At 37.1% G+C, this 65,036-nt stretch overlaps 6 protein-coding genes and 1 long non-coding RNA gene across 10 annotated transcripts in view; 2 read left to right on the top strand and 5 right to left on the bottom strand.

Annotated features, from left to right (window-relative positions):
• Positions 1-13,378: 13,378 nt before the first annotated feature.
• On the bottom strand, positions 13,379-15,351 carry LOC106414381 (myb family transcription factor PHL6). Its single transcript, XM_013855051.3, has 7 exons — positions 14,665-15,351; positions 14,386-14,569; positions 14,225-14,301; positions 14,088-14,127; positions 13,913-13,991; positions 13,743-13,812; positions 13,379-13,667 (listed from the first exon to the last, which is right to left on the bottom strand). The coding sequence occupies exons 1-7, from the start codon at positions 15,136-15,138 to the stop codon at positions 13,530-13,532; spliced, it is 1,062 nt and encodes a 353-aa protein (XP_013710505.1). The 5' UTR covers positions 15,139-15,351; the 3' UTR covers positions 13,379-13,529.
• A 10,481-nt stretch (positions 15,352-25,832) lies between these two features.
• On the top strand, positions 25,833-28,514 carry BNACNNG63240D. Its single transcript, XM_013856696.3, has 6 exons — positions 25,833-26,579; positions 26,916-27,060; positions 27,168-27,428; positions 27,536-27,617; positions 27,750-27,946; positions 28,028-28,514. Exons 1-6 carry the CDS (start codon positions 26,410-26,412, stop codon positions 28,307-28,309), a joined length of 1,137 nt encoding a protein of 378 aa, XP_013712150.1. The 5' UTR covers positions 25,833-26,409; the 3' UTR covers positions 28,310-28,514.
• Positions 28,515-32,878: 4,364 nt separating this feature from the next.
• LOC106412042 (serine acetyltransferase 1, chloroplastic) lies at positions 32,879-34,440 on the bottom strand. The gene has a single exon (XM_013852927.3). It carries the CDS (start codon positions 33,898-33,900, stop codon positions 32,974-32,976), a length of 927 nt encoding a protein of 308 aa, XP_013708381.1. The 5' UTR covers positions 33,901-34,440; the 3' UTR covers positions 32,879-32,973.
• Positions 34,441-34,550: 110 nt separating this feature from the next.
• LOC106413287 lies at positions 34,551-39,431 on the bottom strand. Its single transcript, XM_048761718.1, has 5 exons — positions 37,238-39,431; positions 37,071-37,152; positions 36,866-36,977; positions 36,444-36,790; positions 34,551-36,344 (listed from the first exon to the last, which is right to left on the bottom strand). Exons 1-4 carry the CDS (start codon positions 37,350-37,352, stop codon positions 36,629-36,631), a joined length of 471 nt encoding a protein of 156 aa, XP_048617675.1. The 5' UTR covers positions 37,353-39,431; the 3' UTR covers positions 34,551-36,344; positions 36,444-36,628.
• A 3,020-nt stretch (positions 39,432-42,451) lies between these two features.
• Positions 42,452-43,173, bottom strand: LOC106414480. The gene is made up of 2 exons (XR_001282892.3): positions 42,896-43,173; positions 42,452-42,804 (listed from the first exon to the last, which is right to left on the bottom strand). It is a non-coding gene; the product is annotated as an uncharacterized LOC106414480 (long non-coding RNA).
• An 18,089-nt stretch (positions 43,174-61,262) lies between these two features.
• On the top strand, positions 61,263-63,589 carry LOC106415385 (cysteine synthase 2). Its single transcript, XM_013856076.3, has 6 exons — positions 61,263-61,578; positions 61,669-61,743; positions 61,888-62,031; positions 62,115-62,507; positions 62,594-62,829; positions 62,902-63,589. Exons 1-6 carry the CDS (start codon positions 61,333-61,335, stop codon positions 63,122-63,124), a joined length of 1,317 nt encoding a protein of 438 aa, XP_013711530.1. The 5' UTR covers positions 61,263-61,332; the 3' UTR covers positions 63,125-63,589.
• A 38-nt stretch (positions 63,590-63,627) lies between these two features.
• The window catches only part of LOC106415384 (poly(A)-specific ribonuclease PARN), a 2,698-nt gene continuing 1,289 nt past the window's right edge, over positions 63,628-65,036 (bottom strand). For 3 of the 4 annotated variants that reach the window (XM_013856075.3, XM_022699814.2, XM_022699815.2), the window contains exons 5-6: positions 64,535-64,932; positions 63,628-64,460 (exon numbers count right to left, since the gene is read on the bottom strand). In XM_013856075.3, coding sequence (XP_013711529.1) covers positions 63,731-64,460; positions 64,535-64,932 — 1,128 coding nt within the window. In that variant the 3' untranslated portion in view covers positions 63,628-63,730. Of the gene's footprint in view, positions 64,461-64,534; positions 64,943-65,036 lie in introns of all 4 variants that reach the window. The other variant, XM_022699816.2, reaches the window with a different exon arrangement.

Raw genomic sequence — 65,036 nt, 5'->3', positions numbered from 1 at the left:
GTGTCCGTTTGGAAATGGTAATTAAATATTTTATTAAATAATTTTTTAATATATATATTAATTTATTCTAACTTTCTTAACTGTTTTTTAGGCCAAATAGACGGGACATCTCCCGTCTCTTATGGAACTTTACGAGAGGACCCACAAGAACAAGGCGGGCGTATTTGTAGATGGCAAGTCCAAGCAAATCTACAACGACGTAGTTGCTCGGGTTGAAGACCGCCAGACTCAGCTGACCCAGCAGTCTACCGACGGATTACCCGTCACCTTATCCACACTTGACGTGGATAAGATTTACGAGGAGGTAAATTTTCAAAAAAATTAATTTTTTATTATTCATTTAATTTAACTTTAAATTTTTACTTACAATATTTATTTTTTGTTTTTAAGGTTGTCCCTAAAAAAAAGGGACGGACGTTGGGTATTGGTTCCGTCAACGATGTTCCGAGAGCGACATCGTCTTATGGTCAGCGACGGGATGATGAAGTCACTGAGCTGCGTAGAGAGTCTGCTCAGCTGCGTAACGAGTTGACCGCGACAAAATCTCGTATGGGTGGAGTCGAGGGTTTCTTGGACGTTATTGCGGCCACAAATCCGGAATGGGAGTCCATGTTGAGGAACATGCGACAACAACATCCCATTCAAGGCGAGTCATCCGACGTACATAACGGGGCGGATGTTACGAGGAGGAGTGATGAATTCTACCGGGCGATGAACGACCCTTAGTTTTTTTTTTTGGTTGTTGTATTATATAAATTCAAAACTTATTTATATATAAAATATTTTCATATTGATTTATTTTTATTTTAAATTTTAATTTATTATTAAATTAAATAATTTTAATTATTTTTTAATTATATTTTTAAATTCTGTAAAAATAATAAAAACGAAGTAAATTCGTAGCTAATGTACGACCTCTTTACGTGGAAACCTTACGAGGAAATGACGAGAAACAATTAACGAATATTTTACGAGGAAACATTTGCGAGGAAATAACGAGGAAAAGTTTACGAGTATTTAACGAGGAAATCGTTTCGTGGTTGTTACGTGTATTTTGCGAGGAAACTCTTTCAAGGTATTTACGTGTAGGTTACGAGGAACTCATTTCGAGGTATTTACGAGGAATTGTAGCGACGTCCTTGCGTGGAATATTGACGTGGTCTTTACGACGAATCGCCCTACTTCGTCTTTACGACGAAATATATTCCTCGCTAAGTTACGACGAATTAGCGAGGAAATATGTGTTACGATGGACGAGTAACGAGCAAACGCGCTTCCTCGCTATTTCGTCGTAAAGCCTCTTTTACGACGAAATAACGAGGAAAACCGCCCTCGTTAAGGTTATGTTTTCTTGTAGTGTGAAATCGTCTTTTGTTCTCTATCGCCAAAGGAGAAGACGAAATTAGGGTTCTAAGTCACGATTTGGGATTATCTCCTTTTGTTTATTTACCATATGTTTTTTTTTTTACTTTTAACTTTTTTTAACAATTAATTTTAAAAAAAAAACGTTTTAGGCTTAGATTAGAGACTTAATTGAGTTTACATAAAAAATTATGCTAAGTGGACAACTTCTAGTTCATATTATGGCATAGGGATAATATACTAGTTTTTTTGTTGCATATTTCCAATTTTTCCTCTTTATTATCATTCAATATTCTCATTTTTTTTCTGGAGTCATTTAACGCTCAATGACTATATTGTATTGGCTGATATTTAAATCTTGGGCTTTTTGCAAAAGTGACTCAAAACTTGGAGTCAAACAGAAAACTAACCTTTTCTTTTGACTCCTTTTTTTTTTGAGATTTTAACCCCACACCTGCATTTTATCTACGAAAATGCCATTAACATTTTTTTTTTTTTTTTCAAAAATGGCTTCTTTACTGTCTCAACCTCATCTTCTTCAAGTATTTACAATATTGCCACTGCAATGAATAGTGGCAACAACCTTGTACGAACTGTTTGGAGCTTTTATTGCCCTTTAATGCACGTAAATCTCTTTACACTCTCTCTGTTTCAATTGTTATGAACTAAAAACAACATTTCTTTCACTTTCTCTCTATATTCATCCAAAAAACTCAAGCTTTTGATTCAAAATATGGGCTATGGTTGACAGAGCCATATTTCTTTCGTTTTGACTTACGGTTGCTTTCGTTTGAGGTTCTGGGTGGTTGGAGAAGACCCTGTGTGCAAACGAAGTCATCTCACCTAGTTTAAGGTACGAATTTGAATTTTTTTTCAAGATCTGTTCGCGTAGAAGACTTACTAGTAAGTCATCTGTATGTAGAAGACTTACTGATGAGTCTTCTGGTCAAACGGACGACTTAAATTAAGTCGTCCAGCTTTGTTTGTTAAAAAAAAACACTCCAGACGACTTATATATACGTCGTCTACGAGAAACGGGCTAGTTTTGCATTTGACCGAATCGTGTCAGATCTTTGACTATTTCTGGACGACTTATAATTCAGTCGTCTCTGGGAAAGTTAAAATTTCAATATTTTATGAAAACTTGACGACTTACGTGTAAGTCGTCCTAGGTTAGTTTTGTAATTGAAAAATAAAACTTGAAATTTAACTTTCTCCAGACGACTTAGATGAAAGTCGTCCAGCTAAACGACTTAATTTAAGGTCGTCCGGGATAAGCAAGGTTTGACCAGAAAATTGGGAAAAATTCTGGACGACTTTGCTTTCCCCGGACGACTTTAAATTAAGTCTTCTGGAGGGACGACTTTATATTAAGTCGTCTGGTTAAAGTTAAATTATGAAGTTTTATTTTTCAATTACAAAACTAACCTAGGACGACTTACACGTAAGTCGTCAAGTTTTCATAAAATATTGAAATTTTAACTTTCCCAGAGACGACTGAATTATAAGTCGTCCAGAAATAGTCAAAGATCTGACACGATTCGGTCAAATGCAAAACTAGCCCGTTTCTCGTAGACGACTTATATATAAGTCGTCTGAAGTTTTTTTTTTAACAAACAAAGCCGGACGACTTAGAATTAAGTCGTCCCTTTTAATTTTCAATTGCAAAAGTGACCTCTTTAGACGACTTACCTTTAAGTCTTCTGGACGACTTAATGCTAAGTCGTCTGCGGCAATGTTTATTGAACTTCTTCATTTTCTCTATGTTTACTAATGTGTTTTATTTTGAATATTTGCAGATGATTTTTCAGTTACATGCAGTGTATGGAGAATGGTTGTTGAGAGATTTCCGTTGGGATTTTGTGGTTGATGATCTCAAAGGAGCAAGATTGTTTTTATTGAATGAAGATTCAACACATGCTGAACTTGTTGCAATGGCTCAAGAAGATTATAACCTGGACATGAGAACAGTGAGTGTGGAGATTAGCTACTCATTACCAGCAGAAATGATGATGGCTCCAGGCAGTCTTCCCATTCATGTTACAAGTGATAGACAAGTTCGAAACTTGCTGGAGATACTCAAAACCCATAGAGTATGTCTTTGTGTATCAAGCCGCAGCAAGGTCGAAACGGTTTCAGAGAAAAGGGATATTGATGAAGCTGGTGAATGGGAAAAAGATGTTGGTGATAATGATGAAGCTGGTGAATGGGAAGAAGATGTTGGTGATGATGATGAAGCTGGTGAATGGGAAGAAGATGTTGGTGATGATGATGAAGCTGATGAATGTTTTGAAGATGTTGGTGATAATGAGGAGGAGGAAAATGGGGAGGAGGATGCTGATAATTCTATTGTTGGTGAAACGGATCAGAATGGTGGGGATTACAGTCTTTATGGAAAGGTTCCAGATGAGGACGAGGAAGATGATGATAATATTTGTTTTGAAGAAATCCAAAAGACATATGCTAAGACAAATGCTATTGAAGGAGGAAAATCGAATGGTACCAGTATCTATGTCAACCAGAGTTTTGTTAGCAAGGGTGCACTGCTTTCAGAGCTGCGGTTGGCAGCAGTGAGGGGTAAGTTTTCTTTCAGATTATACAAATCAACGAAAACTCTCGTTGTGGCAACATGTCCGGTTAGCTATTGTGGATGGAAGGTCAGAGCGAGTGTCAAACATGGGACAAACACGTTTTGGGTAACAAAGTATGTGGAAAAACATTTATGCTCAGCGGGAGACCGAATCGCTCAGCGGAGACACTGTACTCCGAAGTATGTAGGTAGTCTTTTCATTGATCGTGTTGGAATCATTGATGGGATAACTCCGCAGCATATCACTGATGCAATGAGGAACATGTTTGGCATGGCGCTTGATTACACCACTTCATACAGAGCACTGTTATATGCACAAAGATTGGTGAGAGGATCAGCAGAAGAAGGGTATTCGCGTCTGGCATCATATCTCGAGCAAATCTCCATTGCAAATCCTGATTCTATCACGGCGATAGAACTTGATTCTATGAAAAGATTTAAGTATCTATTTCTCTCTTTTGGAGCTTCTATCAAAGGTTTTAAGTATCAGAGAAGGGTCATTGTGGTGGATGGAACTCACCTAAGTGGAAAGTATGGAGGAACTATGTTAGTTGCAGCCGCACAAGATGGCAATTTTCAGATATTCCCATTGGCTTTTGGGATCGTGGATGAGGAAGATATACCTTCTTGGGAATGGTTTTTCACAAAATTGGCTAGTTGTATATCTCATGACAAGCCTCTGGTGATAGTCTCCGACCGGCACAAGGCCATTAAAAGTGCGTGTGATAAGGTGTTTCCTTGGGCAACCCGAGGAATATGTTATTATCACCTTCAAGATAACATTGTCAAAAAGTTTAAAGGGAAACATCTCATGTACTTGGTGAAAGGGGCTGCTTATGCTCACACGGTTTACGATTTTGACCGGTACATGGCTGAGATACGGAGTGCAAACCCGGAACTTGCAACGTATTTGGAGAAAGCCGACGTCAGGCTATGGTCAAGGGTTTATTGTAAGGGGAACAGGTTCAACATAAAAACAAGCAACATTGCTGAATCTATTAATTCCGCACTGAAGCGAGCAAGAGGATTTCCGATTACGTTCCTGCTGGAGTTCATAAGGCAGAAGTTAGGAAAATGGTATTGGAAAAGGAGACAAGATGCTTTGAGTCTCACAACTGAACATAGCGGGGGTGTTGAATACTTGCTTGCTGTTCGAGAAGAGATAGCGGGTACGATGACGGTCGAACCAATTGATGGATGGCATTTCTTTGTCAAAGGTGGCAAAATGGACTGTGTGGTTGATTTGGAACATGCAAAGTGTGATTGTGGTGTCTATGGAGTGGAGAAAATACCTTGCTCTCATGCTATAGCTGCTGGAATACATGCTGGTTTGCATATCTCCACACTTGTATGTCCACTGTACTCAAAGAATTATCTGTATGCAGGATACTCAGAGAATATATATCCTATCGTGTCACAACATATTGAGGAACGAGAATGCTTTCCTCCAGAACTAAAGCGTGGTCGGGGGAGACCGAAGAAATCAAGATGGCAATCTTGGTTGGAGCTATCTAGGATGAGAGGACACAAACCCAGGAAGAAACACAGGGCACGGAGATGCTCAAACTGCAAGGAAACTGGCCATACGAAACCACAATGTACACAACCAGTTGACTAGTTGTCCAGACGACCTAAATTTAAGTCGTCCAGTCTTGATTACCCGTCCAGACGACTAAATTTTTAGTCGTCCAGTGTATTTTATTTTTAGACGACCTTCTACTAAGTCGTCCAGTGTATTTTATTTTTAGACGACCTTCTACTAAGTCGTCCAGTGTATTTTATTTTTAGACGACCTTCTACTATCCCTTCAAGTGTATTTTATTTTTAGACTACCTTCTACTATCCCTTCAAGTCGTCCAAACCTTCTAGACGACTTATTTGTAAGTCGTCCAGTTGGAAAACCTTCCAGACGACTTATAATAAGTCGTCCAAACCTTCTAGACGACTTATTTGTAAGTCGTCCAGTTGGAAAACCTTCCAGACGACTTATAATAAGTCGTCCAAACCTTCTAGACGACTTATTTGTAAGTCGTCCAGTTGGAAAACCTTCCAGACGACTTATTTGTAAGTCGTCCAGTTGGAAAACCTTCCAGACGACTTATTTCTTCCAGACAACTTATATCATGTTCAAATACAAAAATCATGTTAAAAAATCATGTTCAAATACAAAAATCATGTTAAAAAATCATGTTCAAATACAAAAATCATGTTAAAAAATCATGTTCAAATACAAATCTAATCATACATGCCCACGAACTTATCACCATCCACATTTTCTTTCAGATGCTGATCAACAAGCTCCTTCCATATATCCACCGCCATATTATCCCTCATTTTCTTCGCGTTGCACCTAGCAAAGTCTTTAGGGTCAAAGGAGCCCCCGAGCGCATGACATTCAATGTACTTTACAGTGTACACGCCACAATCACCATTGTTGGCCGTGGGTACACCTTTCAGCGGTCTCTCATATGTGTATGGCTCCAACCCGTATTTGACCCGCATTTCGTCGGTGGCTGCGCACTCAACAAGCAGATAAGGGACCATCTGGAGAAAAGGCTCCATTATCGCATCCCATGCGTCTGGTACACTAGATGAAGGTATGCTGTCCCAGACGACTATGTGCCTCTTAGGGATCGATATCCAAATAGCAACCCAATGCTTGTCGTCCAAGTTCACTGGCGCATAGATATCATCAATGTCCTCCCCCCACTTCTTGTTTGATTGGCAAAATGAAGGTATTGATCCGTCATAAAAATACGACGCCCCACCAGGTAGAACTCTTCCTAAACCTTTGTGATCAGGTTCCGATGTTTTGAAGAGCTGATACTGCTCTCTCCAAGACTGAGAAAAGTTGTGATCCAGGAAGCACATTCGCTCGCTCCTGAAAGCTTGTGGGTTCTCCTGATACCTCTGCCTTAGCACATTAATCCAAGCATCTATATGCTGCATATTAAATATAACAAGTTAGAAGTTACCAGACGAAGACGACTTATATTTAAGTCGTCTACGTGGTCGTCCAAGTAGACGACTTTCCAGACGATTTATCTTTAAGTCGTCTGGAAAGTAGTCTACTTGGACGACTTTGTAGACGACTTAAATCGTGTGCAGAAGACTTACGCAGTCTTCCAGCCATCCTCTGGCTGTCCGGAGGAAGTGGTACCACCTTGTTGGTGATGTACGTGGTTTGTCCTCGATCTTAGTTAAATAATGACTGCAAACAAAAAAGCAATCAGTTTTGGACGACTAAATCAAGCTATTATGGGTAAAGCAATCACTTACGGATCAGTTTTCAACCAATCAGCGAGTTCCTTCAACTTTTCTTTGTTTACTGGCGGAAATGGATTATAGGCTGCCACTTTATCTTTTTTTTTCTCTGCCATATAAGGAGATCTCACAGTAGGAGCAGGTTTCTTCGCTCGTTTACTCTTTGCACGCTTGTCCAATACAACCAGGCTCGGTTGTGAAACTGGATCGCTTGGCTCGGTGGAAGCGAGGCTCGGTTGTTGATCTGTGGAAGCGAGGCTCGGTTGGTGATCGGTGGAAGTGACAGCAACAATCTCTTTGGAGGTGACACCATCTGCTTTATTTACCGAGTTCGCCTCGGTTGCTGTATCCTCCGGCAACCATCTCTGCAATAAAAGTTGCACACAAGTTAACCCTGGACGACTTAAATAAAAGTTGTCTGGACGACTAGTTGACCCTGGACGACTTAAATAAAAGTTGTCTGGACGACTAGTTGACCCTGGACGACTTAAAATTAAGTCTTCCGTGGTCAACTAGTCGTCCAGACAACTTACGTTTAAGTCGTCCAGGGTCAACTAGTCGTCCAGACAACTTTTACAGTCGTCTGGACAACTAGTTAACCCTGGATTTGATACTAACATATTTGATTTGAGGAGGCTGTTTCTTTTGAGGAGGAGGCTGTTTCTTTTGAAGAGGAGGAGGCTGCTGCTGTTTCTTTTGAGGAGGAGGAGGCTGCTGTTTGGTTTGATGAGGAGGAGGCTGGTTACTAACCACGGTTTCATTGGCATGAGGGGTAGCCTGTTTGTTTCTACCCCCGGTTTCTTTGGCAAGAGGGGTAGGCTGTTTATCTTGAGGGGTAGCCTGATTGGTTAGAGGTGGAGGGGTAGCCTGATTGGTGACACCAACCTTCTTCTCCACAGCTTCCAATCTATCAGACAACTTCCTAAACTCCCTCATGCACTTATTAAACCCTTTTTTCATAGCCTCAGCTACGCCCTTGAACATAATTTCCAACTCCTCTCTGGTCACCCCTCTAGCCTCTTCTCTAGCCTCTTCTCTAGCCTCTTCAGGAGCCTCTTTACGAGCTTTCTTCCGAGGTCTTGGATTGTCTTCCTCCTCCTCCTCCTCCTCCAACACAACCATCTCTTTGGCCTTCTTCGATGGAGTCACAACCTTAGGTTTTGTATTGACCTTAGTACCAGTGACTTCCCAGCAATCCATGGTCCACTTCCACGGTCTCCGCTCATACATGACTTTAATGATGTTCTCCGCGGGCAGGTCCTCAACCTCAGAGTCCCATTTTGGCCACATTTCACTAATGTCCTTCTCAACAAAGTTGATCACGCGGGTCTGCAGTAAATAGAAGAATCGAGTTAGATATTTGAAAAAAATACTAAATAGACGACTTAATTATAAGTCGTCTACTAAGTCGTCCAGCTGGAAGACCTTCCAGACGACTTATAATAAGTCGTCTAATAAGTCGTCCAGATGGAAGACTTTCCAGACGACTTAATTAAGTCGTCCGATAAGTCGTCCAGCTGGGAAGACTTTCCAGACGCCTTATTATAAGTCGTCTAATAAGTCGTCCAGATGGAAGACCTTCCAGACGACTTATAATAAGTCGTCTAATAAGTCGTCCAGATGGAAGACTTTCCAGACGACTTAATTAAGTCGTCCGATAAGTCGTCCAGCTGGGAAGACTTTCCAGACGCCTTATTATAAGTCGTCTAATAAGTCGTCCAGATGGAAGACTTTCCAGACGACTAAATTAAGTCGTCCGATAAGTCGTCCAGCTGGGAAGACTTTCCAGACGACTTATTATAAGTCGTCCGATAAGTCGTCAAGCTGGACGACCTTCCAGACGACTTCCAGTCGTCTGCGCAGTCTTTGGATTGAAGTAAATACCTGACTCAAGATAGCAGCTTTCATTGATCTGCGGCCTCTGCTGCCCTCGTAAGCCAGTATCGGTGGAGACGGACTGTCTGCTCTGGGACCACCAATACTAGCACCCAATTCCGGCATAGCTGTGTACGTCCAGACTTGAAGAACTTGTATAAACCCATCCACGGTGTAACAGCCAGCAATTTCTTTGTTCCACAAAGAGTCCATCAGCACCTTAAACGCGACTCTCCCCCATGGATAATTCTCAAACCGTTCTAAATCCATCACTAGCCTTGCCAGAGTAGATCGTGTAGCGGTTGAAAACTTTCTCCCTTCAATGAATCCAGTGAAGATGGAGAGGTACGCGAGCCGCTTGCGATCTTCCCTGGACCAATCCCCGCATCTCTTCAGTGCTGCTATTATCTGATCAGTAGTTGGCCCAGCTTCCAGATGAACTCCCAGCATCCCCCAGAAAGAAACCATCTCTGGGGTAACGTCACATTTTGGTGTCTCAAGGTCCTCGATGTACTCGCAGTTTAGACCAGTGAGGTTTTCAAACTCTAACAGTGAAAACCTCAAAGGTTCTGGACCAACGAGAGACCACATCTCATACTTCTTCTTAATGTCCAGCTTGAAACTGAGCATGTAGTGAACCAGCCTTGAAGCCCAACCAAATCCCTGCTCCTTGAACTTGATGAAAACTCCCAAACTCGACTCCTTGAGCTCTTCAAATTCGTCATCAGTAAGAGCTTTCCTAAGAGCAGTATGCAACTTGCTGTTATCCGTATGATACGAAATGCTATTGTGGGCTTCTGGCTCTTCCCCTGATGTGTATAACCTACGGGGGAGTTCTGGAATATCCATCCTTTTTGTCTGCAAAATAATCAAAGACAACAATATAAGTCCAGACGACTTAGTAGACGACTTATAATTAAGTCGTCTGGAAAGTCTTCCAAATGGACGACTTATATTTAAGTCATCTACTAAGTCGTCCAGTTGGAAGACAAAGCCGGACGACTTAAATTACTTACAAGTCTTCCAGTCGCAGAAGGAGTTGGAGTACTCGTCATTGCGGTTATAGATCTGAAAAAATAAACGTGAAACGGTGAGAATGAGTAAATTGATAGAGACAACGTTTTATGTTCATCTTTTCCTCGAGATTGATGACTTAGCGGCGTTAGGGTTTACAGAGAAACGGCGCTAAGGTTTACAGAGAAGAAGCGGCGGCGCTAGGGTTTAGAAGAAGCGGCGGCGCTAGTGTTTAGAGGAAGCGGCGGTGAGAACGTTGGTGACCACGGTGGCGAGGGCGACGGTTTGTTCGGAAATAGTGGAAGCGGCGGCGCTAGGGTTTAGAGGAATCGGCGGCGCTAGGGTTTAGAGGAATCGGCGGCGCTAGGGTTAGAAGAAGCTGCGGCGACAACGGTGAGAATGAAGTGAGATAGATAGCCGACGTTGAGAACGATGGTTTGTTCGGAAATCGTGGGAATTCGAAATCGCCTTTGAGAGAGAACTGTTAGGGTTTTGAGAGAGAACTGTTAGGGTTTCTGAATTTCGCGAAAAATGAAAAAAAAAAAAAATCACCTTATATATTGGGTAAATAATCCGGTTAGCTTTAAAAGTACATTGGTAAACTTTAAGGTTTGGTCCGGTTTAGACGACTTATTCTGGCTGATAATGTACAACAGACGACTTAATATTTAGTCGTCTGTTTTCAGACGACAAAATATTAAGTCGTCCTAGACCCTAAAATGAACCCCTAAACTAAAATGACTAGATTAACTAACTAACCACGTTATAAAATCAAATTATACTTAAATAGTGTTTACTATACACAGAAATGAACACGCATAAGTAATTTTAAAAATTTTCAAAAACGGTTTTAATGCTTTCCAAAATCTAACCCTAAGAACACATACAATACTACAACATATGTTGATGAAACATAAACTAAAGAATATCATGACTCACTACTTTCACTCATCTATGCTGAAAACAATTGAAATTTGTTATATCTTAATTTATACCTCCTAAGACATATGTTAATTACATAATTCCCATTTTTCACTTATCAAAATATTTTTTACAAAATTTTTAAATTATGTTTAAGACTAACTGTCCAGACGACTTTCAGTTAAGTCGTCTGGACGACTTATTTTCAAGTCGTCTAAACAGACGACTTGCGAGGGGTAGAAACGTAAAAAAAATTCCGTTTTTTTGTTTGGTCACAAGGGGATAGTTGTAATTTCAATAGCCTTTTAGGTTACTTTTGCGTTTGACCCAAGTTGGGGTATTGTTTTGGGTTTGACTCCAAGTTTTGAGTTACACTTGGCAATTCTCCCTTAAATCTTCCAAAACTGTCTTCCTGCTGTATACTCCCTCCCTTCCATTAAGATAGATTTTTAAGAAAAAAAAAATTGTTTCACAAAAATGTATTTTTTGTGTTTTCTATGAAAAAAATGTAAACTTCAAGAAAATTAATTGACTTTATTGAATTAATATTGGTAAAAAATTATTGAAAATTGAAAATTACAGAAAATGATATATTTATTATGGTAGTTTGATGTGTTTTCTTAATATGTGTGAAAATATTAAAAAATATATCTTTTTGGAAGGAGGGAGTATTAAAGGATAAATTACATTAGATATTTTTGCTTACTTGTGATTCATAGGTAAAATTCAAAATTTTTGTTTTAATTTGATTGAATGATGATTTTTTATTCTTTATTATTTTGAATTAAAAGAAAAATTAATACAAGCCAATTAATATTAGTAGCCAGACAACCAAAACAATATGATTTATAGTAACTAATTAATATGAATAGTAATACTATTATCTTAGATTGTTTCATGTATAGTAATATCATCCAATATATTAAATTTATAGAATAACAACTATATATATATGAAACTAACTGTTTTAAGACTTTCAAATATATAAAAAATGAAAAGGTTCAATTTTTTTTTTGTTAGGAATGAAAAGGTTCAATTTATATCATTAGTCTCCAGTTTTATTTTATTTTAAAATGTATTATAATATAACTAAAAACGTTATCTCAAACATCAATGATAATACGAAATGCAACAACATTTGCGATTATATATTTAATGGGACTTCCTCAACTTTCATCATATAATTTATATAGAATTATATAAATATGAAGAGAATTGACATAGTGATGTAAACTGAATAAACTATGAATAATATTTACTTGTTGTAATTTTTAACATCAATTAAACGTATGAAAGAGACCATTTTTTAATCGCAATTAGTTTAAAAACATAAGCCTTAATATTATATGCATATAAATTAAATTATTTTTTAATATAAAATATACTGTATAAGACTAATTTTACTGTAGTTGTCTACACAAAATCTATAAATACATATCCTTTTCTAAAATAACAAAAAATACTATAAAAAATAAATTTCTAAAAACTTCGTTTTTCAGGAAATATAGAGCGTTCATTACCACTAGCGATGCATGTCTAGTTTGACAGCGTCCTCTTTCGCATGCTGCTTCCTCTATTAGTATGTCTGAGTGTTTTAGGGTCTTTTGAACAAATTTGGAGCAAGCATATTATGATTACCATCTATCTACCTTCATTACTGATATATCAGGTCCCTGGCGCCGAATCATTTGCGGTCAGAGTTGTGGCATCGGTTGACAAAGTAGTAGAAATAAAAGGAACGTTTCCTTGAGCTTTTCCTACAAGGTATTGTCTGATCAGGCCATTTACCTATATGTGGATTGTGTTGTTTGTGTAGCTGCTAGAAACGAGTAACAATTAAAGTTGGGTTTGTTGATAATGGTAACTGCTTGTACACGTAATAACTCTAAGCGGCTTTGCACTGTGCCAATATGAAGGGTGTCGCTGGATGAAGGTGTTGCTCACATATTATTGTAGATTGTAAGATCGCTCCTGGAGATTGGCTCAGGTGTATGAAACTTTGGAGAGTCATCACAGAATCCATGCCCGCTCCTGTAGAAGTTCCCAATGCATTGTCCCCAAATGCAGATAGATAAGAGTTTTAACACTTATTAAACCACTTGGTTATTATATTATAGCTAACTCTTGGGGGTACTATTTTCTCTAACAGAGCGGCTATTAGTTAGACAGCATCAGCAGTTAGAAAAAAGGCGTAGAGCTGGTGTAATGGAGATGATGCCCGAAAAGGGCTGCTGAAGCCCTCCCACCCACACTTCCTGACTCAAAACATGATTGCTGGATTCTCAACAGCATCTGGACAATGGAAAGGTTCGGATTCTAATGGTTCATTTGTTAATTTGATTCTTTTGTGAATAACGATAGGAATTTGGCCCTATTAATACCATATTCTTTACTTGTAGTAAACACCAACAGTTGAGACTTGAGAGCTATCTACCAGAGAACACATATTTACATCAAAATAATACAAATCTGAGAGGCTTAATTTTACTAGCTCGTGGGATGTTCAGTTTTCAAGCCTTGGACGTTTTAGGGAAGTTTCACATTCGTCGTCTTGTTTGGAAGTGGATTTGCGCTGTTCATCCAAGATCTTCTCCAAGTATTTAGCGTGCTCTTCTATACGTAGTTGAAGCGATCTCTGTACCTGCTCACTCACCAATGTACAATAGTATTAATTGGATTCGGTTGAGAGCTTGCTTGAATGAAAAATGTGTTATACCTCGAGCTGTTGATGCAACTGTTTCTGTACCTCCATCTGCATTCTGAGAGCCTCCGTTAACTGTATGGCTCTGCCCCATCAAGAAAACACACATAATATCTTTTTGAAGGACAATGAGTTGGGAAGTATATTATATTATCCAAGAAACCAAGAATTGAGCAAGGTCTCACCCTTTCTTTCTACCGTTTGCTTCACCATTGGTATTGGAAGCTGGTTTCTTCTCTTCTGGATTACCACCACTCTTCTTCTCTGCAAAACAAACAATGGAGAGAATAATAACCAATAAACAAAGTGTCTAACACGACCATATGTAAGTAACAAGTAAAGAAGTTGGTATAGCTTTACCTTCCTTTCTCTCTGGCATGTGCTTGGCTATTCTATATTTCTGCATCAAATTAAAAGACAATTCAGCCAATTCTGTGTTTGTGTATTATTAGTACAAGAAAACTGTCAGATACAACTGTGTTTGAATTGGTTGGTACCTGCAAGTGGCTTTTCACTTGATAGATTGTCAAACCTTCAACACTCATCATCTTCATTACAGCCTTTGGGGTTGCCTCTGCCATATTATTATATAAGAAAGCAACGCCTTATTATAAAATATATATGTATATATATAAATAAGAAAGATGCTTTAACATACTCTCAGGGCCATCAAGCTTCTTCACGGCCTCAAGAAAACAGTCATGGAGCTCAGGACTCCATCTCATTCTTGGTTTTTGGTTAACTGCTTCTGTTCCTCCTGGAGATGGCTGTTGTGATAAAACAGGCATTGCTGAAGGAATACATTTCTGACCAGGACTCGACCCAGTCACTTGGTAGATCTCCTGAAATAAAAATCAAAACCAAAAGCTAAGGAGACAAACACACACTTTTATTACAGTCCCAAGAGGTAAACATTAGTAAGCCTTGTAAAAGTTACATCAAGCCTTGGGGTCTGGGCACGGTCTGTGATGGCTAACTGAAGCTCATCAGACAGGAACTGCAATGCCATTTGCTCCTCCGATAAGGAAAAGTTGTCAAGATCTTGTAAACCTCCATCTCCATGTAGAGAAAGAAAAGAGGTGTCCACTTCTTCTTCGTATGGAATGCTCAGAAGATCCTCCTCACTGAAACTCGCAGCAGCTGGAGATCTTTCGGTGGAAGGATTTGAAAGGAAGGGAAGAGTGGTCCCAAGATGTTTCTGAGTGTCAGAGCTTGAAGATGAGGATAAGTTGCAGAACGCAGAAGACCTCGAGAACGATCCATTTGAGAAATGCCGAGATGGTTTGAACTGAAAGCTTGTAGTGGTGGTTTCAGTTGGATGAAGGTTGAGAAAGTTATGGAGTGGAGATAGAGAGGAGGAGGAACAAGGAGTGTTTCCTCCATCAATGGACCAGAGGCTATGGCTGTTCATATTTGCAAATACAGATGTAACACCTGAGATTAGGAAGAGATATAAGTTTCACTGCTTTATTACTACTACTACTGCTACTAGTTCTGTCTCCATCTCTACTTGATGGAGCGTGTACACGACGTACCAACTGAATGTCTGTCTCGCAGTCAGTCAAAACACACGCTCCATTTAGAACAGTTGTGACAAGTAGTAGTGGTGGGATTTGATGTTTAAATTAATTAATCGTACTATTAAAGTATTTTCTTAAGATCAATCATATGCAACTTGGGGAGTTGAAAAAAAAAGATGCTTTGATGAAAGTATGAAACCAACAAATCCGTCTTGGATAAGTTATAATTGCAACCGAGACAGACTACACTAGTTTTGTTTTTAATTCTGAACTAGATTTTTTCAAAGCAAGGGAATTAATTTTATTAACAATTTTGATAAATTTGCATGAATTTATAATTTTTTATTAAAAACAAATATGTTTACAGATGTTCACCTATATAATTTGTTAGTGTTACGAATTTCCAAAATTTTCATCTAAAGTTCTATATATACATATATGAGAATCAAATAGTATAATTTGTCTATTTGACGTGTCCTCCATTATTTTTAAATGATTTTAGTGTTTTAAAGATTGATATAGTTTATAATGATAAAAATTATATTGAATATTTTGATGAGGAATATATGTTTTCCTTAACAAATACTCAAAAAATGTTATTGATATTTAAGGTATAGGATTTTATGCACATTAATAAATTGTTTGTTAAGATATTTATTTACATATTATGATATTTATGACATATTTATAATATCAAATTTATGTATTAAATTTTCATTTTCAAATATTTTAAACTTAATAAATTTTCACTAATTTTTAAAAGAAATTATAGATAGTATTTAGTTTAGTGTTATATCGACAACTCCAAACAGCAAAACAATAACATTCTAAAGAAACTATAATATAAAAAAGTTGTAGTAGATACGTTGTTATAAGAAGTTGATGTAAATATCTTTTATGATAATAAATTTATTGGATACGTTTTGAAAATGAAATGGTAGAGGAAAAATATTATACATGATTTAATTATTTTATTGTTACTTTTGGAATATTTTCTAACTTAATTGTTTGGTAGATTTTAATTAAATAAAAATATTCTAAAAATAAAGAATTTCAAGCCATTATAAATATCATAGAAAAACAAAGGTAGAATTCTAGTAAAGGTTCTATTTTAATAGTATTGATCAATGTCCATGATATCTACTGCATCAGTATTCTTCTTTTTTTTTTTATGATTTAAAACAAAATTAAAGTAAAGAGTGGATGGTAAATTATTAGTAACCATTAAAATAGGAGAAAGTTACACAAAATGGTAATTTGTGTTGGGCTTTAACATGTTTAGGTATTTTTTGTTAGAGGTATACTTTTTGACTTCTTTTTGTATTTCTTCTTCCCTAAATGCTCTTCTCTAACACACTTGCAATCTGGTCAGAAATGAATAGCAACTAGTTACCCTTTTCTCAGTTGCAATTAATTGGTAGGTTTCTTGAACAGTGTGATTTGTTTGGCATCGTTAGATTAAAAGATGAAAAAATTAATCTGATGGCTGGTTGGATAAAGAGAGGGAAGGCGGGCGTGAAAGGGAGAGATTTGGTCAAGCGAGGCGTGGTTAAGTGAGGAGTGCTCATGGGAATTGGGAGAGGGTTGACTGAGTGAAACGTGGTTTGGTGAGGAGTGGTCACGGGAATTGGGAGAGGGTTGAGGAATTTTGGTCGAAGAAACTGTGATTGAAAGTGCCATGCGTTTTATTGACTGTTTATTGGAGAGTTGGGGTCAGTTTCAATCGGTGTGGCACAGTTGTGGCCGGGCTAATGTGGTGGAGGAGTAGAAGACGGTTGAAAAACATACAGCAACCACACTTCCCCAACCACCCTTCCCCAACCACACTTCTCCCAACCTAAAGACGTGGATTGTGTCTTCGTCGGATCGGAGGAGAAAGATGGCGGCCGTCGCTATTCATCTGAAAAGGAATTAAATGGATCTAAGTAAATCTATAACACAGGGTTCGAAATAAGATTAAAAGGGAAAAATAATTGAAGAAAGGTGGAAACTTGGAGTGACCATAGAGTTTAGGCTGCAACAGTGAGAACTGACAATTTGCCGGTGAGACTGAACAAATTGCCGGTCAGAATGAAAAAATCGCCGATGAGAATGAACAAATCGTGGTTGAAAATTGAAGAAATATTATAATTTGGAGTCACATATGCTTTGGGTTGCGGTGGTGGAAAGATTTACGGTGTCTAGGGTTTAGACAAATATTGTGGTAATGAGGAATTAGATATGGAAAAAGTAAAAAGGATCAGAATTTTAGTTTGAAGTGTAATTCAGACATTGCTATATGAGAAAGTACTTGACATGGAGAAAATATGCTAGAGTGATATGAGGTAAGAGTAAAATATGTCTAAGTGTAATTTTTTCTTAAAATAGCAAATGAAAGACAAACCTAGTATCATTAGATGGGCCACGAACAAAACACACCCACACAAAATCTGCAAAGTTGGTCCACCTCATAAAGAATAAATCGAAACAAATAATTTAAATAATTTATATTAGTTGTGTGCCCTGTTCTAAAAATCGGCCGCCTAGCCGCCTAAGCGGCCGTCTGGGCGCTACGCGTCACTCTTCCGCCTCGATTTATGCCAAATCGGTTTAAAAAATCGGATATCCGATTTTTTCGCCTAGACCGCCTAAATGACCGCCTAGCCGCCTAGGCGGGCGCCTAATCTTTTTTTTTTTTAATAATATTTTTATTTATTTATTTGATCTAAAATTTTATAGATATCATTTATATTCATAATTTTGTTAAAAATTACACTATATTAAGTTTATGTATTCTATTTGTGTGTTTTATACAATCTTAAACATGAAAATTGTATTAATGTTATATACAATTAAAGATTTACATGTTTTATACCATAGTAAATAATCTAAAAATTATGCCCTGCATAATTTCTGATTAATCCCCGATTTTCTCTTTAGGCGCTAGGCCCAACCCAACCGCCCGACTAGCGTCTAGCGCGTTCCCGAACAGTGGTTGTGTGTCATCATAATTCATTACATTACGTGGAAATGTCCCGGTCTTATCATACATTGCCATTGTATCTAATCTATTAAAACAGAGTCCTATTTGAAATTACCGTGGCACATTTTTTTAGACCTATTAAACATGTTGTGACTACATATTAAAAAACATACTCCATATCTCTTTAACAGATTAGATATATATGACTTTCATTAAAAGTACAATTATCATCTAATTCTTAGACTATTAGACTGGATTAATGTAAACATACCTCATATTGACAATTCTATGATTTAACCTAATTCATACACGATTTTTTTGAGATCAATTTCCAATTAATTCTTCTACAGTAAAACAACAAATCATTGTAGGCGACCACAGTGTTTGTGCATATCATCATCATCTATCAACAATCGCGATTTGTTCTGTAAAGAGTAGAAAAACCCTAGACAGCTTGGAGACGTCTTCTGAGTTTTTGGGTTTCCTAAGAATCCAGACCTTACTCTTCCTGATCTTAACTATGATTGCAACAGGTTGGAGTCATCGATAGCGTCGAGATTATACAGATTCATAACTAGAAGCATCACCCACTAATTACAACAATTCCCTTGAGTAGCTGGATCAGGCTGTGAACAAGGAGATGCTTCCACTGTCGTCAAGTTGCAGAATGCAATTAAGTCAAACGGTGGAGGTGTTTTGATTTTTTTATCTTGGCTCTATTGTGTTCGGTTCGTTGGTTTGTGTTTGGTTGGATCTCAGAATAGGTAAATAGAAAAGTTAGTCTTTTGATCAATCAAGTTGACCTAAAGAAGTTTAGTTGTTAAGGTAGTCGAGTTAGTAGAGAAATATGGTTTTGATAATCAGTTGTGGTGAGATTACCATAAGGAATCTCCTTTAGAGTGGATTCGGAGTTTGATTAGTGATGAAAGATGGTTTAGGAGGTGCTTAAGGCTGTTCAGTCTTGAGCTCAGAACAAATATATATGATTGTAGTTTAAGGAAACCGAAGAAAAAATCGAGCTAAAGTTTTGAGTTTTTTATTTGTTCTTGACGTTTCCCCGAGAAGCAATAGAGAATGAGTGTTTTTTGTGTGCTAGAGAATGAAAGTCATTGACTTTATTACTAATGTACAGTCATTTGCACCGCTTATTTTTGGAAGAACCTTGCTGCTGTCATCGTGAGTTTGTAGTGTCTTTATATATCTTTCCAATTATTGTCATGTGCTTAATGGTGTGTCTTGTAACATATTACAGCAAGTTCATGTAAAAAATGAGTGAAAAAAATTTGGCTCTCTAGAAGATTTGGTGAAAAAATTGAGTGAAGGTACTGTTCAAGAAAGGTTCATGATGGCTATTAGTATTTAAAATTTTAGGATAGTAAAGAGTCTATATCAGTATGGAAAACTTAAAAAAATTGAAAACCAATTTTGTTTGAACTCTTATATACAGCTTTGTAGTGGGTTGTTGCCCAAAGTTAGACATGAGCTCCTCAAGGATTGACAAGCAGACTCTATTTGAGCAAGCTCGCAAGAACATATGCAGTTCCAGATACAACGACCTACTGCTTAAAATTTTCTCAGATTGTTTCATATGGGAAGTTTTTCCAACAAAAAGGATCCACATGAAGTCATGCATGCAACATATTAGTAGCCTCAAAAGGTTAAAGTAGTTGTAAATCATTTGTTAATAACAGATGTATAGGTCAGTTACAGGACCCCGCTGTTCATCAGTGGGGAGGTCTTACAACAATTCACACTTCTTGATTGCTATTTGTTCGTAAAATTTTCCAAAGGCTTCAAAATATAAATTTATACGAGGTTGCAATATTCTTTTGATATTCTAGCATTTCCTGTTTTTTTTCTTTAAGCTCTTTTGAATACGGATCAACAAAATTTACAAGTATAAAACGTGAGTTTATCTTCAAAAGTTTATAAAAACTAATATTTATGTATTAAAAATATTATTAAATTATATATATGAAAATATTTTTTCTATGATAAAACATTTTAAACTATTAAACAAATATGTAAGAATATTTTCAAAAACATGTATAGTATTAACTTATACATATCACATATAAATTTGTCTGATAAAAAATTATTTGCCACGAAAATTGTGTACAAAAAAGTTCAAAATGATACAAAACCAAAATAACAAAACCTAAACCACCTAAATTCATAAATAACTGAACAATGATTATATTTCTTGAACTAAAAATCAAAATCCACAACCGAACCGGTGCCAAATCGAAAATAAAACAAATAATTTGGACATGAACTAAACTTTATAAAATATCATCAGATCATAAAAAAAAGTTACTTAAAAATATAAACTAAAAATATAAATACTCCGCGCAATCAGAATCTAGTTTCTCTTATGCGCCCAGTCAGTTGTTAACACTAGAGCTAGCGGCTCTTTTGAGGGTTTTTTTTTTGTCCTCCAAGATTTGAGTTCTTTGTTTCACTGGTCTCTGGAGAAGTTGCATATTTTACTAGATCGAACTTGTGATTCTAAAGGAACCTTTTTTGGTAATGAATCTTGTCCTCAACTGTGTTGTAAATGAATTTTACAGACAAAGGGTAAAGAATGACAACAGCAAATGCTAATGTATTATTATTTAAATGAGTTCATTTATCCACTTGCATCAGAGTATTATTGAATAACTAGTTGTATTCCGGCGCTACGCGCCGGGTTCATACGTTTTATTCTCTAGTGAGTTTAAAATTATTTTTTGATTCATTTGATAGTGGTTAGTGACAGGAGTGTAAGTGTTTTTCATTGATCGATTCAATAAAAATATAATTAATAGCTGATAGTTACGCCAAATTAAATATAGTCTATACTATTATTTGCGAAGTAAATTTTAGCAAGGGAGCTCTCACATTCAGAGTTAGAGCGGTTAATATCTATACTACCCTTAATGAATTTTATATATAATTAATTATATAATCAAAAACGAAATTTTATTAATAATATTAATTTTTAAAAAAGAATAAGATAATTCTTATATATTGTGTTTTTATCTAAAAACATATTTTTCAATTATAAAATTTAAAAGAAATATATAAAAAAATTATAATAAATTAAGTGGTTAAAGTCAAGGGGAATGTTATCCTTAATGAGTTTTATATATAATTAAAACAAATTTTTATTAATAATATTAGAATTTTTAAATAAGAAAATTCTTAGATATTTTGTTGTTATCTTAAAAAAAATTTCAATTATAAAAGTTAGAAAAATAACATATAAATTTTTTATAAATAAATATTAATCAACTAAATTTGTATAAAGATATTTTCTAAAATATTTCTAATATGTGAATGTTTTCTTTTAAAATTTCTGCACAATAATAAACATATATATTTTAATTAATTTTTTTTTTCATATATATATAATTTAATGTTTAATTTACTTTTTTTGAAAACATAAATAATAAGTTATCATGCTGATTTTTGAATTAATAAAAATAAACAAATAAATATTTGTAAAACGATTAAGCCCGCATGTGCGGGCAAACACCTAGCGATTAAGTTAATGTCCTAAAATGGAAAAACATGTATGTGTTTGCTACGCGTGGATTGTTTGCCGTTGGGCTATTCACATATGTTATTTTTTTGTTTTTCTTGAAAAGTATGTGATGTGTTTGTTATTGGTGCCTTTGGAATTAAATCATAATAGTGTGGTAGAATTTTTCTTTTGGAGTGTATAAATTTTCTTTGATAGATATTTGTTTGCTTCTCCGTTAAACTATTAAGTTTTTAATGTATTGTATAAACGTTTATTTTATGTAGTATATATGTTTGAGAAAAGAAAGTTAGACAAAAAGTAATCGTAAAAGAGTAATAATATTTTTATATTTGTGGCCAACATAAATCTACAAATAATTGTTATTGTTGAAGTACATAAAAGTAATTGGGATCTAATGTTCAAATGTTAAGCAATAAAAATTGACTCACCACTTATCAATTGAAGTAGATGAATTTCATCATTGCTTATAGAAATAACAGTTTTTGTATCTCTTGTTGATGTTGTTTGGATGACAAATATTGTAACCTTTGTTGCTTGTAAAATGATAAAGTAACACTTAAGTTTTTAACTAATATTCCATGCAATATTTTCTTAATGCAATTGACTCTATCATTGATCGCCAAGCTTATAGTCTTGCGTCCAACCAATTTTATCAATGTAGGTTTCTCTTATATTTTTCACCTTTTCAAAGCATTGTTAGACTGTATACATAACCTCACCTAGGTATAACCGTCTACTGATGTTTGTAGATGATGCAAGCTGCTGTCAGCGTTGTTTTTATCATAATATTCTTGAATGTTTTTTACATGAAGAATTTTTAAGTTTTCATCTGATAAACATTTTGTCATAAAATCTTTAGAAAAGTAAGTGGATATAGATGGTCAATGGTTTGACGGGTCATTTCTTACTTTTTGTTCTTATGAATTTCATAATTTTATTCTTAAAATTTATATGCTTTGAGTTATGTTTTATTTTTACAGTTTATTATTTTATATTGTATATTTGAATATTTATTAATCTTTAAATACGGTTATCCATATTTTATCTTATTAATTTCTTTAATTTGGTTTTGCTGACCAAATAACTTTTTCGTGTGATTCAATTTTTATTTTTATTGGTCTGGATTTTATAAAACATGTAAAGCAATATTATAATGAATTTCTCTTATTTTGGGTTTTATTGATTTTTCTGCTTATTATATTATGTATTTTATCTAAATTATTAGTTGTCACAGCTCAAGTTATAGATTGTCACAAACCAGTTATAAAACATCGTGTATTTCTGCTTATTATTAGTTGTCGCGGATTGTTTCCCGTAGTTATTTGTTTATTTTATTGTTGTGTTTTATGTTATACTGATTGTGATATAAGTTAATCGATGTGGTTTTAGACAACTTACTGATTGTGATATAAGTTAATTGATGTGGTTTTAGCTGTCTTGTTTCGGTTAGGCCTAGTTTTGGTCAGGTTGTATTGAAGCTTGGGCTACAGCTGTTTTCCTTGAATCTTTTGTTTTGTCACAGTTAGAAATGTGATTTGCTGCTCTCTTTGTTAACTTTTTGAGTGAAAGTCCGATCGTTATTATCTCTGACTTGTTGACAAAGTATTAGATTTTTTAAGTAAGAGTGGAGGTAATCTGAATCGTAAGTGGTTAGGTGAATGTGCATAAACCTATTATTATCGGAAAGATGAATCCACAAAAAATAGAGGCTGATGAACATTTGGAAAATCATTTTCTCGTAGTTGCAATCTTAGTTTGTTCTTCTTAGATAATGCAAGTCGAGGTTGTCTTTTTTTTTGTTCAAAGGAGGCTGTAAAAGTTTCAAAGTTTTGTTTTCACGATTCTTGTAGTATCTTGAACAAAGTCAAATATGCAGATAATCTTCCAAGCAAACTAATCATGTGATTTAATCGAGATGATGATGTAAATAATTGTTTCAGATATGTGTTCACTAATATAAATGGATCAACAAAAAGTCAAATATGCAGATAATCTTGAAAAAAAAAACAAAGAACCTACCGTAGGTTCAGAATATGTTGGAAATGTAGTTACTCACGATGCAGAAAACATAAAAACAAAGTCTGAAATGCAAAATAGCTATGACACTAAACCAGCTCACACTCACTCCCGATATAGATCACTTAGTCTTTGCGGGTCTTCTTAGCGCTTCAGCCTTCCTCTTCAACTAACTCCTCCTCTCCAATGTCACTGTTCCAATCAGGGTCCTAAATTGGGATGTACACGGGGAGTGCATGGCTTGTAGCATTCACATTAGCTGTGCAGCCTCCATTGTTCAGGCGAATAGTGTTCAAAGCAGGTGGCTTTTTCTTGATTGCTCTAGCACCAGACATATGGTCATTCCCTCCCTGAGAAAGTTCAAGCATCCACAACAATTAACAACTTTAAAGTCTTGCTAACACTAAATATTAGTATTGTTACTTACGTTTAATTCAAAATTAGGTAGAGGAGGGTGCTGGTTGTGATCAATAAGAACCATATCAACACCAATCCGTTCACTCCCTTTCCCTTTCTTGTAATTCCACCCTTCCCAAAAACAAAATAGTCTTGTCTGAAGACTCTGTTTGCAGCGGCCGGCCTTCAATTCTGGATCTGAGAAGTTGCCATGATTGGAAGATAACTTTTGAACAAAACCAAGAAGCTCTGCAAAACAGAAGAGATAAACGATACATCTAACACTTTGAGGAGGTGTATATATACATGTGAGTGGAATGAAGTCGAGAAGGTAGAGTGATACTTCCATTGAAAAAGAGTTAGTAGGAATTGTGGGTGATCTTGATGACTTGACATTATTGCAACGCTTAATGATCATCGCAAAGGTGAAGCGTGAGCGGAGTCGTGCGAGGGTAAGTCATCTCCGGCGACCAGGGTTTGTATCGTATGGGAAGGTGGGTTTCATCGCAGAGAAGAAACACATTTATACTCAAGAGCTTCAAGGGATTACATTTGATAATGACAATGTTTAATTGAGAGAAAGTGGGTTCGAAGTTAATGTTGAGATTAAAGGAGATCTAATACGTTTCAGGGCGGTAGTCGGAGTATCTAGGAGACGAAGAGTGGCGGAGGAAGAGTTGAGACATATGTGGTCGTTTTTGGGGAAAACAATTAGATAGACCATACATGGATATTTACAGGAATAGCCCACCAAAAGAACAAGTATTAAGAGCCCAAATAAAAACAAAGATATGTTGTTGAACGGAAAAGAGAAGACACGTGTCCTTTTTTGCCCATAGGTTCCTGCTGATGTGGAGGGCTAAGGTGAGAGAAAACTCTGCTTTATTATTATAGATATTAACCAATTCCTTTCGTAAAGGTTAAAATCATATCAAAGGAACCAAGTGGTGTAATGTCTCTGTCCGGACGAGGTAGTCCAAGTGGCAGGACGGGCCTGTGGTGGCAACCACCATCCGGGTTCGATTCCCCCCCCCCATGCGGAAACTACCCTGCCTCTTCTGGACACCAAAGCGGTACTGGGTTCGATCCAGCCCAGGTAAAGCCCTCCCGGGTGAAGTGGACCGCTGCCTGACCGGACCCAGGGGAATGACCCGCGAAGCGGGGAACCCCTGGATTATCAAAAAAAAAAAAAAAAAAAAAACAAATTAATATAATTTTACGTCAAATTAGTTCCGCCTTTTTGGCCAATAATACTTGAATCTTTTGTTTCCATGGAAGCTTGACCAGCTCTCAGTCATAATAATTCATATCATATATTTGTTTTGAATTACAACGGGCCTGTTCAAAATTTATAATTAAGCCCAAAGAATAAGGCCCAAATTAGAGTCTTATATTTCTCTTGGGTTGGGTAGATAAAAGAAGAATGAAAGACACTACTCGCTCACATGTTGTTTCTTATAAGCTTGTCTTATTTTGAAGTTTCATTTAACACAAAATATATACAAGATTCCCACCAACCAATGGAAGCATTCAGCTTTTGTCCACTCATATTTCATTTATTGATTACGGTTTCTTCTGATTCTCTCCACATATTAGATTTAGGAGTATAATGATTGTGATTGTGATTGTGATTGTGAAGGAATCCATATAGAATCAGCTGTTACCTTACGGCCCTTATCCATTAGACAAGATTCTTTGACACGTTATTTCTTCCACATATTTTTTTGAAGAGAATTGAATTAAAATGAAAAACCATCCATTTTTGTTGGTGATGCGTAATTCTCATAAATGAATATCATACATATGGCTTACCTAAGTTTGTGGGTTTAAATCAGATAAGAGTCTGACCTGTCAATATAATAGTAGTGATTTTTTTTGGGTTGGGGGGGGGAGGCTATAAATAGCACTAAGCATATTGGTTTACAAAATAAAATTGAGAGGCCCTTAGATTGTAAGGGTCAGAGAAAGGGGGAAAATATTAGAAAAGAAAAGAAAGGGCCAAATAGAGGAAGAAGTAAAAACTTAGGGGCGAGAGGGGGAACATAAGGAGAAAAGGAAGAGCGAGTAAGGAAGCGGTTGGCTTGGTTGAGCCGCAAGTGGAACAAGACATGATGACTTGAGTAATAAGTTGGCCGGAATTGTACACGCACGCCACCCCAACAGTTAACGAATGACCTAAATTGAAATCCGTACGGTTCAGTCGATTTCGCAAAGCGCAAAAAAAAAAAAAAAAAGCCTTGAGAGGTCTCGGCGGATTCGACGATGAATAGCGTATTTTTCCGGCGGGATGTTTCTGTTACAGACGGAGCTTGGGTGGCCACCGCTGTTTCGATTCTCTTAATCTTTCTCTTTCGTATCTTCAAATTTCGATTCTTTTCTTCTCCTTCTCCCTCCATTGCCGACTATGTTTCCCATGCCCAAATCCAATCAAGGTATGTATTGATCAAAGTTTTTTTTATTTTGTTTTTTTACTCTTTCTCTGTGTTAGGTTCTTACTTCCGAAATTAGTTTTCTATTCTAATTTGGTAAGCGTTTTGGGTTTAGTGAAGATGCTACGCTGCTTTCTAATAATGTCGATTGGTTTTAATTTCGTTGAGCTATTATTATTAGTAAATGTCATCGTCTTGATTTAATAGAAGAATGCTTTTGCTTCTCCTTTTTTATTATGTGCCATCTGTATGATTTCATTCACACTCATTCCTTCTACCTTTTTTTTTTTTTTTTTTTTTTTTTTTTTGATGATACGGATTCCTCTATATGCTTTGCAGGACACCTAGAGTTGTTTCTGATGACGATTTGAAATGGTTGATCCAAAACTTGGAGGAACGCAATGAGGCTGCTGAGATGTGGGAACATGTTATTCACAAAACCAACAATCGAATTTCATACTCTGCTAAATGCTGCAAGCCAACTGTAATAATTAATACAAAGCTTAACTCGTTTTTTTTTTTTTTACTTGGATTTTCTGATTTGCCAAGTATAACCCTTACCCCATTGCTTCTTTTTGTTGTTCTTGTTAGGATGGTGGTCCGATGAAGTACTTAAGTGTGACTGTATTTGAGGACTGCTCCGCTGAGGTGTTGAAGGACTTTTACATGGACAATGATTACAGGAAGCAATGGGATAAGACTGTCGTTGATCATCACCAACTTCAGGTTGACAGTCATACCGGAATTGAGATTGGTCGCACTCTCAAAAAATTTCCCTTGTTGACATCAAGGGAGTACGTCCTTGCTTGGAAGCTGTGGCACGGAAATGACAACTTCTACTGTTTCACTAAGGTTTTCTTTTTTTTTTTTTCGTAAAATTGAACTTATAAAACTTCCTTCTCTCTGTCATGGAGCGTGGCATTTAACTTCTTCTTTTTTTTGTGTGTGTTATTTACTAGGAATGTGATCACGATATGGTACCGCGGCAGATGAAGTATGTTCGTGTCAGTCACTTTAGATCTGGTTGGCGGATCAGGAGAGGTGAGTGGTTTAGGGTTTATCCATAATTTGACTTATCAAGTGTTGTTCCAATAGATCGTCTATCTATGTAATCCGAGATGTATTGATTTATTGTGAATCTGGGAATGCTAAACCCTTTAAACTCTTTTGCAGTTCCTGGAAGAAATGCTTGTGAGATCAAAATGTTCCACCAGGAAAATGCGGGGTTGAATGTTGAGATGGCCAAGCTCGCTTTCTCTAAAGGCATATGGAGTTACGTTTGTAAGATGGACAATGCGTTTCGTAATTACGTTGCCATCAGTCATACACCTCAAGGCTCCGTTTTATCTGCTCTCACCTTAATCGTAAAGGTGACATGTTGCGTCCTGAAACTGAATATGCATGAAGCAACGGGTTTCCTTCTTTTTGACATCCTCGTTTTGTTCGTACAGGTTCCATCAGAGTTAGAAAGCCAGACAGTGGATGTCACAGTCTCCATGGGAACTAATCGCGGTGAAGAAATATTGACTCAAGTAGCAAAACAGAAGAAGCTATTGAGAAAGCCATCGAAGAAACTCATAGCAAAAGGTCTGGTTCTTGTGGGTGGTGCTGCTATATGTTTGTCACATGGTCACTCAGCCTTAGGTGCTAAAGTAGCATTGGCTTACCTCTTGACCAAACTGAACAAACGTGCAACTCCTCTGAAGCAGACCACCCATAACACCAGTATTTAAAGTAAGAATCCCCCTTGTCATTGGGGGTTTACATTAAAGCTTGTTTGGTTTATTTATGACTCAAAACCACATGAATTCTGATAGGTTTTGGTCTTACAAATTGTTCTATTTTTAGCTTCAAGATATGTATTTTGTGTTCATATGGATGTAAAAGTTTATACATTAAACATTAAGAATATTGGCTCAGACCAACCTAATTAACTTATACGTCTTGTAACTATCTAAAATGTCTTTATCTACCTGATAAAAAATGCAAAGCGTCTTTGATACTGAATAATGGACTCAGCTCTCAGTGTAAGTAAAGTAATCAGTGACCAAATTATAGCAAAAAATTATGGTGAATTGTTGGTTCCTCGAATTTTATACCAATTAAAATGAATTTTTGGTTAAAATATTGATAGGCGGATCATAAACTATATTTCTTTTAATTCTATGAAAAAATGAATTTATAAAAAAAAAAAAAAATCTCCATTTTTGATGAAGAACAAAATGAACAAAATTTTTTATTTTTTTTTATTTATTCAATTAGTAAATTTTTTTGTTTTATTAATGTACTAGTGGTATTCCGGCGCTACGCGCCGGGTTCATATGTTTTATTCTCTAATGAGTTCAAATTTGTTTTTTTTTTTGTTTCATTTGATAATGGTTAGTGATTGTAGTGTTTTATTTTGTTTTGAAGTTGTTTAAGTAAAAAAAAAAAGAATAATGTAATTGGTTTTCATTGATATATTCAATAAAAATAGAATAAATAGCTGATAGTTGTACTAAGTAAATATACTTGACCTTAAAAACATAAAGTAAAGTCGATGTTCCAAAAGAAAAACATGTAATGCATGTGTTTGTTTTGTGATTATCTTGTTTGAATGAAGATAACAAATTCTTTCATCCTCTTAAAATCGTAACAATTCATGCTTTGTCTCATGGATATGGTAATCTTGCAATCCGTTATGGTTTCATTGCGGACGTATTGGTTAAACACTGTCTTCAAAATGATATTGTATCCATGTTTATTATGCTGCATATTTTTATTTATTTTTAGTTTGTAAATGGAGTTATGTATATTGTAAATTAAGACTTGGAATTCCTTTTTCCAAATCATTCCATTAAGTTTACTGTTACAATGGATTAAATTGTTTTGCTGTTTATTAATAATTTTTCTTTTTTTTGTGCAACCATTAATAGTTTTTCAGTTTGTTCTATTTGTCTAGGATAGTGGATGGTGATAATGTACAATCGGACAAAGAGTCAATTTGATACGCAGTGCTTACTTGGAGGGCAAGGAATGCGTTATACAAATGTGTGTTGATAAGTGAGCCTAATATAGTTTAATCGTAATGCTTACATTGTCGTGCATAAAATACATCTGCTTGGTAGGACTTGGAGATGTAACATTTTACAGTGTTGTGATTAACTTTATAACTGAATGTTAAAGCTATAAGTGTGACACTCCAGATTCCTTAGTTCACCTGCCAAAATAACAATATGATTGGTGAGTTTGAGATATGAAAGAAAAAATGGAGTTCCAATGAGGATGATCTCTGCTCAAGTTGAAAATTTCAACTCACCGCAACAGCAACACCGGTCTCAAAGAATTTAGGAATGCATATCAACCTGACCAGCTCACCCAACAAACTTAGAGTATTTTTTACCCAAGAAACAAAAACAGTACCCACTATGTACTTATATAATAATTTCTATGCACGAAGATTGTACCATTTACTAAACGGTCGTCATATTTTGCTTGATTCCCAACAAAGTAGACATGAGGGCAAAGTTTCAATCAAGGGTGTCTGTTGGTGAAAGGATAACATCCTGCAAAGAAGTGAATGAAACCAATAGACTCCAAAATGGAACTTTGTTCGAAATGTATATTTTGCAAGGGGGAGATGAATTCTCACCTAGTGTATGAGGTGCTAGGCAGTGGGAGCAAGATGTCTCCATCTTAGTGTTCTTTCGACAAAATCTAGCTTGCTTTCATCCTCTGAGTACTTGTCAAGGTAGTTGGTGTTCTGACCAGAAGTTCCAAGAAATTTGTAAAAAGTGTCAAAGACCCCCAAGAAGTAATAGCACAGACTACGAACTACAACTAAGAGATTGTGTCCTTTTTGTACAGTAATCATACTTGATATTATCCACATCAATTGAGTGAGGATTTATACATGATCTGAAGGTGCTTTAAGATGCTGATCCAGGGAAAAGACATCTGTTCAGAAGCTGAGCAAAACAAAAATGGCCTTAAGATAAGATTTGTGAATACTAATATTGTTTATTTAGTGTTTGTTATGTATTTGCAAACCTGCTGAGGTAATGCGAAGTTAGCTGGATCATTCAGGCCTGGCATTGTATCTATTTAAAACAGTCCACAAATAAAACAGGAATTTGAACTTTCATCTCAATAGAATTGATGAGATACGGGTGGATCTGGTTTTAACTCACTTGGGTTAACATATCAAGCTCTTTGATGGCCTACAGTATTGATTGATCTTTAGAGGCCATGTTCTGCAGGAATCAAACAATAACGTTCCTAAGAGGCAGATAACTTAAGCTGCATATCAGCAGAGAAATTTAACAGTACGAAATTCAACAGAGTTTCTAGCAATTACCACATGAACTATCTGAGTTGCAAGGCCTAGTTCCTGTCCAAACCAGCATAAAAGATCATTATAAACTAAAGGGAAAAAAATATGTAAGAATCAGAAAGTCAAAGTTATTTAACCTCATCATCTGAGACATGCGGGCTGAAATAACAGAGGATTAGAGGCAATGAGGTTAGCAAAAAGCAGATATGATGATGAGTCATGAGGTTAGCAAAAGGAAAAGAACATAGTCAAACTTACTAAGATCCAAAATCAAATAAAATAGTTTCAAAATGATATAACACATGGTTTTGAGTAGACTTTTAGTTAGAACTACAAATGTATCCTAAAACTTCATAACATCACTTTGATCACGTAACTGGGAGCAACAGCCGAGATCCTCACATCCCTCTGCGGAAATTTTTTCCTTCTTTCTACTTGGGCATCTTGCTCACTGGCTAACACTATAAGATTCGCTTATTTACATATCAAGTTTTGTACGGTGGATATGTTGTGTTGTATAATGTGAAATGATCTAACTTATAAGAGAATTTTAGATTTACCTCAATGATGGCTCTAAATTTCTTGACATCGAATTTGACTTGCTCTTGCGAACTATATTTATTTTTCTCATGCGGTTATCGATGTACCATTGAACCATATTTTTTTTGTCTGATTCCACGCAACTGAGAACCTAAAAAAGAAAAATAGTTAGTTGTGGCATAATAAGAGTTAATGAGAGGAATTGATGGTATGGGAGAATTGAAGAGTTGTTGCTTACGGCCTTTGTTAACAGTTTCTTAGGCGGATGAATAAGGCTTGTGCGATTTGATCATATTCTTTTTCACTGATGACCAGCTTCAGAGCTGCTGCTCCATTACCTGTTTGATAATACATCTTGATGTTTGGTATGATTCTTAAGTGATTCCATAAATAATTGTCTCCAGTTGGTGTGTAAGGAGTACAATCTGGTGCTGGACTCTTTTATCATCTCTGCTAATGATATTCAAAACACAATTAGATTGTTTACAACAAAACTGTTTGTCTACTTTTTGATATGATTTTGAATCCTAACTTGCAGAAAGCCAATCCACTGAGAGTTTGAAACCCGATGGATAAACTTCTAACCAGAAGAAAACTAATCAGATTAAAGGAAAACATAATTCAGGATTTTAATAAGTCTTTTAAAAATATATTCTTATGGTTTCAATCTAATTGACTGCAATTCCATTGGATTTGTGTTATAGGTAAGCTAGCAACATATATCTCAGCTCTCTTACACATCACACCTTTTTTTGAAACCACGATGAACGAATTCACTCACTGCAAAATCCTTAACGCTCGCATTGCTCAAGCTTTTGATAGGATCATCGTGCATCGAAGCGGAGATTTTGGATTGGCCTCTGCCAAATCTGCCACCATGTTTATGTTTCGTCTGATGAAGCATGTTGCTGATGCCTGGAAAAAAACGCAGCAACCGGTTGGAGGATTTCTATCTAAACTTTCTCACCCTCACACATACTGATATTTAATCGGTTATTTTGGAGGATGGTGATGTCGATTTAGTGCAAGAGAAGGTGGGAGGAATGGTGTGAATCATGTAAATGCAGAAGCGATGTGATCTCAAGAGACACGGTTGTTCTGGTTTGCATCTCAACTGTCGGTGAAACCCTACATACTAATGGGCATGTATGCAAACAAAGTAAGGGCCCTATAATTTAATCAATTACCAAAATCTGGCCCGGCTAGTAAAACGCAGGGAAAATAATATTGCCTACTTGATTAAGAATGAAACACGTGTCCTCTTTTGCCCCATGTTAAAGGATGAGTTGGCAGCGTAAGGAGAGAGGCAAGTCCCCTTTATTATATAAGATTTATTTTTTTCCCGTTTTGATGAAGGTCACCAATTTTGGATAGCTGCTCTTCCTCTGCCACTTCCGCATGATCACTGATTCATTATTCAGTCTTCAGACTTTCATTTTCAGCAAATTGGTTAAAGAGTTAACTTAAGACTACTCAAATGAGATTAATCTTAGCTTTTAGAGGAAAACGCAGCGCAAGGGACAATTATTACACTTGTTGTTGTGTTTAGATAACATAATCAGACCATTGGGTCAAATACGATGTCTGGTCCATGGTCAAACCTGGAATCTTATCTACCGTTTTCGGATTCTCCTTCCCCCCAATCAATCTCGCCGGGTTTCCAACCGCCGTCGTACGCGGCGGCACGTCCTTAAGCACCACCGACCCCGATCCAACCTTAGCTCCCTCTCCGATCGTAATATTCCCCAGTATACAACTCCCGGCTCCGATCAAGACTCCATCGCCGATCTTCGGATGCCTATCGCCGCACTGCTTCCCTGTTCCTCCCAGCGTCACGCCGTGGAGAATCGAAACGTTGTGTCCAACCACCGCCGTCTCTCCGATCACCACCCCCGTCGCGTGGTCTCCGATCTTCGCTCCCGGGTGAATATCGACGGCGAAAGCTTCGGAAACTCTGTTTTGGATGAGTAAAGCGAGGATCTTTCTGTCTTGAGACCAGAGCTTGTGAGCGATGCGATGAGATTGACAAGCGAGGAAGCCTTTGAAGCTTAGGAAGCAATGGACGTAGCTTAAGCAAGCTGGGTCTCTTTCCTTTGCTGCTAACAGGTCTCGCTTCACAGATTCCATGATCTCTGGGCTTTCTTGTAAGACGCCGATGAAGAGTTCGAAGAGGGTGTTGCTTTGTAAGGTTAAAGTGCTGAGCTTCACGGAGAGAATGTTCGCCAAAGCGGTGTCTAACGAGCGATGCGACGTAATGGAAGAGTAGTAGTAGTTTGACAAAATGGGTTCTTGCTCAACGTCGGATTTAGCTTCTTCTAGCATCTTAACCCAGACATCATCATCTTCACCGTCCAGAGAGTTTGAGTTGGAGGTTTTCGTGATGTGCCGATCAGGGAAGAGATTCATGTAACGGAACCGAGAATTGTCGTCTTGAGATAGATGGGTATTGGACGTGTAGATGCAGGGTGCCATTAAAATATTTGGGCTTAGGAAGAAGAGGGAAGTGGTGAATGGTTGGTTGTGTGGAGAAGAAGCTTTATATAGGAGAGATGGCCACGACTTCTGAGTAATAAAATATTGTTTTGCTGTGTGTTTTGTATTCTTAATGTTTTTGTGTTTAAATTTTTTTTTTTTTTTTTTTTTGATGACCCTGGTATCCGAGACCTCGTGAGGACCCGACTAGTGACCAATGACCGTCCACCGGAGCAAGCCGGGGAGCCTGCCGAGGCCTCCAGGAGGGCTGGTGATCACCCCATGTAAATCCCACCAGTGGCCACGGGTCTGCAGGCGTGTCTATATTGGGCCTGAAGGTCCCTCAAGAGCAACTACCTCCCAGCGGGATCGAACCCATGACTTTCCAGGTTGATTGTCGCCACTGGACCACATACGCGTGGTTTTTGTGTTTAAATTTTAAGAGTTTGTTAACTTGATATGACAAGCAAAGACGCTTTCAGTTTTGTAACTTCTCTTGCTTCATTCCTAGTAATATTATTCTTCTGCTTATCTACACATTCAAGGCTCATCAGTCGTTACATAATTTTTTGTAGCACCTGCTTTTTCTTTTAACCTCCTAAATTGTTATTTATATAGTATTTTATATATCTAATCTACTTGAATGAATAGTTCAAAGGAAAAAAATAGTATAGCGCTAGTATGTTTTGAGAAAATTGTAACTAGGATTTTCAGTGTGCTCTCTATTGTCCCAACACAGAGAATACTTATATTATGATTATAATTTGCCAATTAATGAGAAAACAAAAATTAAGAAATTGTACTCTGTTTGTAAAGCTAAGGGCATGATTATCGCATGATATAAGTGGGGTTTTTAAGTTGGGGGTCTCAACTTTTGGGTTAAAAACGGTGTCTAAATAAGGATCGACTTTGGTGCAATTCTTGCACTGTTTGTGGGCCCCATTGACATGTGACGGCCCACGATTGGTTCGATTTTTAAATTTTTTTTTTTTTAATCAGCAAAAAAAAAAAATTTAAAAATTAAAAATCGACCTACGAAACCGTGCAGCGATAATCATGGTCTAAAGGGAAAGGAGGTTCCAAAGGAAAAAGAAAGGTGACGTTTGTAGTGACGTATGTCCATGTTTGTCTAAACTTACGTGAAGCCATCGTCCTTTGACTTTTCAAGACTCCATAAATCCAAGGTTACCTGAATCTAATCATATACTTCTTACTCCTTTTAATTAGTACTATCCCTCTGATTAACTTTTCTTAACTTGGAATCTTCTAATTATTGGTATATTGTTTGAAGACATTTTATTAGTTTTAATAAATTTCACACTATTGACCTGTGATAAAATCTATTTTGGTTTTACAGTGACAAGTTTCAGGTGAGATAAGACTGTTGTTATGTTACAGATACCTTTATAATAGACTAGGGTCGGTGTCCGCGCTTTGCGCGGATTACATGTTTAATAAAAATCGGCTCAATTAAAATTTGGAGTTTTGGAGTTTTTGAAAGGGAAAGCTAAGTTTTGTTTATTTTATAATGCGAAGATGTTTGAAGCGGTCATCAGTTTTTTTTAAAAAGCATCTTCTACATAATAGGAAAATCTACATTTGCAAACAATTATAATGATGAAATATATCAATACTAATAATGTGTATATTTGTTATTATTATAGTTTTGGATTAAAGTATTAAATTAATATATCAATACTAATAATGTTTTAATTCAAAAATGAATTTATAAATTAAAAAAACCTCCAACAACGTATACAAATCAGTATGCAGCTAATATTACAGTTGCTTTAATTAAATTAATATCAGCATGGACATAAACCAATCCATGCATGCATTAGGTTCTTAAGTACGTATACGTATGTAAAATGCATGCTGATCAAACAACTTTAATAAGTTAGGAATGAAAACCAAACAACTTTAATATGATAATGCTGACCATTCTTAAACTTCATAACAAAGCTATGAATAAAAACCAAATAACTCAAATAAGAAAACCAAACCATAACGTGTTTCCAATCCTAAATTGTCTTAGCAAGAAGCAAAAACAAACTGATTAAAGAGAGATAAGTAGACTGTTATTAGAAAATCATCCTGATTGGGCAGTCTGTACCAGCCACTGATAGAGTGACCATTCTGCATGTGATCTAGCCACTACGCTTGGTACGCTTTGCTTTCTTCTGGTCGTCAATAGCTGAAGCACCACCACCACTACTCTCAGCCAACTCTGTGTTCTCCACTTCAGTTCCTGGTGGCGTCTTGAGTGGGGGATTCTTTGGTGGTAACTCTGATGGTGAGACTATCTTGGTAGCGATCAAGGACAGTCGGGTAGAAGTGAAGTTGTAGTGAGCCACCTTGATCCTGAATTTCTTTGTCTGGCCTATTGTATCAATGAAACACTGTGGCAGTGGAACTTCAAGCTCAGCCGCATCTCCACCATTTTCCTAATATAACAGAATACATTTATCAACTTCGTAGACTCTATGATTAAAATAAGTGTCAAGATTATGGAAATTATCATTTATCATTAGAACAACAATTACCTGAACATAAGCGTCGATCAACTCTGTTGCTTTCCTGCCTGTGAGATCTTTCCCAGCATCTCCGAGAATGATGAACGTGCACTGCTCATCATTATCATAGACAGACAGCTCCACCCGATAGATGGTTAAAAACCAAATGATTAGTATATACATTGTCGCTTGAAAACATATTTGAGAGGAGAAACTTACTTGGCTACTGCAGTAGCATTTTCATTCCCGCATTTTGGACAAAGTAATGTTGTCGGCCCACAGTTTAACTTGGTCTGGCAATCCTTGCAAGCAATGTAATACCACTCAGTGCCAAGCTTGACATCATCAATTGTGGCAATGCAGTCAAAGTAGGCAACCTGAAATCACATCCTAAGCGTTGTCAGCAACTACATTGAGAAAAGTGTTTGATTGTAATAACGGAATGCGATTACCTGAGCAGGCTGACGCTTGAGGAAGGCGGCAATCTCACCTATTTTGAGAGTCTCAGCTTTGACCACCTCAACAGGGTTCACCAAAGAAGTTACAGAAGGGTTCGTGGTCAACCTTGCAAAGAATTTTAAATCAGGCGATCATCAAAGGTGTTAAACACATAATAGTCTAAGCTATAGATTGTTTCTAAAAAAATAAAATACTAACCAGGCCAAGTATTCATTGGTGGGGTCAACCTCTTCATCCAAAAACACTCTTGAAGAGGACATTGAACTTAGGCACAATTTCCCTGTCAATATAGAAACAGTTAGTGGTAGGTTTATCTAACTGAGTGTGAGTGATGAGGAATTCTTATATTGAGTGTGAGAGATTACCATCGAGCCTCTTAGGATTGACCGTTGTGACCAATAGAACAGTTGGAGTGGCTGCACTTGAGTCAAACTTGAGGCGGAAACTTTCAGCGGCCTCGTCCCATAGATAGACGTTCATCACTGGACCGCTGCAGTTAACAAAGAGTAGATGTTTAATTTAAGTAAGAATTATAAATTAGAAAATGATATTTCTGTATTGGTCGAACTACAACAGCTTACTCTTTAAGCTGCAAATGGACCATCACTTTCCGAGAAGTTGAGTCATCATTGGTGCACAAAACCGGATGCTGATGGAGAGACTGGCCATCAACCAGCTTAAGGTGGCCAACAACATCTACAACAAACAGTTACACGCAATACAAAGTTAACCGATTGGAATGGTTAAACATGATAAGAAAATATTTAAACCGTACCGTGAAGATCCCCTCTGAGATCGCAGTTGGCTTCAAATTCTGAAAAGGAACGGGCCCTGAAGCGCTCTGTCAAAATGCCTTCAATGTCTTCTTCATCCTTTGACAGGGCAGAAGGGTGTGAGATGCAAATTACCAGCCTCTGATCAGCAACATGGTACATCACCTTGCTGTTGGATGCATAGAAGTTTGTCAGTGTGTAGATGCTCCCACGCTGGAGCTCTTTCTCATACTGGTTGCGACGGTTCTGACCGATGAACCCCTGAGCCAAAGTACCCTACAGAACAGAGATACAATATCGAGTCAGTTGAAAGCGTTCAACTAAAATTATAAGCGTTCAAATATTTATCCGATCTCTATCAAAGCACTCCCAAGTGAATAATGAAAGATGAAAACCACTCAAAGATAAGCTAAAAGATAATCAAAGATAAGCTAAACCAAGTGTTTTTTTCAGAGTGATTAAAATTATAAGCGTTTAGAGCAACAGAAAACAAATCTCTCTAATCAATGAAAGATACGCCAATATAATTCAAACGAATCAATCAATTTTTTCCAGAGTGATATAAAATTATAAGCGCCAACAAAAACAAACTTTACAGTTTTGGTATTACACGAAGCCATGTTCTATACTAATCTGATCTCTATCAAAGCACTCTCAAGTGAATAATGAAAGAGAAAAACCAATCAAAGATAAGCTAATATATAATAAAAGATAAGCAAAACCAAGTGTTTTTTTCAGAGTGATTAAAATTATAAGCGTTTAAAGCAACAGAAACAAATCTCTCTAATCAATCGAAGATACACTAATATAATTCAAACGAATCAATCAATTTTTTTTTCTCAAAAAGAGGCCAAGGAAAACCAATCAAAGAGACGGTAATATAATTCAAACGAATCAATCAAGTTTTTAGTTTAATCAATCAAGTTTTTTATGAATCAATCAAATTTTTGTTTTCCAACATACGCTAACATCTCAACCTAATGTTCGCTAATATAATGAAAAAATAAAGACATACCTCCGCATCGATCATAAGCATCTCGATCCCAAGAAGGATCCCTGGTCCTCCTTTGATATTCTTGCGAGCTTCCCATAAATGAAGAAGCCTAAACTTCAAGGTGGAATCGTCTGGCCCTGGTGAAACATGTCGGAAGAGGTGAGGAGGAGAAGCTTTGCCGGTGCGGATCGCAGTCGTTTTCGCCGTTGTCGCCATGATGAGGGTATGTATTTTACGATCTGAGGTACGGGTATGGATTTTACGATCTGAGGTAAGGGTATAAATAGGGATCTAGATATCATCGAGACGGAGAGGGGATGTGGAAGGTCTGTAGGGATCTTGAATGGAGGATTTATGAGAGCACATTGAAGTACCAGAACTCTCATCGGAGGGGTTATGGGGGATGAGTTGGGGGAGAGGAAGAGAATCGAGAAAGAGATCGAGACGGCGCTTCGGGTTAGGGATGATGATTTCAGAGAAAGGGGCGATATAACCCGAACCGTAAGAGCGTCTCTGGATTGGTCTGGGAGTTGGGTTTAATGGGCTGTGACAAAATCCGTATCAAGAAAGGCTGCGAGATGAGGCTATGGACTGGGCCGCGAAGATTTCGTTTTTTTTAATTGGCCCACTTCGTGATGACCTGGCATATTGGTTGATCCTGAATATTTGTGCACATGTGGAAAGGCTTAGGAAGCAATGATTTAGCTCCTTTTATATAGTAGGATATTCACGAGTCAGTTTGATGAAATTTCTCCAAATTGTATACTTAATCCATTTGAACGAACTGGGAAATGTAATAATCTTAACTATTTGTCTGTCAATTGCCACTAAATTATCCTTTGACACATTGTATAATGTGACAAAATAATCGTTGGTTTAACCTACAGGACCTTTGAAATCAGAAAAGAATAAAACAAAGCATGTTAGAATTAACAAACTATATTCGTTAATCAAATAAAAAGGCACGTTTCATTCATTTTGGTTGTCTCATGTCTGGGAAAAGTTTACTATGTAAAGCCGAGACAAAAGGTCACATGAGCAAAAATTAGGTAAGAACATAAACTCTTTTCGATGAAAAAGACTGGATTCGAACTATCGAAGTTGACCTAAATCTCACTGCGCAGAACAGTAGCTACTGTTCCCGTTTCATGGTGTGCATCAACGAAGATATAATCGTCTCTCACTATACATAATAAAATGTTTTATGATCCTTTAACGCCTCCATAATAGTTGTTCTTGCATTCGCCTGCATATTCACAAGACGGGGCTTGCACTACAAAAAAATGGTTGTTTAGCATCATTTATTTTATATATTTGTATTAGTTATAGATGATGTAAATAAGTTTTGCTTCATTTAAATAAATGACTCCGAAAGTGGTGATGCAAATAATTAACATCATTTTATTAGCAAATAATACCAAAAACAATTTAATATTTACATCATTTATTCTAAATAATTCCAATATATATCGATTGTAAAAAATGATACCAACATTTACATCGGTCTTTTAAAGTGATGTATATATTCATCGATTAAAATAAATGATTTTAAATATTTATATAATTTATAATTATTAAAGCTAAATTAATATTAAAATTAAAATAATTTTATCGTTTGTAATTATTGATTCAAACTAGTATTAACATCTTTATATATAAAATAGGGTTCTCTTCCCTCTTGGACGTGCCACATCAGATTCCACCTAGGAAATTCGTTGAACGACATGCCAACACGTGTCACGGTAACTAAAATTACTGTTTCATTTAATCAGATAGTCATCGTTTATTTTTTGTGAGCTTGCTATTGTTTTGGGCCTCATTTTGAACAAACCAGCTTCATAAGTTCAGTGTTCGTCATTGTTCTTCGTTTCATCGCGACCTCTGAACTTCGTCTTCACCACCGAAAACATTATCACCACCGAAACGTTATGGAATCTTCGTGTTAAATCTCTTATTAATTCAATTAATCATGATATAGCCTTCAATGCGAGATTTTCTTCTGCGAGGTGGTGTACCTGCGACTATAAAAAGGTAAGTATTCCTCCACTCGAAATCATCTTATCAATCAGTTCAAACAACGCAATAGATTTATTTTTTGTGATGTGATAAAAAAAATTATTTTTTGTGAAATGGCTAACTCTAAAGTTTTTCTCGCTTATATGAAATCCGGTAGATGTTCTTCCACAGTTGAGGTTAGATTGCGGTGATTTTGGGAAGCGGCGGTGATTCTGGGAAGCGCCGGTGATGAACTCATGTCCGTTGATATGCTATTACTTTGATTCAAAAGTGAGTCTTTTCTTAAGCATTTGATAATAGAGACCTACCGTCAACATTACTAGCTATTCTATATGATTTTTTAATCAGCATTTAGCTTCCGCTTCTTGATTATGAAACCTTCTCAATTCTGTTTCAGGAGAATTTTTATTCCAGCCACCGTAAGTGCTAACCGGGTTCCAACCTTATCTTCAAGCGGCGAGAAACAAATATGGTCCGAGCCGGAAGATCATCATCAACCAAGGAGTTCCGATAAGGTTCAACTGTCAAGGAGGAAGCGGCTGGTTGGAGGAGGTCTCAACCGACGTGAGTTCGAAGAGAGCCAAGAAAATCTATAAACAAGGTGAGAAATGAGATCAAATTTCAAAAGACTTTTTGGTGAGAAAGATGAAATTGTTTTTCTACAAGGTATAATTGATTACAATGGGAAGAATCCACTAGAAGACAGGCGCTCACTCTATAATTCCATGAAGGGTTCTCTTAGCTTTGATGTTACCTTGAGACAGTTCAAGGAGAATCTCCAGACTATGATAAAGAAATATACAACTACGAAAATGACAGGGTGAACAAGCTTCTGCTTCGAATCCTCATCAACAAAAGTGATATTAGTTGTCAAAGGCTATTTGGGGAGCTGAAGGGATAGCTTTTCAATCTGCTAATGGGAAATCTAAGGAGAGTAAAAAGAGAGTGACAAAGAAGCGTGAGTTGGTGTCTTCGCGTAATGCTAAGCATGCCTAACACGGTAGTAACAGATGATATATGGAGAATTCATTTTTTCTTGGTATTGAAGGGCATAAATGAAGTTACCTCTTTGATCATGGCAGCATCTTAGATATATAATTATTGGGCTCTCTTTTTATATGCAATGGCTATGTGATCGCAACATTTTCTTCTACATCTGTTTTTGAACTTAAATCTTAACTTTCTGGTGTCTTTTATGTGCATTTGATTAGCTTATGAATGTAAAATAAAACGAGCAAGTACTATAGATCTTTGTTTCAGTTTATGCAAATGTTTAAAGTTCAAAAAAAAAAACTGCAACATTTTATGTTAGTTTACAATATTGTCTTATTTACTTTGTACGTGCGATTATCCACAAGGAAAACAACAATTAAATATCAATAAATAATCAAAAAAGTTTTCAAAAAAAAAAAATCTGAATATCTCTATATAACAACTAAATTTGATGAAAATGTAACATAGCCCTAAATACGTAAAATAACAAAAACACATAAATATCTAAAATAAATAGCCAACTTAGAATAAAAATTAGGAAAATAAATTTTTTTTCCTGAATTTATTTTTATTTAATATATTTGTATCCTAACAAAAAAATGGATGTTACGGTTAGTTTCAAATTTAACCAACAAAATTTATTAAATTTCCCAATATGATATTTTGATAAAAATATGTTTATTATTATAAATTTAAAATAATTTTAAGAATTTTAAATAAAATTCAAATAATTTTAGTATAAAATATTTATTTTATATATTTACCAATCCGCACGTAGGGCGGGCCAACCCTAATTTGTACATAAATTGATGTTAAATAGATAAACTAAATAAAATATTTTTACATTATATTACATGTGACGATGAAAGAGAAATTACAAAATTTAAAGAGACTTAAAACAAAGTAAGAGGAAGAAGACGGAAGAAGATGAACTGAGAGATCAAAAGAATTATTAAAAAAAAAAAGTTAAAAAGAATTAGCCATGAGAATTTCTTCAAGATTCGTATTCATTTTCTTCTCGTTCTCCATCTCTCTCTTTTCATCATCAATCTTCATCAAAACATTCTCCTTCAACCTTGATTTCTTGACACTTCTACTTTTCCTTTAGATTATGAGTCACCATCGTCTCTTCTTATATCTCCATACGTTCTCGATCCTATAGAAAATATCATTTTACTATGAACATAAAGTCTTAAAATTTTGTGATATTCAGAAAAAATGGAAACAAGAAGAAGGGAAAAAAATACTTTTTCAGAAACATCTCGTCAGATTTATCTGATGCATACCTGAAGTTTCTTTAAATTCCTGCATAAGAAGAAACAGAATTGTTTGGAAAAGAAAAAGAAGAAACAGAATTCATCATCGTGAGTAAAGAAAAGTTAAAGCCATAAAAATCGTAACCACTTCTCGTAATCTCTGGTTTTTTGATTTTTAGGATATTCATTTAAGCGATTTGTAATTGTATTTTGTTCCTTTTCAGAGATTTTAACATCTTGCTTAGGCCTGTGCATTTCGGGTATCGGTTCGGTTCGGTTCGGGTATTTCGGGTTTCGGATAGTTCGGATAGGGGCTAAAGGATCCATTTAGTACTTGGCTTATTTTCGGTTCGGTTCGGTTCGGATAGTTTCGGGTTCGGTTCGGTTCGGATAGTAAATGTAGGAACCGAAAAATATCCGGAAAAAGTTCGGTTCTCATTTGGATCCGGTTCGGGTTCGGATAGTTCGGGTAGTTCGGATAATTTGGATAAAATATCGGTTATTTAGGATAAAATATCAAATAATTAGGATGATTTAGATAAAAAAAATTTGGATATTTCGGATTACTTTGGATATTTTGGATAAAACTATCCGGATAATTTCGGATACTTTCGGGTAGTTTGGATACTTTATAATAATTTAGTTATCCTCAACTATTTTCAGATACTTTTAATAGAATTTTAAATTAAAAATATATATTTAGTGAAGTTACATGTATATATAATTAATATTTTTATATATTCTGGTACCCGTTCGGTTCTCGGTTCGGTTCTCAGTTCGGTTCCGGTTCGGTTCGGTTATTTCGGATATAAAAATATAGGAACCGTTCGGGTATTTGAGGGTATTAGTCCGGTTCTGGTTTCGGGTATTTCGGTTCGGTTCCGGTTCGGTTCTTCGGTTCCGGTTATTTTGCCCAGGCCTAATCTTACTTGTGGACATTTAAATAAATGAATTGAGAAAGATAAATTTATATCGACAAAATGTTTTAACTTATATAAATTTGGTGTTTCAAAAAGTGTTTAAAAAACTTATATAAATTTAGATAAATAACATCAGTTTATTAAATTTCTATTAAAAATGCAGTAACATAAATGAGCATCAATTTGAATTGATGTAAATTTTGTATCACGTAAATAAGCGACGTTAACAAAAAAATTATAAATGCATCAATTATGTAATTGATTTAAGTTGATATAATTATATCAGTTTGTTTAAAATGATACAAATTAAAAGAAATCATATCATTTTTTCTGAAGTGATGTTAAAATAATTAATAACAACATCAATTACTATAACTGATTTAAAATTATAATTATTTGTCTCATTTAAGAATAAGAAATGTAAAATAGTATCATTTATTTTTGTGATGTAATTTAAGTGATACAATTCACTCTCTTTTTTTGTAGTGTTAGTGGACAACCATAGCAACAGTTATTGCAATAATACAATAGGCAAAGAAAAAAAAGTTATCTTCGACTAGCTTTTGATATTCTACGGTGTTGGAACTCGTTTTTGATAAAGTGGCGTAGACCATTTTTCCGATGGATTTTTCGACGGAGACGTCTGTCGGAATGACCAGAATTTGGGCACGATGTAATCGTCACCGTGAACACTATGAGTTAGTGTGTTTGTTGGTCAAAATCGGAGTTGATTTGAATGATAAATGAAGGTCTAAAGTGAATGATATAAAAAGTTTGTAAAGTTTTTTTTATTTTGATGAAATTTCAAATTTATTGAACTATCAAAAGAATGTTATGTACAACTCACAACCTTTAAAAACTGAAAAAACTATTCTATAAATGTGATGTCTACTTCTATGCTGTTACTTCAAACCATCTTTTAATTAATCATTCCAGCTTATGGAGAGGCCTGTACTTGAGAGAGCAGATCCTGTTCTTCATCGCCTTGTATATGAACCCCTGCAAACAGTCTGTGGAAACTCTCGGTGTCTGATGTCTTCTAGCGTTTCTTTCTCTCCAAATATGGTAGAGTGTAGTCTGAAACAAGAGTTTAGCTAGACATGAATCCATTCCTTTCACTCTCATTCTCTGCAACCGCTGCAACGTCCACTGCCAGTCCGGATTTATCCCACTTCCTACAAGATTTCGAGCCAAGCTTTCCCATACTGTATAGGAGAAGGGACATGCGAAGAAGAGATGGTCTCTCATCTCATCTCTTTCTCCACATAATTCACATCCCTGTACCAGTCTCCATTGTCTCATCCTGTCTCCTGTAAACAACCTATTTTTTACAGCTAACCAAGTAATGAAAGCGTATCGAGGAACTCCTTGTGGAATCCAAACTACCTTGCGCCAGGCAGCCTTATTCCGTTTTGATCTCACTTGTTCCCATGTCCTTGCAGCTGAGAAACTGGCCTTGTAATCATCATCCCCATGCTTCCACAAAACTACATTTGCACCATTATCAGCCTTAGGGGGATCAATCACCATAATGCTTTCATATAAATCATGATAGCGGCGGCTGCGTCTCCCTCTAATGATCCAGCCCTCTTCCGTAGCGGCATTACTGACTTTAGCATGCCTCAGAAGCCCCAAATAAGTAGTTCCAACAGCTCCAGTTATATCTATCAAACGACCCTTGCCCATCCAGTTATCAAACCAAAAGTGACAGTTGCGCCCATCCTTAACTTCTATCAAGAGAAATTGGTAAGCTTCATCCGTTAACTTAAGCAATTTCCTCCATATCCACGCCCCTTAGAAACATCTCTTACATCCCAAAAAGAATTGTACCTCAGTAAATAGTGACTTACCCAGCTTACCCAGAGGGAAGTTGATTGTGTGAACAACCTCCATATCAGTTTCAGGGCAAAGACTCTTGCAGATTCTCTGAGTTTCCTAATCTCAAGTCCACCTTCATCCTTAGGACAACAAAGATCTTTCCAACTCACTTTCGCCTTGTGTGTTTGAGTAGGTGAACCAGACCAAAGAAAAGCGCTACACATGCTTTCGATGGTATCAAGACACTTGACAGGGAGTATAAATGCTGAACTCCAAAAATTGATTGTGCTTGAAATAACTGACTTAATCATCTGCAATCGACCATCAAAGGAGAGTATTTTGTTGGACCAGCAGAGCATGCGATTTCGTATCTTATCGATAAGTGGCTCATAGTCGTGGCTGGTAAGAGATTTGGTAGTTAAAGGCATGCCTAGATAGCAGATAGGAAGCGTTCCAACCCTTATGTGCAGAGCCTCTGATGTATCTAGGAGATCACTCACATTGCTTCCAGAGGCGAAGATAGACGACTTGGTGGCATTGATGTGAAGCCTAGACATCGTTGCAAACCGTTTCATTGTCTCCAATATTCCCAAAAGTGATTCAGTCGTGCCCTTGGTAAAGACCAAGATATCATCAGCAAAGCATAAGTGCGTGAGCTTCACTTCCTTGCACTGTGGGTGGTAAGAAAATACCCCCGCTTCTGCTGCTTGGTTTAGGAGCTTTGATATGACATTGTTGAGGATGACATATAAATAGGGTGAGAGAGAGCATCCTTGTCTGATACCCCTAGCACTTGTAAAAAACCCTTCTAAGCTTCCATTCACTGAGACTGAGAAGGCTGCAGTTGAAATACACAAACGTATCCAGTGTATAAACTGAGCCGAAAATCCCATTGCTTGGAGAACAGAGATGATGAAAGACCACTTCACAGTGTCAAAGGCCTTCGAGATGTCGAACTTGATCGCACATTTCCCTTTCCCAGTTGTCTTGTGATATCTGTTGACAAGTTCGGAGGCAAGCAGTAAATTTTCCAGCAGCAGTCTCTCCGTAATGAAAGCACACTGGTTAGCCTCTATCGCTGCAGGGAAGATAACCTTGAGTCGATTCACTAGGATTTTTTAAATTACCTTATAAAGGAAGTTACAGCAAGCTATAGGCTTATAGTCTTTCATAGTTTGAGCAGTTGTAGTTTTAGGGACCAGAAATAAGATGGTTGCATTCACTCCAGTGGGCATGAAACCAAAGATGAAAAAGGACTGCACGGCTACAATGAAATCCCTTCCTATAATAGGCCACACTGCTACAAAGAATTCCTTAGTTAACCCATCAGGTCCTGAGACCTTGTCGTTCGGTAGAGAATGAAGAGCCTTCTGAATCTCCACTGCTGTAACTGGACCAATGAGCACTGCGGCTTCTGGATTAGAGCATCGGTAGGTAAATAGATCCTGTAAAGCAGCGACTGAAATATCTTATGTTGTGGCATCTTAACTCTGGAGGAACGTCTGAAAATAAGATACTGCTTCTTTCTTAATGTCAGACAATGAGGTGAGCACTTCTCCTTGATCATTAACCAGACTTCTGATTGTGTTCCTAGCTGCTCGCGTCTGAACAAAGCAATGAAAGAATTTTGTATTCTGATCTCCTACTTGCAACCAACGGATACAAGATTTTTGCTTATAGAACTTCTCCTCGATACGGGCTAGCTTGTTCCATCTCTCTTCCGCCTCAGCAGCCATTGCAAGATTTCCAGGGGTTGGGTTCTGTAGCACTCTATTTTGACAGTCGCATAACTCTTCATATGCTTGCTTGGTTCGAGCCGGTAAATCCCCGTAATGCGTACAGTTCAGTGCTCGGAGCGGTTGTTTAAGGAGTTTTAACTTCCCGTGAAAAAGAGATAACGCTGACCGGGAATGATGAAGAGCCTCCGTAGATTCCCAGACCTCTTTAATAATCGGTAAGAAATCCTCGTGTTCAGCTAGGTAGTTGAAGAACCGAAATGGTTTCCTAGCTTCATTTAGCGTTCCTGATGTGCGAATCAAGCATCTGGCATGATCCGATACTCCCCCAGCAGCAAAGTGAGCAGAAGATTATGGGTATCGCATCAACCATTCTCTGTTAACCAACGCTCTGTCAAGCTTCTTTCCTATTGGATCCTCTTCCCTCTTGTTCCACCAAGTAAACAAAGCTCAAGTATACGGTAGGTTCATCACTGAACAATCTGTCATGGCTTCCTGAAAGTGTCTCATACGCACTTGATCATGACGGTAATCCAACGCTCGAGAATGTTCATAGGAAGCTAGAGTCTCGTTAAAGTCTCCAATTAAAACCCAAGGCAAACCCCAAATTATCGTAGGCAGCTCGTGCCCCTCTTAGCTCCTCCCATAATTGAACTCTCTCTGCCGCAGTGTTGAAAGCATAGACGGCTGAGCAAATAAATTGTTCCCCAATACTAGGTATCTGGACGGCACAAGTGATAACCTGAGCACTCATATGCAGCTTCGTTACTACCACATTTTCTTGCCAACAAACCGAAATTCTTCCTAAGTGGTGGAACTCATAATTCGTAAGGACTTTCCAGTTTGGCATGGCTGCAATCATACATCTATGTAGATTAGATTCTTGAACTCGCGTTTCAAGCAAACAACCAAACCAAGGCTTTTCCACTTGTAGCCACTCTTTAAGTGCTCTGTGCTTGCGTGTCATGTTAAAACCACGCATGTTCCAAGCAAAGAGAGACGTCATAACTTCCTACCGGAAGATTTTTTTGATGTACCCTGCTTGCCAGCTAACATCAGGTCCTTAGCTCGAGCTGTTTTCCCCCACAACTGCTTATGTGAAGACACATTAGCAACACGCTTTCCTCGACTTGTAGCAAGCGTACGCTGTATCTTCTTTCCTTCTGCTTTGCTTTCATAAATCTATCCCTCTTCAATTTCCTTTCATGCCTCTTCATACTCCTCCTCTTCCTCCTCTTCAATACCCTGTAAGGGGCTGAAGCGTGAAGGCAAGATCACTATTCCTTTATCTTCCCTCTGTTTCCTTTCCATCACTGGAACTTTCTTCCTCCCATTGTCTGTTTCCCATCGTTCTCCTTATTAGTATGAAACACTTCAGTGGTTGGTTCAGAGAGATGAATGCCTTGAGACTCCTCTCTACTCTTGCTCCCTTGGCCCTCATCTATCTCCTGACCAGTAGGTGGAGTAGTGGTTCTCACCAGCTCTACTGGGATTGAACGAGGCGTAAGGGCTTCCAAATCCTGTATGAGTTCTTCAATCGAGTGACCTTCTCCTCCTACAGCCTTGGATACTTGCGGTATTGTAGCAAACTCTACTGGCTCCTTCACTTCTTGTTGCTTTTGCAGTATTGTTACATTCCTTCCCGTGCAATCCTGACTTTTGTGCCCCCACCGGCGGCATACAGTGCAACGAGGTGGCAGCCAAGGAAACATTACTACAACTTCACACTTCTTTCCTTCACAATCACAAAACACTTATCTTTTCCACCAATGGTTTCTGCAAGTCAACTTCCACTAGGACTCAAGCAACATCAAGCATGACGCATTTCTCTGTGTTTGGGTGGAGTTTAACAAACGTCCCCACTGCCTTAGATAGACACCGTAATCCCTTGTGTGAGTAGAGTTTGTTGGGTACACCCTTCAAGTCAACCCATAATAGCATGACTGAGAGGTCTGGAGGGTTCAGAGCTGACTCATGAGACCAAATATTAACCACTAGAGGAATATCTGCAACATGTCAATACTTCCTCTGTAAAACCCGAGTTCTCATCTAGCTATTCTCAATACGGAACAGAACCGTGTTCTTCTCAGTAAACTGGACATCAATCTTTGACCCAGTTTTGGAAAATGACCAAATACGATTGACCGTCGCATGGATTGAACCTACATGTGGAGCATCACCAATGAAATAACCCACCACATAGCTTTTCCACAATAGTTCAGCCTCATCAAATATCTCTTCCGGAATCACCATAGTAGCAACTCCATCAACAACTTCGCAAACTGCCTCTTTCTCACTGCCTCCCCTCTGGTTCTTCACCCAAGGCGAGGAACTCTTTTGATTCTGCAACTGCACTCCGGCTCTAACTTCACCAATGGTGGCTTCTGCAACACCAGAACAAACCTGCTCGACTTCAACCAAGTCGGAAACTTCCGCCAAGACCAAAGCCGATGGATTCAGGACCAATGACAACTCCCTTGCTTCCCCACTCTCCAGATCTACTGCTGCTTCTGTCAAGATGGAAACTTGTGCCTCACTTCGAACCGTATTGCCCCCTTCACCATCGCCGCCGTTAGGGTTTTCGTTATCGCCATCGCCGTCGCTTATTATCGCCATCTTTTTTTATTTTTTGTTAATGTTTTCTAAGCAGTTTTATTCCACCGTTTGTAAAAGTTCGTAAAGTTTTAAATTTGGCTAAGTATAAAAACTTAGCAAATGTATCAATTTAGATATTTGGGTTTGAATATTGATTTAATTGATTAATTGGACTTTATGTCAATTAATCTATTTTGAAATCTTATTCTTAAAATATTTTAGTATTTACTTAAATATAAGATGTAAACCAAATTAAAGTATATTGATGGATTTTTTTATTTAGTCAAAACCTCTTTATTACTTTAAAAGAAGAAACGTACAAAGTCATAAGTTGTGGAAATCAATTTTTCCATTATTGATTTGTTACGTTTGTTGATCTCCATTATGATTACATAACGTGCATCATCTTTGCAAGCTATAAGAAGAGCACTTGTGTTAACTCTAGAAAACATTCATACGAACAAGTATAATAAAAAGAATTCTTCCACTTGAATATTTGATTCTTTATTTTTGTGTCTTCTATTCTTTTCTTTTTCGAGTCTAAGAGTATACACAGAACTAGTTTCGCTAGACTTCTGATAGAATGACGCAAATCAGAAGATTTTTTGCAGTTGCATCCTGGGAATCATTACGTTATCGAACCGTCGCAATACGAGACGTATTTTGAGTTAAGAAAAGATATAATATCTCGACTCTGCAGTTGTATCTTCTTTTTCTTAATCTTTGGTATAATCTTATCAATTTTATCCTTTACGATAGTCATTTCTCCGTAGTTGATATAATAAGGTCCTATCAGTCCTAACTCAAAATATCTTTTTATTACTTTGCACTAACCGGACTGATTATTGTAAAAGTTATTTTACAAGAGCAGGTTGATCGATATTTCTAAAAGGGTGACTTGGTAATCCCGAAAGGATATGGATCTGTGCTTCATCCAGCCAGTTTTTTTTTTGATATTGTGTTCTTGAGCTTACGTTTGTTTTGCAGGGTTTATTGGTTATCAGCTTTATTCGCTTTAGTCAATATTATTAATTGATTCTATTGCCTCGTCTCTGATCGCTATGTGTCAATAGATTGCTGCATCTTCTGTCTCGTAAAAAAAAGCGATAGTTCTTTTGTGACTTTGGTTAATTGCTTGGCTGCTTAATTTGTTTATTGGTTAAATTTGGTTTAACTCGATTAATTATTTTGGTTTGAGTAATCGTTTCGACTCATCAGAATTTTCATGGCATTATTTTAAGCAAAAATTACTTTTGTTTTGTCTCGTTTTGAGAAATCAATGATTTGCTTCTCAACACATATAGTAATTGTCATGTGCTTTGTAAAATATTTTACCAGTTCATAAAAGTAGGTTACAAGTAAACGTTATATGTTCTTGTGGCATAGTTAAGACTTTAATGCATTTACTTTGTATATTTGTTTTGCATTTATTTTTTGGTCAATGCTAACGTTTTTGTACAAGATTGCATCAGATAGCTCATAAATGTGATTAGAGTAAAATGTTATATGTCATATGTTAATGATTTGACTTGGTTAAAGATGATTATTTGCTTTAATTATCAAGAATGCCTAACGTTTTTGATTTCTTGTTTCAGATTTTTTGGAACAACTTAATTTGATTATCAAGTGATTCATCATGAGAAAAGAACAATGATTCAAGTTTCAAATATGGTGAAACCATAGTCATAAATAACATTTTGATTCTTAAGGGATCATGTTATATGGATGGAAATTGATTTTGTGAGTCGACTCCCCAAATTAAGTTTGGGAGAGTTCTGTCACATATAAATAATTTGCCATAAAAAATAAAATGTTTGTTGATATTGATCGAAAACACTTATATTTCATCAATGCTTAAATGCAAGTTACAAGAAGATTGACCATGCAAAAACAATGAGAATTTTCAGACCAATGTGACTAAACTGACATGTGTATTGTAGTTTATAAAATCAATATGGTTGAGAATAATCATATAGAATGGTGGTTTTGATGACACAAATAATATCTTGTAATGATATGTATATTTGTTAAAAAGAAAAATATGTGTTTGGAAAAATTCAAAACATACAATTTGGATTTATTAATCAACTTGAGAGAACTATGAAAATAGTTGTATGTAAAATGTGAATTTCTAAGATTGAAATATATTTTTAAAGAAAATTATAATAATTTTTCGAAAATTGCTTTTTATTCATTTAAATCTAAAGGAGTTGTAGATTAACTTTCTAAACTCTTAAGAGATGGTAAATGTAAATATGCATGTTTTTGAGTTATCTCAAGAAATGTGGGGGAAGCTTTGCTTACCATATAAAGTTGTTGGCAATAGGCCAAATGAACTTATTGATAGTTATTACAATATAATTTTTTTTTTAAAAGAAAAGAAAAAAAACTAGTGTCATACACTGAGTTTTGTGTATAATGTTTAATTGTATATTGAAAAAAGATGACAAAATATCACTAGACAATTGATCACGACTAATCTCAAGAGATTATATTCACTGTGATGACACCCTATGATCCTTTTATTAAAGGTGTGTCATGAGATCAAGTTGTTATATCATTTAAAGGAATGGGTAACATGTGAATTAAGATGAGGTTTGACGGTAACTCTACCTAACTGACTGGAGATCCCAAGAAATAGGTTCAAGGAGACAACTAAGTCAAACTAAATCTGCCCAAAGCTCTGTAAGACTTCGGTCTATACCCAGTTCCTATGATGATTAAACAGTGCTATATGTAAGGAATAGAGGATAAGCATTTGCTTTTAATGATTTATGTCCATTGTTTTGAGATATGAATGAAGTTGTACATGATACTCCTCTAAACAAAACTAATGGCAAATCACCTTATGAGTATGAAATGGGGCCGTTTCTAAGAGAATGAAGGAAATGCTATATTCTCCAAGTCTACTCATGATTAACCATGACCGTTCACGGACAAAATGAACAAAATAGATAACCTAGTTCTGTGAGAGAATGAAGTTGTGTTATAGCTATTGTCTAGGTTTACACCAAAGCCCGGGAGGTTCAAGACATCATGGCCACCTCCTGGCCGAGTAAATCCGATAGCTATTAACAATGACTGGTTCAAGGCTGAAAAACTGCTACCAACTCATCATGCAGTGGAATTTTCGTTTGTACTCTCAAAAGTCTTTAGGTCGAGTCTTGTCTAGGAAGTCAAGTCTGTCGAGTCGTCTAATATTTAGAATCATTTCTATTTATGTGGGGGATTGTTGGAACTCGTTTTTGACGAAATGGTTTTAGATCATTTTCCGGTAAGTTTCCGGATGAAGACGTTCGTCGGAATAACCGAATGTTTGACAAACACTTTGAAATAGTGTATTCATGTGTCAAAAACAAAGTTCGTTTGAATAAGAAATGTTGGTCTAAATCATTGACTTGGAAAGCTCGTAAGCTTGACTATTTGACTATGTTTAAAAACTAGTAAATGTCCAACATTAAAAAATGAGGTGGAAGTCCTCTTGTTTATATATGGAGAAGTGATAACATGGTTTAAAACCTAGTAAAAATACTATGGTATAGTGATGAAAAGATATACCCAATTAAAATGTGTGCACACATTAGACCGAGATTAAACCAAGCAGAATTTGGTTTTGGAATTAGAATTGGGATTGAATTTGTGATTTGGTAAATAGATTATTGGTCTATTGCCTTATTAATATTGAGTCAAATTCAAATTAATGATTAATTAATTAAATAATAATTATCTTTTCATTAGTAGCAAAACGTTACCATTTGATTTGGTCATGGATTCAATTTAATTATATGAATCAATGCATTCTCGTGTATTGAATGCATACACGTTTTGTTAATATTGTTTTGGACAAAGCTTATTTAAACCCACTTCTTCTATGTTCAGAATAGGCGTTCAGATGAACAATCAAAAGAAAAAATCCTTCCATATTGAATAGGTATGTTTATTTTTTATTTTTTGAGTCTGAGAGTACATCACAAAATTAGGTTCGATAGATTCTGTTTTTCGGTGATGGTAAACAGAAACAATGCTGCAGTTGTATCCTGAGAATCTGAGCGCTATGAAACCGTGACACTACGGGGCGTTTATAGATTTAAGGAAAGAGATTAATCATCTCGACTTTGCAATTCTTCTTTATCCTTGTACTTTGGTATTGTAATTTTAATTTATGTTCTTATTATTATTTACAAATATCAGTTGTCCTATGGTAGTAAAATAAGGTTCCTACATACGGACCTCTCAAGGAACTCTTTTGCAACATCTTTCCTCTCGTAGGAGGCTAGAACCGGTCTGATATCAGCTGGACCGTTACGTGCAACATCTGTAGACACAGACAAAAAGGATCGATCAACCAACAAACCAACATTGATAAAAGGACTTAAAGAGACTAGACTTGAACCATAATTACATTCAAGAAAGGGTATAAGATCAACAAGCACCGTGTCATCAGACTCGAGTTTGTAAGGCTTGATTGGCACGCAATTCTCAGGCTGAAGGCTTGTATCAAAAGCATTACCCCTAAAATACAAAATCTTCTTGGGGTCTCTGTTGAGCTTTGACAGATCCTGCAGCAGGGGGATTTCCGTTGCCATATTTGGTAGCGCCTCTTGCTAGCTTATAACGGATGTAGCCATTTGGGTCTAACTTCTCGCAGACCGGTCCTACGTACTAGAAGCGAAGAAACAAGTGTTAATTGCGATAATATTACACATGCAAAAAGACTAGGACGAATAAAATACCATCTCCATCTGATCAGAGTAGACGACAATCTCATAGAATTTGGAAAGGTGCTCTAAGAATGCATCAACACCTGGTCTTTTGAACGTCCTCCACCCTCTTTCTCGCTAATATTTTTTTTGGTCGTAAATAAAAAAGGCAGAAACGAATAAATAAAGTGTTCCTTAAGAAAACAAAATCAGATTACTAGGACTGCTTTGCCCCCAAAACGTAGACATGTATGGTGCAAATGGTGGTAATCAGTAGCCAAATTGAAGAATAGGGTGTTACCTTCCAGTCAGTATAAATAAGGGTCTCATTCAAATCGATAACGGGAGTGTAGAGTACATTCTGTTCTGAGGGATGCAAATCAGGAAGAAGCTTTCTCGAGAGAGGTTCTGTAAAGCCCTATAAGCCGAAATGAGAAAGTTAATAAGAAATGAAAAGTGAAAAAGAAGAAGATGCAGAATATTAGTGTGAGGGTGAAAAGGGGGAACATACTTTAACATGTTCTTCCACACTTCCCTAAGCTCCAAATACATTTCAATGGCTCTGGCTGGAACTGAGCAGAAATTCAAGCAAAAAAACAAGTAATGTGATGCTTAATTAGAGATGGAATATATTATACCTTTGATGGCAGCAGAGTACAAGAGTGCCTGATATTCCTGCAAAGATATAAAGTAGTATTAACTCAGAGAAGCTTAAGAAGAATCCCGAAAAACATAGTGAAGTTTTACAAGTAGTAGTTGACTTGAGATTAAAAAAAAAAAGGTCATACAGAAACAATGGTTAGACAGAAATGATCTGAAAGCGAGACTCTAAAGTAGTCTCACATCAATGGCGGAAGTATGAAGAGATGGTGGTTGAGTCTTAAAAGCTGAACCTCGGAAGGCCTTGGTCCGTTACTTAGATACTTTAGACCTTTCCGCTCCTTTCCTAGCGCCTCAAGAGGAGGACAGAGCTGATTCGGCGGTGGAAAATAAGAAAAGAGAGATTGTTGGACCTTCGATGAAGGATTCGAAGATGCTTCTTCTGTAGAGAAGAATAGCCTTGGAGTAGGAGATCGAAGCTCTATCAGTAAATAAACTCATTCACATTAATTATGAAATGTACAAGTGTGCTGGTTTATATACAGACTCAATGTGACTAACCATAAGCCTTAACCGGAGACTAACTATACCAAACTGTACAGACTCAATTGAACCAATCTATACATGATGATATATACATAATAGTCCCCTCAAGATGGGACAAAGATATTAAGAAGACCCAACCAAACAACTTGTGAAAAGTAGCAGGGTTTAAAGGCTTCATAAAAGGATCCGCAAGCTGCAAGTCAGTCGGAACATGAAGAAGCTTGAACAAGCCCACAACAAGACGTTCACGTACACTGTGACAATCAATCTCAAGGCACTTTGTACGCTCATGAAACACAAAGTTATGAGCTATGTGAATCTCATCAGTGTTGTTACAGAACAACAGGGTCTGCTTAGCAAGAGGAATACACAGCTCAATAAAGAAGTTTGTAAGCCATATCAGATCATCAATTACGAAAGAGAGACTGCGATATTCTGCTTCAGCAGAGCTTTTAACAACAACGCCTTGCTTCTTAACTCTCCAAACAATGAGTGATGAACCAAGAAAATTGAAGAAACCAGAAGTGGATTTGCGAGTGTCTTGACATGACCCCCAATCTGCATCAGCGAAAGCCTGAATTTGAAGCTCAGACTTGGAAGAGTAGAAGATACCTTGGCCAACACTGCTTTTGATATAATGAAGCACTTTGAGAAGAGCCTTTTGATGACTCTCGCAAGGTGCTGATGAAAACTGGCTGAGTTTGTTGACTGCAAAAGTAATATCAGGACGCGTGATCTGAAGATACATGAGACGTCCAACAAGGCAACGATAAGCTTTCGCATCAATGAAGTCACCACCAGTTTCACTAGACAATTTCACAGCTGGATCCATATGTATACTTGAAGGTTTGCAACCAAGGAGACCTCTCTCATCAAGAAGATCAAGAGCATATTTTCGTTGGCAAATATGAATACCTTCAGCAGACCAAGCAATTTTCAAACCAAGAAAGTACTTCATTGGTCCAAGGTCACGTAGCTTGAAGCAAGACTTCAACTGAGTTTTAAGAAGATCAACTTCGGAATCAGAGTTGCTCACAATGAAGATATAATCGACGTAAACGATGACACACAAGAAGAGAGAATCTGATAACTTGAGGAAGCAAGTATGATCTGAATAAAATCCAGACCTGTAACAGTAGTGGAAAACTTGAGAAACCACTGCCTAGATGCTTGTTTAAGGCCATACATGGATTTTTGAAGTTTACACACTGCATTGAGTGGCAAAGTGTCCCCCTTTTTGGTAGAGTACCCTGGAGGAAGCTTCATGTAAATCACTTCATCGAGATCACCATTGAGGAATGCATTAGAGATGTCTAACTGATGAAGAGAATACCCACGAATAGCAGCAATGGCAAGTAAGAGCTTAATCGTAGTGAGTTTCACAACCGGGGAGAAAGTATCATGATAATCGACCCCTTCTTGTTGTGTGTAACCTTTAGCTACCAGGCGAGCTTTATACCTCTCAATAGACCCATCAGCATTAAACTTGACTTTAAAGACCAATCTGCAGCCAATAGGTATCTTATCATGAGGTAAAGTATAGATAGTCCAAGTACCCGGCCCTTCAAGAGCCTCAATTTTGTCATCCATTGGATCATCCCAAACCAGCAGTTTCTTCGCTTCAGCATAGGTTTGGGGTTCTTTAACTTTGTCAATGGCTACTAAAAAGAAAAGGTAAAGAGGAGAGACTTTATCATACGAGAGAGAAGATGAGATTTCGTGAATGGTTGAAGACCCTATTGAATGACAATAGTAGTCTTTGAGATAAGCATGCTGTTTTTGTTTCCTGTGAGATGTTTGAACAGAAGGTTCAGGGACATCGTTTAGAGGTTCTACAGAAGATAAAACCTCTATAGAAGGTGAATGAGACGAAGGCTCATTGACCGGAACAGAATGTTTCACAGGAACTTGTGGAAACTGATCAGGAAAAAAAGATTGAGATTCAGAATTTAGATCCGTTCCAGCAAAAGGAAAGAGCTCTTCATGAAATATCACGTGTCTTGAAACATGGATTGAATTGTTTTCAAGATTAAGAAGCTTGTATCCTTTAATACCATTATGATAACCTAGAAAGACACAAGCTCTATCTCGGGGATCAAATTTATGTATGCTCTTGGGAGAAGTTGAAGCATAACAAAGGCAACCGAAAGTTTTTAGTTGATTATAATCAGGGATTTTGCCAGTTAAAACTTTGAAAGAACTTTTATCATTTAAAACATGAGCAGGGAGACGGTTAATAAGATGAACTGCTGTGAGAACACAGTCACCCCAATGAGAAAGAGGAATATGAGACAGAAAAAGGAGAGCACGGGCAACGTTTAAAAGATGTAGGTGTTTGCGTTCCACCACCCGAGTTTTTCTGAGGTGTTTCAGGACAAGAGAGGAAGTGAACAATGCCCTTGGAAGCGAAAAGAGAAGTGAAATTGAGTTCTGGTGCATTGTCAGACCTAACTCCTTTGACTTTCCTATCAAACTGAGTTTCAACCATAGCAAGAAAGGCAGGGAAGACTTCTAAAACATCTGATTTGGCCTTACGTAGATATACCCAAGTAGCTCTAGAACAGTCATCAACTATAGTGAGGAAATATCTAAACTCGTCATAAGTTGGAACAAATAATGGACCCCATGTATCAATGTGGACAAGATCAAAAGGATTTGGACTTGTGGTTGGATGAGATGTAAAGGGAAGATGTTTATGTTTTGAAAGATGACACACTTTACAATGAGAATCAAGTTTATTATCATTTTTTGACAAACCTAAGAAAGATTGCATAGTTTTCAATTTTGACAAAGAGGGATGACCCAAACGTTGACCCAAACATTTGTGCCAAATTTCAAGATTTGAAAAATAAGCAACAACAAGAGAAGGTAAAGTACCTTGTGAAGAAATAGAATCTATATCCAGAAAATAAAGGTTTGCGACTTCCCTACCCATTCCAATCATTAATTCATGTGTACGATCCTGAATACCACAAGAAACATCATCAAACTAAACTCGACAATGAAGTTGTTTCGTGAGACAGCTAACACTTAAGAGATTGAACTTAAATTGAGGAATATAGGGGAAATTTGAGAGAATTAGATTGCTACCCAACTCGATATCACCTATTCCAACAATGCTAACCAGAACTCCGTTTGGAAGAGAAACAGTAGTATGAGGTAAAGATTTAAAGGAAATGAAGGAGGATTTTTGATGGGAAATATACTTAGTTGCTCCCGAGTTTATAACCCAAGCATTAAGAACATGAATGTTATCACTTGACGAGTAGACATAAGGCCTATCAATTCCGGTGAAAGAACAAAAGATAGAGGGACGAAAATTACTGGAAATTGGGCAAACGGTGGAAGAAGAAGGTATGGAAGCTGAAACTGAGTGAACTGCTGGTGTGGGATGAACGCTAGGAGTCTGAAGTTTGCTGCTAAGGAAGGAAACAAGTTGTTGAATCTGAACAGGAGAAAGATCCTCAGAGACCAATTCAGTAGCTGGTGAAGAATCGGAGATCGCAAAATTAGCAGAAACAGAAGCCACAAATTTGTCAGAACGTTGATTCGGCTTCATGTTATTTAGATATCCATGTTTCTTGTAACATTTGTCAATCACATGACCTGGTCGATGGAAAAATGTACAATATGGCCGATCCTTTCTTTGATAACCAGCATACTGACCAGCAGGAGAGTTCAGAGGTGCTTTTGAATATCCTTGACCAGTGTCGTGAGAGACTTGAAAAGTTGCAGTGGTCAAGTCAGATGAACTCTGAGATCGAGCTTCTTTCTGTCTGTCTTCTTGATCCAACAAATTGTGGACCTCAGAGAAAGACGGAAGAACTTTTTTCATCAATATGCGACTCCTGATATTCTCGTAGTTATCATTAAGTTCCATGAGAAAGTCGATGATGCGGTTTGTCTCTCTTTCAACTAGGAGATCTTCAACTGTTTGATTGGTAATCTGAATGTTTGAGAGTTCCTCCCATAGGGACTGAGTCTTCGTATGATATGTAGAAAGATCCAAGCTGCCTTGACGAAATGAATGGAGTTGGTGACGAAGCTTGTAGAGTCTTGGAAGGTTTGATTTGTGAAACCTTGTATGAAGATCCTTCCAAATGTCACTAGCATTTTTGAAGTAGAGAATGCTTGTGTAGAGTTGCTTCGTCACACTATTCAACAGCCATGATTTGATCATACTATTCACACGATTCCATATCTTAAAATAAGGATCATCATCGGGATGTTTAATGATTGATCCATCCACAAAACCTATCTTGTTCTTAGCTTCTAGACTAGTAGTCATAGCTATAATCCAAACACCGTAATTGCTACCATCAAGCAGATCCGTAACTAAAGTAAGGCCTGGATGATCGGAGTTATGAAGATGATACAGCGAATGAATGTTACAGGAGAGTTTGATACCTCAAAACGATCGACGAAGGTAACAGAGATGGATCAAGCTGAATCGACACGATCTGGAGCTCCAGATGCAAGATGCGACGGACTCGAGCCAGAAGGCATGTCGTGTGGCATCGGAGAATCATATTCCGGTAGATCCGGCGAAGAACGACGATATTTCGACTTGCAATTCCATTTCCCCATTGAAATCAAAATCAGCTGAACGACGACGAGAAATCGCGAGAAGAGGCCGAAATTGCACAAGAAAACTGAGATGAGAAGCAAGACGGAGGAAAGATGATGGTGAAATGAGGATTCTGGTGAGAAATCCGATGAGGATGACGGTGAAAGAGTGATGAACGGAGGAAGACGATGATGAGGTTGTTAGAGAACGAGCTTATCTTCGCTCTAATACCATATCAGTAAATAAACTCATTCACATTAATTATGAAATGTACAAGTGTGCTGGTTTATATACAGGCTCAATGTGACTAACCAGAAGCCTTAACCGGAGACTAACTATACCAAACTGTACAGACTCAATTGAACCAATCTATACATGATGATATATACATAATAAGCTCAAGTAACCCTCTCAGCACAAGGCGGGATCAGAGAGCAATAAAAGAAGAAGAAGAAGAAGCCATTTTCGATTTCTCCGAACCCTCCTCTTTCATGGCTGGGGTTTTGAAATTGATCGGAGAAAAGGTCTTTTTGGAAACAAGAAATTATACATTCATTTATTCACTGTTTGGATGTCGGTTTATCTCAGCTCCGATATTTTTGTCCATGCCACCCATTTTTATTTTTCACATCAATTTGAATAAACAAAAACTTTTAAAGTGTACATAAAACAATTTAATTAGTGTATATTTAGATCGTTAACAACAAATGTACTAAGGGTAAGGGATATTAAAAGGGAAATTATCTTGATCTTTAAAAATTACTACAATGTTTGAAAAGGATATATCTGATCGTTTGAAAACATTTGTTCTGTGGCTGTAATTAAATGAGGAATTAGGGGTTAAAAATAAAAACGGAGAGAAAAAGTGTTTGTTAGCTAGCTTCGCCGACGACCTAATATAACATATACAAACACGGCGAGAAAGCTTTGAAAAAAATCTGCTTCAATGGCGCCTCTTAAGATAACGGGCGCTGTTGTCGCAGCGGCGACGATGGTGATGCTTTCTTACTGCTACTTGGGCTTCTTCCGATTCTCGGATAAGTTAGAATCTTGCTCCTCCTCTAAGAAGAAGAAGAAGACGAAGACGAAGACGAAGAAAGAGAAGCTGAGTACGAGAAACGGACTCGTAGATGCCATTGGCAATACTCCTCTCATTCGTATCAATAGCCTCTCCGAGGCTACTGGGTGTGAGGTTTTTTCTCGATTTTCTTTACTAATTAGCATTTATGAGTAGAAGAAAAAAAAAAAGACATTAACTTTGATTCTATTTTGTTATGTTCAGATTCTTGGCAAGTGCGAGTTTTTGAATCCAGGAGGTAGCGTTAAAGACAGAGTTGCCGTCAAAATCATTGAAGAGGTATGTATACTCTCTTGAGGTTTCATCTATTAGTAATGTCGGTGATTGAAATCATCAGCTTGGTTGCAATGGTTAAGAAGCTGGTCCAAGAACTTCGACTTTCTAAGAACATGGTTTTTTTTTTTTTTTTTTTTTGTTGTTTAGGCTTTGGAATCTGGTAAGCTATTTCCGGGCGGAATCGTAACTGAAGGTAGTGCTGGGAGTACTGCCATTAGCCTTGCCACAGTTGCTCCGGCTTATGGGTGTCAGTGTCATGTTGTTATACCTGATGATGCTGCTATTGAAAAGGTTTCATGATCATACTCACTCTCTCTCTTCTGTGCCTTTATACATATATACTTACTTTTGTATCGTTTTTGACTTGGTTTTAGTCTCAAATAATTGAAGCCCTTGGAGCTACCGTTGAGAGGGTGAGGCCAGTGTCTATTACTCACAAAGATCACTTTGTCAACATTGCTAGGCGACGTGCTGACGAAGCAAATGACTTAGCATCATCAAAGAGAAGACTAGCCAGCGGAATCAATATCGCACACCAGGGAAAAACTAATGGTTGCACAGCTGAGGAAGAGAAAGAGCCTTCCTTATCCTCGGAGTCAGTTACAGGTGGCTTCTTTGCAGATCAATTTGAAAACTTGGCAAATTATAGGGCTCATTATGAAGGTACTGGCCCTGAGATATGGCAACAGACTCATGGTAACATCGATGCCTTTGTGGCTGCCGCGGGAACAGGCGGTACTTTAGCTGGCGTTTCAAGGTTCCTTCAGGTATGTACTTAATCACAGCTGCATGAATGATATGTTATAAACAAACAAAAGAAAATAGGTTCATAAAGTTGTTGTTCTTTGAACAGGAAAAGAATGAAAAGGTTAAATGCTTCCTGATAGATCCTCCTGGGTCTGGTCTGTACAACAAAGTAACAAGGGGAGTGATGTACACAAGAGAGGAAGCTGAGGGACGTCGTCTGAAAAACCCATTTGATACAATAACAGAAGGGATTGGGATCAATAGGCTTACTCAGAATTTCCTCATGGCAAAAATTGACGGCGGTTTCCGTGGTACTGATAAAGAAGCCGTTGAGATGTCGAGGTAACGTTCATACTTCATATATGTTTTGAAAAAAAACTGGGTTTAGTAAAGGTTCTTAAATTATGTTTCCAGGTTTCTTCTGAAGAAAGATGGGCTCTTTGTTGGAAGCTCCTCGGCCATGAACTGTGTTGGGGCAGTGAGGGTGGCTCAAGCCCTTGGTCCTGGTCACACAATTGTCACCATTCTTTGCGAGAGCGGGATGAGACATCTAAGCAAGTTTCATGACCCTCAGTACTTGGCTCTGTACGGGTTGACTCCAACCGCAGTCGGATTAGAGTTCCTCGGCATCAAGTGAAATGACATCTTTTAACATTAAGATAGGTTTCAGATTCATCAAGCCAGCATTGTTGAAACCTTGCTGTGATTTCGTTGGCACCAGGGTAACATATTCTTTGTAGCTCTACGAAGGACTCTACATTTATAGACAAAGCTATGTCTGGATTCAACGGAAGAAAGTCAAAGCAACAATGCATGTGTCTGACCTCTGAGACTCCCATAACTACTACATCTTACACACGTCTTCTATATTGTCCACAAGTCATATATGACGTAATGGGCTCCCTTACCAGATACAGGACAACATGTTATCATAAACCTGTCTTTGTACTCATTGGAATCTTGTTTTTGTTCAAATGCATTCGATTGGAAAGGTCATGATATAGAGAGTCCTGTTGTGTAAGGTCTGATGACTCCATGCGATCTATTTGTCGAGATCAGTATTGACAATACTACGTGATCTATCCACAAATTATTGCATTCATGTGTTTGTTTTTTAATAAGTTATAACTGCCCAAAATATAAAACAAACATTTGGAATCAAACTATATATATGACTTTCATGTTGAGTTGACAAAATTTCTTTCGAAAAAAGACGCTGCCTTTGATAAGAAATGGAATGTGGTTAGTTAATCCCAGCAGCTTCGACTTTAACTCTATTTGCCAAAAAAGCATCGATCAAATCCGATGCTTTATCAGTCTTCTCTCTTCTCTCAGTCTCAGGGCTTGCCTCCCCTTTTGGGTCGGGTCGTGTTCTTGATTTGACACCAACTGTTTCAGCTTGGTCAGAGAATAGGACCTTTGAGATATGTGAGCTGCAAATCTCTTTGTAGGCTTCGTAGTCTGCAGCGCCAGTCTTCCCTCCTTCAAGGATCTTGGAGAGAGGGTGAATTACCGTGACAGGACCATCGTCTGACTCCAGCTGCTCCTTGATCTTAAGGAACTCTGAAACGAGTTCTGAGTTCTTGAACAAGACGAAAACAGCAGTGTCGTCCAAGTGGTAGACAGAAGTGACGGAAGTCGAACCAAAGGCTTTGCAGATGCATTCTTTGATCTCTCTAGCCTTGAGTTTTCGTGGGAAGTTCCAGATGAGGACTATCTTCTCGTATTTAAACTTTGAGACTCGCCAGTTCTCGGCATTACTATGGCTTGCTCGAAGGTCGATGATATCTCCTCTTGCCCAGCTTAGATAAAGACGGTTAATGTACTTTTCAAGTTTCTCGTCCTGGGCAATGTTCACTGATGGATGGTTGAAGTCGAAGCCTAGATGACTACACGCCTGTGCGAAGATGCAACCTGTCATGAAAGCATCATAGCCAGCTTCGTGTTTGCCTCCTGCATTCCACTTAGAACACCTGAAACAGAGGAAATAAGTTTAGCCAGAATGCAATAGAAACGTCCATGCTAAGAATAGAAGAGGAACACAAACCTAACGTTATCTACTTGGACGTCAATCTTGACACGCTGCTGAAGGAAGGAGTCAGAGCCTCGAGAAGGAAGCTCGACTTGTGGACATAAGGAGGAGAAGGCAGAGGATAGTGATGTACTGGACTTCTTCATCCTCTGATGCAACATTGGATTCACGTTTACGAGTATTTTGGTGTCAACAATGTAAGGAAAGTGGTCCCTAATGGAGGCCACGAATTCCTCAGCTGTGGAAGGAAGAGGTCCCACAAATTTGCTGTATACATGTGCAATATCCAGGATAGAATTGTGGCCGACGATCAACTTCTTCTCCGAAGAAAGCAGATCAATCACTTGACGGAACCCGATTGCAGATTGTATTTTTCTTTCCGCCACTCCCTTTCGTTCATCCTTTGCCTCCTTCTGTAAAATACTTAACAATAATAATATGAGATCAAAGTAAGCTTTTAAGCAGAAGAATCAGTGACTGCTAGATAATATCTCGAGCTTGAACTTTGCTATCAATC

The sequence above is a fragment of the Brassica napus genome, chromosome C6 (assembly GCF_020379485.1).
Source record: "Brassica napus cultivar Da-Ae chromosome C6, Da-Ae, whole genome shotgun sequence".
NCBI classification, from domain to species: Eukaryota; Viridiplantae; Streptophyta; class Magnoliopsida; order Brassicales; family Brassicaceae; genus Brassica; species Brassica napus.
This window is presented reverse-complemented; position numbering and strand designations above follow the sequence as displayed.

Excerpts from the sequence above, each read along its gene's own strand:
- LOC106414381 (XM_013855051.3), bottom strand. The coding sequence starts at position 15,138 with ATGAACAGCCATAGCCTCTGGTCCATTGATGGAGGAAACACTCCTTGT. Across the intron at positions 13,992-14,087 it reads CATGCCAGAGAGAAAGGAAG|AGAAGAAGAGTGGTGGTAAT; the intron begins GTAAAGCTATAC and ends TTTGTTTTGCAG. Across the intron at positions 13,813-13,912 it reads GCAAACGGTAGAAAGAAAGG|AGCCATACAGTTAACGGAGG; the intron begins GTGAGACCTTGC and ends TTGATGGGGCAG.
- BNACNNG63240D (XM_013856696.3), top strand. The coding sequence starts at position 26,410 with ATGAATAGCGTATTTTTCCGGCGGGATGTTTCTGTTACAGACGGAGCT. Across the intron at positions 27,061-27,167 it reads CTAAATGCTGCAAGCCAACT|GATGGTGGTCCGATGAAGTA; the intron begins GTAATAATTAAT and ends TGTTCTTGTTAG. Across the intron at positions 27,618-27,749 it reads TGGTTGGCGGATCAGGAGAG|TTCCTGGAAGAAATGCTTGT; the intron begins GTGAGTGGTTTA and ends ACTCTTTTGCAG.
- LOC106413287 (XM_048761718.1), bottom strand. The coding sequence starts at position 37,352 with ATGAACGTCTATCTATGGGACGAGGCCGCTGAAAGTTTCCGCCTCAAG. Across the intron at positions 36,978-37,070 it reads ACCAATGAATACTTGGCCTG|GTTGACCACGAACCCTTCTG; the intron begins GTTAGTATTTTA and ends ATTCTTTGCAAG. Across the intron at positions 36,791-36,865 it reads TCAAGCGTCAGCCTGCTCAG|GTTGCCTACTTTGACTGCAT; the intron begins GTAATCGCATTC and ends ATGTGATTTCAG.
- LOC106415385 (XM_013856076.3), top strand. The coding sequence starts at position 61,333 with ATGGCGCCTCTTAAGATAACGGGCGCTGTTGTCGCAGCGGCGACGATG. Across the intron at positions 61,744-61,887 it reads CCGTCAAAATCATTGAAGAG|GCTTTGGAATCTGGTAAGCT; the intron begins GTATGTATACTC and ends TTTGTTGTTTAG. Across the intron at positions 62,830-62,901 it reads GAAGCCGTTGAGATGTCGAG|GTTTCTTCTGAAGAAAGATG; the intron begins GTAACGTTCATA and ends TTATGTTTCCAG.
- LOC106412042 (XM_013852927.3), bottom strand. The coding sequence starts at position 33,900 with ATGGCACCCTGCATCTACACGTCCAATACCCATCTATCTCAAGACGAC.